Genomic DNA, 72,089 nt, shown 5'->3' on the forward strand with positions numbered 1-72,089 from the left:
CTCACTTATGGCTTATGTGTGTGGTACGGAAGCTGTACTACCCAGGACAGGATGGGGTTGTGCAGAGTTGTTAAGGCAGCAGAGAGCATTGTTGGCTGCCCACTCTCCACCTTAGAGCAGATTTATGCCACAAGGTGCCATAGGAAGGCACTGGACATAGTAAAAGATCCATCGCATCCTGGTCACTGTCTCTTCGAGCTTCTGCCGTCGGGACGGAGATACAGGACGATGAAGACAAGAACGAGCCGTCTTAAGAACAGCTTCTTCTCCAGAGCGATCTCGGCCCTGAATGGGAAGCCTGGACTTTGAAAGTCATCTAATCTTCCTTGCTGTACTATACTGTATTGTTTTAATTAGTGTTTTTATGGAGCAGTCAAGTAATTTCGTTGTCCCCGAGAGGGGGCAATGACAATAAAGATATTATTATTATTATTATTATTATTATTATTATTATATCGCATAAATCAAAGGCACCCTTTCCATGAACAGCTCACTTGCCTCTACACACTTCAGTCTAGACAGAAATCTTTATTGGGAGATTGCCTACTTTCGTAACTATCCCCCCCCCTCTTTCCACAGAAAACTGGACAGGATCAAAAATATTCATGTGACTTAAGATCAATTTGCCAGTGCCACGACTTTGCATTGATCATCTGAAATTTCCCCTGCCATTCTTGTCTTGGTTTCTTGGGCAGACCACAGATTGGGTCTTTCCGTCATGAACACCTGTCAGACTTTAAATATCTTGGCATAATTAGGATTCTTTCTTTCCTCCCCCTCCTAACTTCCCTCTCCACCCTCCCCTAGGAAAAAGAGTGAGCTGCGAGTGCTCTTTACAGTTTGCTCAGTACGATGGGCGTTGGTACTCCTGTTTTCTTTCCTTTTATTCATCTTGCAAGATTTTTCACCCCCTGCCTTCATCCGACGGGCGAGGAATGGACCATCTTCCCATGCACCCGGAGTCGATAAATACAGGTGAACTCTGAGTTGCCCCAATTGCTCAGCACCTTGAATTTTATATGCAGAAACTGTTTTAAATGCTCGTTCTGAAATGTAGAGGATGAGAAGAGAAAGAACAAACAGAATCAAATGTGTAAAGCTTTGCTGTGCTTTGCCAGTACTTTTGTCATCATCTCGAATTGTTCTAGCAGATTTTTATTTTTTTTTAATCTCCCAAGGAGAGCCCAACTTCACAGTGGGAGAGTTCAGGGCACACACCCCATTCATCATCATCATCATCACCAACTTTATTGCACTAGCCAAAGGCCATTCACAAAGAAAACAAAAAGAGAATAGCAAGGGGTTCTCAGATAGAATGTGCCAGCTGAAATGTCCAAATCACCTAGATGAAGATGATGGACTTTTCGGAGCTAGCCGACCTAACTGGAAGAGTCTGTGACCAGAAGGAGGAGGAGTACCAGGAGGAATGGAAGAAATTTAAAGACTATTTAGTCAAATATGTTAAGATAACTTAATTGGAAAAACTTGCAAATATCAGATAGGATTTAAATATGTAATGATTGAGAATAATATGTTTAAAGTTAAAATGGAAAGAAAGAAAGATGTTAAGTGAATAAGTTAATTTTATGAGAAAATAGGTTTTGGAAAACTGTTACAATGATATACACTGAAACTCAGCCGGGGGGATTTGAGGAAGTCACTTAACAATGTTACTGAGATTGGATTAAGTATAGTTAAGATATATGTTTGTTTGTTTCTCTAAAAATTTTGGAAAATCAATAAAAAAATTTTTTTAAAAAAGAAAGTTGAGATTTGCAGATCCCTTATTGGATATGCACACAATGAGCAGCAGGACAAAATAATAATAATAATGTCCGAATCACCTTTGCAATTGACCACTATTTTATCTAGTTCTTTTCTCCTGATCTTCTTAGCTGCCAACGCATATAAGTTACCGTACTTTATAAGTTACGAAGTCATCCGTATCACTCAGTAGCCATTTCAGTCTTTCTGCCCTGTTTGAGTGTGTTCCATTCGTAAGCAGGGGTTTTATAAATTGGTCTCTTGGTTCTCTATATAGCGGGCATTGCAATAAATAGTGGTACAGGGCCTCTATGCAAGGATGTCTACACAAAGTCTCTCCTTCGACTGTACTTTGCCGTACTGGCCATCCACACACCCCATTTATGTAAGATGACTGGGAGGCAAAGGCTTGTCCACATCTGAGCATTATTTAGCTGCTAATCCACTCCCCATCCATTCAAATTAGACTGGAGTAATGCACCCACACATATTTTAATCTGTATATGAGAAGCAACTCTGGTCTTCCCATTGATGCTAACAGGAGTTGCCTTTTGTTTTGGTCCCTGCCGTCTAATTTGTCAGTTCTTTCATGCTGATGAAGTACCAACAGGGCATTCAGGTAGAGAGCTGTGAAGATCAGGCGCAGAGACCCAATCCCTAGAAGAAGGCAGTTGAAATATACTCAGAGTCGAGAGTGGATTTCATGCTCTTTATTCAGCTCATAGTGGTGAGGAGGAATGGAAGTTCCCCCAGAATGTCTGCTTCATATACATTATTTACACAATGGGCCCCATGTGATTGGCTAATTCTGGGATTCTCCTGTAGGCCAATCAGGTTGTGGATTCACTTCCACCTGGAGCTGGATTGGGTGGCTCCTGTGGGCCAATCAGACTGCTGCATTCTGGATCCTATTGTTCTAGGACCAATCAGACTGCTGCATTCTGAATCCTATTGTTCTAGGACCAATCAGACTGCTGCATTCTGAATCCTATTGTTCTAGGACCAATCAGACTGCTGCATTTTGGATCCTATTCAACTCAGTACATAACAGCAGTGGAGCAACTGTCCTGTATGCAAGGAGCTGTCTCGTAACACTGTTTTGGGGCAGCCCATTGCAAGTGGGCTTCTTCCATTTGGATACCCCATTGCTCTCATGCTTAGTCCTGAAAGACCTACATTGGCTCCCTGTATGTTTCCAAGCACAATTCAAGGTGTTGGGGCTCACCTTTAAAGCCCTAAATGGCCTCAGCTCACTATACCTGAAGGAGCGTCTCCACCCCCAGCTCCGAGGGTCTTCTGGCGGTTCCCTCACTGCGAGAAGCGAGGTTACAGGGAACCAGGCAGAGGACCTTCTCAGTAGTGGCGACCGCCCTGTGGAACACCCTCCCTTCAGATGTTAAGGAGAGAAGAAGAAGAGTTTGGATTTGATATCCCGCCTTTCACTCCCTTTAAGGAGTCTCAAAGCGGCTAACAATCTCCTTTCCCTTCCTCCCCCACAACAAACACTCTGTGAGGTGAGTGGGGCTGAGAGACTTCAAAGAAGTGTGACTGGCCCAAGGTCACCCAGCAGCTGCATGTGGAGGAGCAGAGACGCGAACCCGGTTCCCCAGATTACAAGTCTACCGCTCTTAACCACTACACCACACTGGCTCTCAGCTACTCAGAGGAGTAATTATATAACTTTTAGGAAACATCTGAAGGCAGCCCTGTACAGTTGTACCTTGGTTTTTGAACAGCTTAGTTCTCGAATGTTTTGGCTCCCAAACACCACAAACCCAGAAGTGACTGTTCCAGTTTGTGAGCTATTTTTGGAAGCCGAACGTCCGATGGGGCTTCCGCGGCTTCTGATTGCTCCTGCAGCCAGTCAGAAGCCGCGCTTTGGTTTCCGAATGTTTTGGAAGTCGCACAGACTTCTGGAATGGATTCCGTTTGACTTCCAAGGTATAACTGTATCGGGAAGCTTTTTAAGGTTTAATGTTTTGCTATGTTTTTATATATGCTGGAAGCCACCTAGAGTGGCTGGGGCAACCCAGTCAGATGGGCGGGGTACAAAATTATTATTATTATTATTATTATTATTATTATTATTATTATTATTATTATTATTATTATTTAGGGTACCTTCAGTTGGAATGTCTGAATGGCTTCTTTCTCAATATCATACATGAATTTCCCCAGTAGAGTTTCTTCTCGTGTTTCATCCTCTAGCCCCTAAAATGGAAAGCCAGAAGTAGCGGGGAGCTGAAATTAGTGGCAGAAAGGGCTGTCTGGAAAACAATTCTTTATTAAGGTGGCACCCTAGGAGGCTGCTCCAGAGGCAGAGTTAATTACGTCCATGGGTCAAGCCCAGGGATGATGGTTACATGTGTCTCTCTAGCCTTCTTTATCTGGTCCCTGGGATTCTTCCCAGGTCCCACCTCCTATCCCCAGGCCCCACCCCTCAATGTCCCCGCAGTGCAGCCTCCTTGGGTGCTTTTGCCTGGATGACTTGTGTCATTGAACTGTGACAGTGCCTCTCCCGTGTCTGGATGGGAGGATGGGAAGATGAAACGCGTGGCACATAAACCGCTTAGAGATGTCTGTTGAAATATGAAGTGGCATATCAAGGAAGAATATGAATATGTAGAAACGTCCAACTTTTACTGGACAAAGCTTAAGAGTCACACCTGCTTCTCTGCCTACTTTTGCTCTGGCATGTGGCCCTCGGGTGGCCTGTGACAGAATGTGGCGCTTGCTCTACAAAAACCCCCACACCTGATCTAGCTGAAGGCGCCCTATCAAAAAGGAGCTGGAGGAAGGATTCAGGCAAACTGGAGGGCAAGAAGATAAAGAGGCCAGTGACCTGGCAGGCTAAGAGGACAGACATGCAAAAACACATGGACAGAACGTAGGCAACCATACAGACAAGACCAGAGTCTGGCTCTTGCCTCAAGTGTACGTAGCGTGGGTTGCTGCTGCCCGGGGCAGGGCAAGTGTTATACCCTATGGTGGACTGGATAGTAGTCAGCCCCTTCTCCGGCCAGCATCTAATCAAGGGAGTTTCTCCTTGCCAACTAGCCCCAACCTGGGAGCAGAGATAAGGCAGAGAAACGCAAAGCCAGGAGTGCTGCTGTGTCACCTCGCCCTCCTGTCCTTGCAGCAAGCCTTGCCTGGGTGCAGCTTGCCTCCCCGTGGCTCAGGCCTCAATGAGGGAACCTGTTGTGGGGGTGCCTGGTTGTGCCTTGTCAGAAATTTGCACCCAGGACCATGGCCCCCTGGCCTCCTCACTCTACACCAACTGGCCTTCACACGCAGGAGAGCTCCCACCACTGGTGTGTAGACATTACTGGAGTGTGTAGACATTACTGAGCTACGTGGACTGGTGATCTCACTCAACACGAGGCAGCCTCCTAGAGTGCTCCCCAGTTCTGGTTGAGCTTGACATGGTGATGTGTGTTAGTTTTCTTTAACCCATGCCCTGTCCGTGAGAAGCACCCCATGCACCTGGGCTTCCTGAGTAGCCCTCCCAGTGCCTGAAATTACAGCTTTATCTGAGAGGAGTGCAATGCCGAGTTGAACATTAATACTCACAAAAACCCAGAAGTCCTTCAAGGCACTGTTGACTCCTCCCGAGGGAGAAATGGCTTTAGAGATGTGCTGAACTGTAACGGCTGTTGGTTGGATTTTCTCCGGCAGTTTAATTACTACTTGGCCCTCAGAACCCCGGAAAGCCCAGCAGTTTCCAGGATAAACATCTGGCTAGAGACAGGAAGCAACTCAAATGACTAAAACATGATACTCCCACCATCCCAGGCATAGTTGCAGTTTGGGTCCAATAGATATAAACTGACTTCTGCGGCCGAGTACAGATGATCATTGGTTAAAAGGTAAAGGTACCCCTGCCCGTACGGGCCAGTCTTGACAGACTTAGGGTTGTGCGCCCATCTCACTCAAGAGGCCGGGGGCCAGCGCTGTCCGCAGACACTTCCGGGTCACGTGGCCAGCGTGACATCGCTGCTCTGGCGAGCCAGAGCCGCACACGGAAACGCCGTTTACCTTCCCGCTAGTAAGCGGTCCCTATTTATCTACTTGCACCCGGGGGTGCTTTCGAACTGCTAGGTTGGCAGGCGCTGGGACTGAACAATGGGAGCGCACCCCGCCGCAGGGATTCGAACCGCCGACCTTTCGATCGGCAAGCCCTAGGCGCTGAGGCTTTTACCCACAGCGCCACCCGCGTTTCATTGGTTACCGACTACCATAATTTCTGTTTAGGCCTGCTATGCAAGTGAGGAAGATATTATAACAAAAACGACAACAATTTTATTATTTATACCCCAGGCCACTCTGGGTGGTTATCAACACCTATAAAAACATAATGTCAAATATTAAAAACTTCCTGATACAGGGAAGTTTTGGCACGGAGGTGAATGGCTGGTTTAAGAACGGGGCAGCTACACAGTAACAATGACGACTTGATAAACAATTGTCTGTATTAGAGTCTTGGTAGCACAAGGATGGAAGAATGAGGGAACCCCGACAAAAGAACAGTGACAAGAGAAATTGATGGACTATGCAGAACTGGCTAAACTGACATACAAACTGCGAGATAAGGACAACTGTGACTTCAAAGGAGAATGGGAACTTTTTACAAATTATCTAAAAAGACAACAAAATGAACTGGACTCCTTGGCAAGTTTTGCATAAACATACACAAATCTATTGAAGGTTAATATAGTAGGTAGATAATATAAGGATTTATACAAATTTACAGTATGCAGAGAACAATATGTGTTGAGAAATCAGAGAGATGAGCTGAGGGGGGAAATAATGAAGATATATTCTGATATTTTGTTATGTTGAAACTGTTAATAAAAAACAAAAAACAAAAACAAAAAACAGTTGTCTGTATTTATCTGGGATTAGATTCAAATAAGTCTCCGAGACTTGGAGTGGAGGAAAAAGGAAAAACGGGACATGCCGGGATCAAATCAGAAACCAGGACAGCTTCTGTCATTCCAGGGCTGTCCCTGGAAAACGGACACCTGGAGGACAGGCAGGAAGACGAGAGTTTGGAGAATGGATGACTGAAGAATCCTAATACTGCGCCAAACCTGTACTACCAGTGATATAATACAGGCAGTCTACTGTACCTGCAGAACAGTATCAGGAGGATTTGTTGAAGACACAAAAAGCCATTGAAACCAGCAGTTCTGCATACTCTCAGATACATAACTCTTAGATGTCCTGTCTTTATCAATTGTAGCTCCTATAGAGATAAAAGAAGAAGAAGATTAGAATTGAGAGAGAGCAAGCTCTACTGACCAACAAGACCTAAATTTCCATCCGATCTGTGTTTCACTGACCATAGCACAGTTTCTCATTGCCACATAAGGAGAGTATGGGTGGATCAAAAAGTAAAATTCCTGACACCTGCAAACCCAATTTGTTGAGCTTTTTTTGGGAAACCTCCCCCCAGAATAGTACTGTGGTACTTCTGGATCCGTTCCGGAGCCCCGTTCGCATCCTGAAGTGAACACAACCCGCATCTGTGCTTCTGGGGGTGTGCGGGTCGCGATTCACCGCTTCTGTGCATGTGTCATTTAAAGCATCTGCGCATACGCGAGTGGCGAAACCTGGTTACTTCTGGGTCACTGCGGAGCGCAACCCGAAATTATTCATCCCAAAGCATATTTAACCCGAGGTATGACTGTTTACCAGCTCCATCTGGTACGCAGGATGAGACCCTACCTGCCTGCGCACTGTCTCGCCAGAGTGGTGCATGCTCTAGTTATCTCTCGCTTAGACTACTACAATGTGCTCTATATGGAGCTACCTTTGAAGGTGACCCGAAAACCACAACTAATCCAGAATGTGGCAGCCAGACTGGTGACTGGAAGCAGCCGCCGAGACCACATAACACTGGTCTTGAAAGACCTACGTTGGCTCCCAGTACGTTTCTGAGCACAATTCAAAGTGTTGGTGCTGACCTTTAAAGCCCTAAATGGCCTCGGTCCAGTATATCTGAAGGAGCGTCTCCACCCCCATCATTCTGCCCGGACACTGAGGTCCAGCTCTGAGGGCCTTCTGGCGGTTCCTTCACTGCGAGAAGCCAAGCTCCAGGGAACCAGGCAGAGGGCCTTCTCGGTGGTGGTGCCTGCCCTGTGGAACGCCCTCCCACCAGATGTCAAAGAGGAAAACAACTACAGTGGTACCTCGGGTTACATACGCTTCAGGTTACGTACGCTTCAGGTTACAGACTCCGCTAACCCATATATAGTGCTTCAGGATAAGAACTTTGCTTCAGGATAAGAACAGAAATCGTGCAGCGGCGGCGTGGCGGCAGCAGGAGGCCCCATTAGCTAAAGTGGTGCTTCAGGTTAAGAACAGTTTCAGGTTAAGAACGGACCTCCGGAACGAATTAAGTACTTAACCCGAGGTACCACTGTACCTAAGTACTTCGGGCAACAGTCTTAATGGGTTTCATTTGCTCAGCCCGAAAAGGCAGGGGGAAGTAGCTTCGTTTATTCAGGTAATAAGAAAAGAGCATAGTCTATTGTTACCTATTGTTTTCTGAGCCCAATCAGCCATTTGCACATGATCTTCATAAATCTTCTTAAAAGCCAAGTTGATAGTTGTGAGCACTTGCTGTGAAAGAGAGAAAGACCCGATCAGGGAGACCTCAGGGCAGAGTCACTGCAGATATCAAAGGCATGCATTGCAACACATGAATTAGCCAAGGAGTTTGAACAATGCAGCTTAAGGCTCTATGTGCAGCAGTTGCATGAATATGGACAAATGCGCATCATGTGCTTATATGGCAAAGCAAGATATGATAGGGTTGCCATATTTCAAAAAGTGAAAATCCAGACACAAAAGTTCTTTAGCTTTGTTTTGGGCAAACTTGCCAGGATTTTCCTGGACATTTAAGCAATTTTCGCCCAGACACTGCTTCCGACTGCAGTATTCTGGCTATGTCCGGGTGTATGGCAATCCTAAGATATTATCTCAGCAAACACATGGCCCTAACTCCGAAGTTAAGATTTGCTGGAATGGCAGGGAATGTGAGCATAGGGATGACGCTGGCAGGTGAGAATTGGCAGGAGGGGGCGTGTGTTTTAACTGGCTGGGGTGGGCAGGGGGGGTTAAGAATCTCTCATACCTTAAGACCTTGAAGGCAAAATCCAGACATCTTCTGGTATTTCTTAATCCGTTAACAAATTAACTTTCATTCAAACAGCGACAATGTATACATAGCCAAGCACCACAGTATGTGTGTGAAAGTTACCGTATTTTTTGCTCTATAAGACGCACCAGACCATAAGACACACCTAGTTTTTGGAGGAGGAAAACAAGAAAAAAATATTCTGAATCTCTGAAGCCAGAACAACAAGAGGGATCGCTGTGCAGCGAAAGCAGTGATCCCTCTTGCTGTTCTGGCTTCTGGGATAGCTGTGCAGCCTGCATTCACTCCATAAGACGCACACACATTTCTCCTTACTTTTTAGGAGGGAAAAAGTGAGTCTTATAGAGCAAAAAATACGGTATATTTCCAGTGTTGCGCTTTCTTTTAAAAGCAGTAAAAGGGTATACACCATGCAACCCTCCCACTATTCTGGGGCACAATCTCAGTTTGCATGGAATGACAGCGATGTCCAACAGGCTGACCTGTGTGAAATTAGCGTCTACCCTTGAATACATCCCAGAATCCTCTGCAACAGACAGGGATTCCTCTGAACTTAGCAGGTATGGAAACCATTGCCCTCACAGGAGGCTGTGTTTATAAGTGGCCTTGCTTTTTTATATACCGTATAAGACACACCAGACCACAAGACACACCTAGTTTTCGGAGGAGGGAAAAAGTGAGTCTTATAGAGCAAAAAATATGGTATATACTTTTGATAGGGAACACGGCTAACTGTTCCCCTTTGTTTTGGTTTTAAAGCTGCCAGGTTATGACAACAGCAAGACGAGCCTGTAATGAGGGTATGAAGTGCAAAGCAGAGAGGTGCCTTTTCCAGCATCTCACATCTTTGTTCTCTCCCGGTATATCACTCTCCTCCAGGATTTCCTTCACAGATTTCAGGATGCCTTCATTGATGCTGTTGATTTCGGCACGCAGGCGATCTGTCTCCTTTTTAAGGCCCTGGATTTCATGGATTTGTTCCTCGAGCAAATTCTGGGACTTCCTTGAGATGGAAAAATGGGAGCAATGTAAACATCAGGAATCATTTGCTTGTCCAGCAGGAGGAACCCGGTTCTCCAACCGGCTGCGATGCGATAGTAATTGAAACCATCAACAGGTACCTGCAGATTAGGGCTTTTTCTGGATGATAGGTCAAAGGCTAATTTCAACATACGGGTAAGTCATGTGGTGCCAAGTTTCCTGCTAAGCGTGTCTTGCAACGCAATTCCCTCCCCTCCAGCATTTCTCAGGTTCAGATTGGGACATCCTATTCCAGCCCCTCCAACATTTCTCCGATGAAAATAGGACATCAGGAAGCTTCTATTGTGTTTGATCTCCTGCACAGATGTACCCCATATACACATTGACATTGGTCGCCTTGAGCCAATGCAACCTCTCCGCCTCACCTACCTCGCAGGGTTGTTGTAAAGGAAAAAAAAGTGTGAGGGGAGGGATTTTGAGCAACACCTTCAACAGATAAAGGGAATGAAATAAAATTTTAGTGGTAAGCTGCCTTGAGTCCCTGTCAGTGAAAAAGGTGGGGAATAATAATAATAATAATAATAATAATAATAATAATAATATATAATAATAAAAAAGAAGAAACTGTGAACATGATCAGGAACTTGCCAGAGAGTAAATCCTATTGAACTCAGTAGGAATTAGTTCTGAGTCAAAATGCTTCGGATTTCAGCGTAAGGCTGCCCAGTCTTGACCCAGTTACCTGAGAGTAAGCTCTAGGGAATACAGTGGGAATTTCTTCTGAGTAGACAAGTGTCAGGCTCCATTTAAAGGAATCAACACGCCCCACATTTCCTAAGACAGGCACAGGCAAACTTGGCCCTCCAGATGTTTTGGGACTACAACTCCCATCATCCCTAGCTAACAGGACCAGTGGTCAGGGATGATGGGAGTTGTAGTCCCAAAACATCTGGAGGGCCGAGTTTGCCTATGCCTGTGCTAAGAAGTGGCTGGGTGCTGAAGCATTGCAGCGAAAGAATTTGAAACGGATTGACTGTTTCCTTCATTGGGTGCAGGGGGTTTACTTTCCATGGTAACAGGATTCGTAATTCTGGACCCTGGAAAATCAGGACGCTTGGAGGGTATGCAATCCTTTTTATGGCTGCTCTGAAGTTAAGCCCACCAAGGTGCACCCAGGTATAGAATTTCAACCATTTTTGTTTTTAATCAGAAATACCTACAGAGAGAATTTTATCCTGTGTTCCTTCATAGCAGCCTAGAGATTCACCCACAAGGCTCCAACAAGGAGTAGTGACCAACCTAGCGACATGTGCATTTAAGGAGGATTCTTATCTGAAAAGCCCTCTTACCACAACGATTTCAGCTCAGTTTCATACAGTTGCGTAAGCTCCTATAAAAAGAAGGAAAACAAACAAACAGATATACCTCAACCTTAATGATATCTTTGAGCCTTTGTAGGGTTGCCATGTGTCCTCTTTTCCCAGGACACACCCTCTTTTCCAGAGTTAAAACTTCTGTCTGGGTGGATTTTTTAAAAATTTGCCACAATGTCCCTGGCTGTAGTTTCTGGATGAGACATAGACATAACTGGTGGTTGAAGAATTGCTTTCCTCTTCTGCCCACCTCAGAAATATATCAGAGCTTCTATAGGCTACATACAGTAGGAGTATTTAAAATGAGAGTTGTCACAGCGTTCTCTTTTTTGATGTTCAAAATATGGCAACCCTACTTTCAGGACAAACTATTCTTATTATTTCATGGGATGAGTGCCACCTACCTAAATCCTCCTTTGTGGGGGGGGAGGAGAAGAAACTCTGCACATTCTCAGAGGTGTTCAACAATGTTATGAACTTTGAGTCATAACATTCCACCTCAAGGCATGCCGATAGTTTAAACAAAATCTTGTTTAGGCCTCCTACCCACTCAACATACTTTTCCTTGTGCCAATTGCTAGAGACTCTAGAAGCTGCCTGTCTCAATCCTATGCATAACCTGCCAGCTTTATACCTTTGCCCAGAAAAGCACCTACAGTAGCTGCTTCTCGCTTTGACCGACTTCAGTTTACGTTCCCGTCCAGAAAGGTGCTCACCTTTGATGACAGGCCGTCTGAAAGCCTCATGCAGAGACACGAGCAGTAAATGGCAGCTAGAGAAATAAGCAAGAAACACATAATAATAATAATAATAATAATAATAATAATAATAATAATATATTAGTTATACCCCGCCCATCTGGCTGGGTTTCAATTTATTATTATTTTTTATTATTACTTATGAATTTTTAAATATATACAAGCACACAGCAACCAAAAAAGTAACGCAGAGTTGCGGAATAGAATAATAGCAAACCAGTATTTAAATGTTCCTGCCATAACAAAGAACGAGAGGCAGGAGGGGTTGGTTATATTCACATTGGATATATTCACAAAAGGGAAACCAATCTGCATTGGAATTATCAAAATTTCAAAATGGATGATATCTGATTTTCAACTTCCTTATATATCATCAGCAAAACATTGCGGTATACTGATACAGTGCTTTTTTCCTGGGGGAACACAGGGGAACACATACCCCTAAACATTTTGTGAATCTTTGTACTTTTGTCCATTTGCTGTACAGTGGTACCTCGGGTTACATATGCTTCAGGTTACATACGCCTCAGGTTACAGACTCCGCTAACAAAGATATAGTGCTTCAGGTTAAGAACTTTGCTTCAGGATGAGAACAGAAATCGTGCTGCAGCAGCGCGGCAGCAGCGGGAGGCCCCATTAGCTAAAGTGGTGCTTCAGGTTAAGAACAGTTTCAGGTTAAGTACGGACCTCCAGAACGAATTAAGTACTTAACATGAGGTACCACTGTATTTATTTTCCCCAATTTGAACTATAAAATGTTGGTTTTCTTGAGTCAAAATGAGAGTACCCCTAAACATTTTTTTAAGAAAATAAGCACTGTACTGATATATCACAATGTTTGAAAAAAGGATGGAGGCATTGGCTGATTTCACGGTTTTCTACACGTTGTGATTTTTGCATAAAACACACACCACGATTCGTGATATATCACTAGGTCAAAAACTTTGAAACAGATATCATGATACAGACTTCCAACCAGTTTTGGATGAGATAGATTTGATATATTGCCCAGCCCTAATAGCAGGTGAGTGAAACTTGGTTTGTCTCGCCTAAAATTAAGAACGGAACCCTACAAATACTCACCACAAATGGTTGGGACTGTTATAGACAAGAACTTCAGAGACTTCGTGAAGTTCGCCATAGTGCATTGGTCTCTGGAGAGGAAATAAGGCTGTGTTGTCAAAAGGCTGATAGTCATGATGACACAACTCTTGAGGTCCAGCAAAGTCTACAGAAATGGAATGGGGATCCTGTGACACTGCTGGCTCCCCTCTTTAAAGGAATGGCTGCTGGACTCACCAGGGAGAATTCACTTCTGATCATTTGATAGGCATTGCAGGAGTTGCTGCTACTTCATGTTTCTCTTCCTAATAATGTCTAGTAAAAGACAATGCTTGATGTGACATCACCACACCTTGTGTGTGTCCCCCCCACTGCCAGGTAGGTAAGATGAAGGAAGTGCACAGTGCAATGATGTCACATCCTGTTGTGTTATGTACAAGAAGATCTTCCACAGAAGGAGGAACGAAGAGACTCTGGCTTGTATCCGACTTAGTTTTTAGATGAGACCTATTGAAAGAATGGGGCACGGGTGGCGCTGTGAGTTAAACCACAGAGCCTAGGACCTGCTGTTCAGAAGGTCAGCAGTTTGAATCCCCGCCACGGGGTGAGCTCCCGTTGCTCCGTCCCTGCTCCTGCCAACCTAGCAGTTAGAAAGCACGTCAAAGTGCAAGCAGATAAATAGGTACCGCTCCAGCAGGAAGGTAAACGGTGTTTCCGTGCACTGCTCTGGTTCGCCAGAAGCGGCTTAGTCATGCTGGCCACATGACCTGGAAGCTTTACGCCGGCTCCCTTGGCCAATAAAGCGAGATGAGCGCCGCAACCCCAGAGTCGGCCACCACTGGACCTAATGGTCAGCGGTCCTTTACCTTTACCTTTATTGAAAGAATGGACCTTAGTTAATTATGACCATTCATTTCAATGAGTCTCCTCTGAGCAGGGCTAGCATTGGATATAACCTTTAGATAGGATCGCCAGAAGTAAAATTTGGGAGACAAAAGTTGTTGAGCTTTCTTTAGGCAATCAACCTCAAAATCCTGGACATTTTGCCAATTTTCCAAAATCCACCCTGGACTCTTATTTTCAACAGTTAAATCCTGGACAGGTCTGGGAAATTCCATATTTATGGCAACCTTTCATTAGAGCATGGGTAGGCAAACTAAAGCCAGGGGCCCGGATCTAGCCCAATTTCCTTCTCAGTCCGGCCCGTGGATGGTCTGGGAATCAGCGTGTTTTTACATGAGTAGAATGTGCTTTTATTTAAAGTGCATCTCTGGGTTATTTGTGGGGCATAGGAATTCATTCATTATTATTTTTTCAAAATATAGTCTGGCCCCCCACAAGGTCTGAGGGACAGTGGACTGGCCCCCTGCTGAAAAAGTTTGCTGACCCCTGCTTTAGAGCTGCAACAATGAAGAATCTCACTCGGTATTAGCAACAGGCAGCCGTTCTCTGCACTCTTCTTGGGGAAAAGGAATCCATTTGTTTTTGTTTTTGTTCTGACCAGCTTTACCTGCTGTCTCTGCCATGGGTGTCTACTTTATAATGTTTTAATATTTGGTTGCTGTTCCTTCCTGTGTTTTTGATTGCTTCTAAGCTGATTTTATCTTGTCCACAACCTTGAGACTTGCGGAAGATTATGAAACAACAACAACATTGACTGAGTGAATTTATGCCAGAACCATTTCTTGTTCCAGACCAGACTTCCAAAATGTTCTTAAGCATGAATCAGGCCGCTGCATAACTTACTGTATTATGAAAAGGTTTTTAATAAAATCTTATTTTAAAAAGGGGGAAAGAAAAGCGGAGCGCTGATGCTTACCTTAAACAGATACAGGCTTTACAGAGGAATTCTGGGAGGCAGATAACAGTAACTATTATGCTGCTGGGAATGGTACATATCGCTCCTGCAGGGTAGAGGGAAAAATCACAAAGCATTTAAGGAATTGCTTTTTCTTTGGCTATCTGATTACCTATGAACAGTGGGGAGAATATGGGCTCATTCTCCCATTTGAAAATGCAACTTTTGGCAAGTTTGCAGTAACCATAATACAGTGGTACCTCAGGTTACATACGCTTCAGGTTACATACTCTGCTAACCCAGAAATATTACCTCGGGTTAAGTACTTTGCTTCAGGATGAGAACAGAAATCGTGCTCCAGCGGCGCAGCAGCAGCAGGAGGCCCCATTAGCTAAAGTGGTGCTTCAGGTTAAGAACAGTTTCAGGTTAAGTAGGACCTCCGGAACGAATTAGGTACTTAACCTGAGGTACCACTGTAATGCAGAGAGTATTAAACATTGGTATAGTACTTTCTAGTATGCAAAGCTTTTCACATGCTGTCAGGGAACTGCCATCTGCTCAGGGGCAAGAGGGGAAAAGCCGGATGGATTACAGAGAGCCCCCAAAGATTGAGGGAAGCAGCACCTCCTCAGCGGAGGAAGGAAGCCACGCCTCTAGTGGGGAGGAGATGCAGGGCTTGGAGGAGGCGAGGCAGTGCCAGGACACCTTGCCTGAGCAAAGCAGGGAGGAGAGAGGTCCTCTGTTCCCCACGCCCTCCTTGCGCAGTAGGCTTCCGCGCAGAGAGGGGAAGCGCAGACTGGGCGTCAAGAAACTACTCTGCTGGGGAAGGTTTAAGGACTGCCCACTCTCAGATTCTGCCAGTGAATGAGCGAGCCACGGAATAGTGGCGCTCTGCATGGTGAACGTTTTTTGACACCAATAACAAGGCTTTACAGCCAACCAGGGAGGCATTTGCCTGATTGCTCTCAAGCAACCCCCTGATACCCTTACACATGCATTCATCCCAGCTGTAAGTCTTACAATAACCTGTAAAGGAAGTTAACATTATTTCCGAATATTTCATTGCCATTTTCGACACAAGTAACTAATAGCGTACAACGAAAACATCTCTCTTGACAGTACAGAAGCAAAAGTCTGGAAGAGATTTGTTACACAAGTATGGGAAGTCCCACATTTAGTGTCAAGCAAATGCAACTGGATACATACTTAGCAGACTCTTCTGAGATACGCAAGACGAGTCAGATGATAAGGTGCCACAGCTATTTTCTCTCCCAATAACTTCTCTGGTGAACCTCATCTGTCCTCTGTTGGATGACTCTCCTGCCAAAAGAACACCATCTCATTAGCCAGACATCAGTGACACCTAGGATTCCGTGTTCCCATCTAAAATTGAAACGTGCATCATCTGGAAAATGGACCAGTTGCTTCTTCTGCTTCCATTGGTTTCTTGGAAGCTTAGAATCATAGAACTGTAGAGTTGGAAGGGACTTCAAGGGCGTAGGAATCTCAGCTAAAGCATCCATGACAGATGACCATCCAACCTCTGCTTAAAAAGGACCTCCAAGGCCCTCCCAAGGGAAACCGTTCCACTGTCAAACAGCTCTTACCGTCAGATAGTTCTTCCTGATGTTTAGTGAGAATCTCCTTTCTGGTAACTTGAAGTTATTGGTTCTAGTCCTACCCTCCAGAGCAGGAGAAAACAAGCCCTTTCCCCTCTTCCATGTGACAGCCCTTGAGATACAGTGGTACCTCGGGTTAAGTACTTAATTCGTTCTGGAGGTCCATTCTTAACCTGAAACTGTTCTTAACCTGAAGCACCACTTTTAGCTAATGGGGCCTCCTGCTGCCACCGTGCTGGTGCAGCACAATTTCTGTTCTCATTCTGAAGCAAAGTTCTTAACCCGAGATACTATTTCTGGGTTAGCGGAGTATGTAACCTGAAGCATATGTAACCCGAGGTACCACTGTATTTGAACATGACTGTCATATCTCCTCTCAGTCTCCTCTTTTCCAGACTAAACATACCCTTCAACTGTTCATCATAGTGCTTGGTTTCCAGATCTTTGATCATCTTGGTTGCCCTGCTTTGCACACCTTCCAGCTTGTCAACAACCTTCTTAAATTGCAGTGCCCATAACTGGACACTATTCCAGGTGTGGTCTGACCAAGGTGTTAATCTGGACACTAGACTTCTATTGATGCAGCCTAGAATCTTGCTGTTTGATGTGCTCTCTCTGTGATTGCTTAAAACAACTGTTGTTGGGTAGGCAATATAACTCAGTGTCTAACCGACCGAGTGTGTACTGAAATTAACTGAAGTTAAGCCTTTCTGGAGATTTGCACATGTTGAGCTAGACTTGAGAATGGTTCGACGCGCAAGCTCAGCTCAACATGTCCCATAAATCTTTGAAGAGTGGATTTAATCAAGTTGCGTAGAGGGTCTCAGACAACATTTTATCTCCAGCCACCGCTCACAACACAAGTGATTAACCTTACAGTGAAGACAGTACTGCCAATCTTAAAGAAGCTCTACCGGAAACCAATGCTTTGTAATAGCTATCAACCAGTTGCAAATACCCTGGGTTTTTTTTTGGGGGGGGGGAGTGATGGAGACAGTGGCAGTGGAGCAACTGCAGACATTCCAGAAATATACTGATTATTCAGACCCATTCCAGTCTGGGTTCGGACCTGGTTTCAAGACTGAATGGCCTTGTTCACTCTGACAGATGATGGAAGAAGACAAGTGGGATGGATCAAGATAGCTTAGCTATGGTAGTCCAGGGATTGGTGACCTTCCAATTGGTTTACTGCAATGCAATCTTGGTCCATGACAGTTGTTCCAGAAGCTGCAGCTTGAGCAGGAAGTGGCAAAAAAGCTATTGAATGGAGTGGCCTATCAAAAGCCCATATTAACTGTACTGAAAGAGTTTAAGTGGCTGCTCATATGCCAAGACCACATAACCAGAAGGTTATGACCTACATTGAAAGACCTGCATTGGCTCCCAGTACGTTTCTGAACACAATTCAAAGCGTTGGTGTTGACCTTTAAAGCCCTAAATGGCCTCAGCCCAGTATACCTGAAGGAGCATCTCCACCCTCATCGTTCTGCCCGGACGCTGAGGTCCAGCGCCGAGGGCCTTCTGGCGGTTCCCTCACTGCGAGAAGCAAAGCTACACGGAACCAGGCAGAGGGCCTTCTCGGTAGTGGCACCCGCCCTGTGGAACACCCTCCCATCAGATGTCAAAGAGATAAACAACTACCTGCCCTTCAGAAGACATCTGAAGGCAGCCCATACCCCAGGAATTTTTTAATGTATGACATTTTAATGTATTTTTAATCTTTGTTGGAAGCCGCCCAGAGTGGCTGGGGAAACCCAGCCAGATGGTGGTGGTGGGGGGAATAAATAATAATTTTTTATTATTATTATTATTATTATTATTATTACCATGCCACATTGAAGGTATTGCAATAACACTGCTGTTATATAAAGCCCCAAATCAGACGAGGTTACCTCCAGGACCACATTATTTTGCATACTTCTGCCTGTGCACTTGGATCCTCAGGAATGACACTCTTAGCCATGCTGTGGACTCCTGAGGTTTGTCTTATGTCCACTAAGGCCAGGGCCTTTAGCGTGGTGGCACCTGCGTTTTGGGATGTTCACCCTACGGACATCAGGCAGGCACCTACAGTACTGGCATTTAGGTACTTGCTTAAAACGCCTCTGTTTACCTAGACTTTCCCGAAGGGGAGATCCAGCCATGCTGATGTACTAATAAGATCTGCTGATATGTTATACATTCATCTTAGGAATGCATTTTTCTTGTTGATTTTATGCTGCCTTGTGATGTTATTTCTTAATGTTGACGGTATGAAATTCCCCCCAAATAAAAACATATAAACGCACACCTTTTGGAACTTACCCCCCATTTCTACTCCCTCATCGGCAGTTGAAGTTGTTTGACCACTTGAGGTAGTTGAGTTTCTGGGGCATTTCCCTGTGGAATTGCGCAAGTACCAGCTGAAAGAAGAAATGCTGTAAATTATCTGAGCGTTCTTCAAAACATAGCTGTCAACTTACAGATTTGAAAATAAGGGACCAGCAGCCTCGAAAATAAGGGATCAGCAGCCAAAATAAGGGATTTTCCAAGCACAGGTATGTTCGACTTCTGAGCCCCTCCAAGCCAAAGGCAGAAAGCCCAGCCAGCAGCTAAACGAAGCCTCAAGGAAAACCACCATCACCTCTCCGCTGGGAAGCGCTGAGCAAAGGCGAGTCCCCAGGCAACGCAGCCGATTTGATCAGCACAAGGCATGCAAACTCTACCGTCCAGTCGTTCTTAGACTTCTTATTGGGTGAGCAACGCAGCCAAGCAACACAGTTGGAGCCTCCCTCCTCCCTGGCTGGCAGGGAGGGAGGGAGGGAGAGGAGCTGCTTCCTTTGAAACCCAGGAAATTTAAGGGATCAATAAGGGACAGCAGCGGGACACGGCGCTGGGATAAGGGACTGTCCCGCCAAATAAGGGATGCTTGACAGCTATGCTTCAAAACGATTTGTGTTTAAGATTCCTTCGTGGACATGCTTCTGTCAGAAAAAAAAGGAAAGATTCTTTGGATGGTGTGCGGCACACTGTTTGTAGACACCAGGAATCTTGTGTGTGACCAGAGGAGAAATGAATGCTGGGAAGGAGCTCAGAGAGAAGAAAACCTGTTGTGCATCTGCAGCAACACAACCGGACGCCTTCATCTGCTCCAGCTGCAACAAAACATGTCTCTCCAGTATTGGTTTCTACAACCACAGCAGCCACTGTAACCTTCCAGATGTTTGACATCACCCCCAAAGGTGTCCTCCTCCATTGTCTCCAAAAACAGATGGATTTCCAGCTGTTCATGCTGGTCCTAAAGGATCTACACTGGCTCCCAGTACATTTCCGAGCAAGATTCAAAGTGTTGGTGCTGACCTTCAAAGCCCTAAATAGCCTCGGCCCAGTATACCTGAAGGAGCATCTCCACCCCCATCATTCAGCCCGGACTCTGAGGTCCAGTTCTGAGGACCTTCTGGCAGTTCCCTCATTGCAAGGTGAAGTTACAGGGAACCAGGCAGAGGGCCTTCTTAGCAGTGGTGCTCTATCTCAGATGTTAAACAGTTAAATAACTATACAACTTTTAGAAGACCCCTGTATCTGGAGGTTTTTAATGTTTGTTGATGTTTTTTATGTGTGTTGGAAGTGGCCCATTGTGGCCGGGGCAACCCAGCCAGATGGGCAGGGTATAAATAATAAAGTTATGATGATGATGATTTAACTGTAGCCGGGAACAGGTCACATGGGAGTCAAAACAAATTGCATGGAAACTGACATTGCACATTGCGACAGAAGTGGTGTGGGGAAGGTTTCTCTTAAGAAGATTCTGCAAGATACAGAGAATGCCATGTGTATGTAACCCATGCTCTTATCCCAATTAATAGACCAGATCAAAACAAAAAACAAAACAAAACCCAGGTCTTGGCAGCTGCACAGCCACTGAAATGTTTGACAGATGGCATATTAGATAAACTCCCCAGATATGGATCTCGTCTTCTCTCTGCAGCAGTCAGTGCTGCATACCAGAAGTAGAATACAGCTGTTATGTACTGAGTTGAATAGGATCCAAATTGCAGCAGTCTGATTGGTCCTAGAACAATAGGAACCAGAATGCAGCAGTCTGATTGGTCCTAGAACAATAGGATTCAGAATGCAGCAGTCTGATTGGTCTGCAGGAGCCACCCAATCCAATTCCAGGTAGAAGTGAATCCGCAACCTGATTGGCCTACAGGAGAATCCTGGAATTAGCCAATCACGTGGGGCCCATTGTGTAAAGAATGTATACAAAGCAGGCATTTCGGGAGAACTTCCATTCCTTCTCACTACTATGAACTGAATAAAGAGCATGAAATCCACACTTGACTCCGAGTATATTTCAACAGCAAAGCACAAAGTGGGGAACAAGCTTTACTTGTGCAATAAAACTCCCCCCTTTGTGTGTCCCCTAAATCTGTTTGGAGGTTTCCTTCAATTATTAATATTTTATTATTTGTACCCCGTCCATCTGACTGGGTTGCTGCAGTCAGAACAGACTGAAGGGTTGCAGGGGCAAGTCCCATTGCGTGAATGGAGCTCATAGCACACACGCAACAACTTAGTTGAATCCCGCCTGCAATGCCCATAGTGCGTGTAAATAAAGGTATACTGGATGGGAAGGCCACACCGGCATCCTTCGTGAAGAAATTCGCAATCTAGTTTGATATCTGTAATAACTTGCAAAACATTAACTTCCCATTTCGGAAACGCTTTGTGGAGCTTCCCTTGCGGAAAAGGAAACATAACTTTACTTCACGGGATTGTCGTGAGGAGAAAGCAGGCAAGAGAAACTACAGGGGCCACTTTGAGCTCTTTGGGGGGGAAAGGTGAGATAGAAATGTAATTCATTAATTAGTTCATTATAGGTGTAGGAGCTCTGTTTGCTGTTACATCCAGAAACCCTAATTGGAGCCTTAGAGAAATCACTGTGACTCCAAACAAAAAAGAAATTATGCATATTATGGGCAGGAACATGAAATGTCTCACATGAGCTCAAAGTGTTAAATATGTGGCATGCCTCACACAAGGGAATTTGTTGAGGTACAGTAACAGAGCACTTTAATTTACTTGAATTGCACAAACTGAAGTGCCATGGTATGCACTTTAACCTCACCTGGAAAATATTGACAGTCTGAGGTAAAAGGTAAAGGTAAATGAGGTAAAGGACCCCTGGACGGTTATGTCCAGGCAAAGGCGACCATGGGGTTGTGGCAGTCAAATTTGCTTTCAGGCCGAGGGAGCCAGCATTTGTCCACAGACAGCTTTCTGGGTCATGTGACTAGCATGACTAAACTGCTTTTGGTGCAACGGGACACTGTGAAGGAAACCAGAACGCACGGAAATGCCAATTACCTTCCTGACACAGTGGTACCTATTTATCTACTTGCACTGGTGTGCTTTTGAACTGCTAGGTTGGCAGGAGCTGGGACACAGCAATGGGAGCTCACCCCATCATTGGGATTCGAACCGCCAACCTTCTGATCTGCAAGCCCAAGAGGCTCAGTGGTTTAGACCACAGCGCCACCTGTGTCTGAAGGTACCCTCTGGCAATATTAAAGTTATAAACCTAAGCGTTCTCTTATGTGTCCTTTCCCCCCATGTTTTTTATCCTGATACTTTAAAGGTAAAGAGACCCCTGACTGTTAGGTCCAGTTGTGACCGACTCTGGGGTTGCGGTGCTCATCTCGCTTTATTGGCTGAGGGAGCTGGCGTACAGCTTCCAGGTCATGTGGCCGGCATGACTAAGCTGTTTCTGGTGAACCAGAGCAGCGCACGGAAATGCCGTTTACCTTCCCGCAGGAGTGGTACCTATTTATCTACTTGCACTTTGACATGCTTTTGAACTGCTAGCTTGGCAGGAGCAGGGACTGAGCAATGGGAGCTCACCCCATCGCGGGGATTTGAACCGCCAACCTTCTGATCGGCAAGTCCTAGGCTCTGTGGTTTAACCCACAGCGCCACCTGTGTCCCAGGTATCCTTTACCAGGATACAAATACACGCAATATTGCTCTACCTGTTTGACTGCGTTCCACCAGATCCTGTTGGCCCACTGGAAATATTTGGGTTATCCTGAAAGCCTTGTGTTGGTTGCTCCAAACTTCTCCGCACAGACCGCTTTCCATTCATTGTTGAGAAGGGACGACTGGATGTATTCCGAGACAAATCTGTTGGATTCTTCCCACTGTATCATGGACACTGAAAACCCACACCCGCCAAAATTGCACACACGACCAAAGGGAGGACCTCTTTTAATAAGTCATCGTCAAAGTGGCACCCATTCTGTCTTTCCAATGCACTTCTGAAGTATGTGGAGATTATCTGCCAGGCGTCCAGTAGGTGATGTCATAATAGGAACTCTGTGGTGAGATGGCTTCGTGACATCATAATGGCGAACGAGTTATGATTAGATTGACTGGGTGAGATCCATAAATAATGGCTCCTAGAATCCCTAGGGCTCGATAACTTGAGGTGTAGAACTCTTGTTAGAAAAAATCCAGGCAGAGGGCCTTCTTGGTACTGGCGCCCGCCCTGTGGAACGCCCCCCCCCATCAGATGTCAAGGAGATAAACAACTACACAACTTTTAGAAGACATCTGAAGGCAGCCCTGTATTGGGAGGTTTTTAATGTTTGAGGATTTATTGAGTTTTAATATGTGTTTGGAAGCTGCCCAGAGTGGCTTAGGTAACCCAGCTGGATAGGTGGGGTATAAATAAATTGTTGTTGTTGTTTAGCTCTCTTAAAAGCATGGTTTCACATGAATCTCACTATGGGGTAATCCATCATACTCCTCTTGACAACTTAGATCCTAAGTTGGTTGTAAGCGATAGTGAAGTCACGTTAAAAAATTGTTAATGCAAATATTTTCAAATATATATATTCCGTTATAGGCAGTGCTTTTTTTCTTAAAAAAAATATGTTTAGGGGTACTTTCATTTTGACTCAAGGAAACCACCATTTTATAGTTCAAATAAATACAGCAAACGGACAAAAGTACAAAGATACACAAAATGTTTAGGGGTATGCGTACCCCTGCGTACCCCCAGAAAAAAGCACTGGTTATAGGTGTCCCATAATACTCATTCCATACTTGTAAGAAATCGGGTTTTTATTGAGGCAGCACCTGCACTTTCAAGTTCCTTGCCTGCTGACATTAAGCAGGTGTCTTTGTTGTATTATTTTTGGTGCCTCCTTGAAAGATTTTTCGTTTGTCCAAGCCTATCTAGACATGTAGAAGTTACATGGGTTTTCTCTCTTTTCAGCTACTGTTAATCCTCTTTGGAATGTTTTCTTAACTGTTTCCAATTGAGAAATTCAATGTTTCATTATATACATTTGTAAGCTGCTTAGAGGTTTTCCTACAACCAAACAGCATAGGCGTTCTGCTAAATAAAAGAAAGTTAACAGTACATTGTTTTTCAAAAGGTCTTCCGATACAATAATCTTTATTGTCATTGTCCCATACAGAACAAAAAAATTGAAAAAAATCTACACCAGACATTCAAAAACCAACAAGTCTGCTATCCCAGTTATCCCAGCCTTGTTAGCCCCTAAAAACTCTGATACCCCATAATTGAATACAATATACTCCCATAGAGACTACCTTAAAAGTAAAGGTAAAGGTACCCTTGCCCTTACGGGCCAGTCTTGACAGACTCTAGGGTTGTGCGCCCATCTCACTTAAGAGGCCGGGGGCCAGCGCTGTCCGGAGACACTTCCGGGTCACGTGGCCAGCGTGACAAGCTGCATGTGGTGAGCCAGCGCAGCACACGGAACGCCGTTTACCTTCCCGCTAGTAAGCGGTCCCTATTTATCTACTTGCACCCGGGGGTGCTTTTGAACTGCTAGGTTGGCAGGCGCTGGGACCGAACGACGGGAGCGCACCCCACCGCGGGGATTCGAACTGCCAACCTTTCGATCAGCAAGCCCTAGGCGCTGAGGCTTTTGCCCACAGCGCCACCCGCGTCCTTAGAGACTACCTTACACTGCGTTTAAAACCAAAATCGCATTTGAATAGGAACTGTTTCTCAGGCGGCTAGTCCTAGTCTTTATAACCCTGTACTTTCTTCCAGAAGGCAGAAGCTGAAAGAGATCGTTTCCAGGGTGCGCACTATCCTGCGCTATCTCTGCAGTTTTCTTATGGCACCTGGAAGCATAGATTTGATCCAAGGTGGGAAGAGTGCACCCAGTTATTCTCTCCACAGTCTTTACAACCCTGGACAGTATTGTTTTTTCCCTGACCGTGCAGCTCCCAAACCACACACACAGACCCTAAGTTAATACACTCTCCACAGTACAATGGTTAAAAGCCATCAACAGGTCCTTTGAGAGATTATTTTTCCAGAGGATTCTCAGAAAATATAACCTCTGCTGTGCTCTCTTCATCAGTTCCCGTGCTCAAACAAAAATTAGTTTAAAGGCCTCCTATTTCCACTAGAGGTCAGTAATCGTTTATATCTTGATCACAATCTGTAAATGCTAGAGAAGGATGGTTCCTAGAAGCAGGAGATTTGGAAGGGACCCCGAGGGTCATCTAGTCCAACCCGCTGCAAGGCAGGAATCTTTCCCCCAACCTGACATTAGGAGTCTGATGCTCCAACCACTGCTCCTACATTGCCCAGCTTAGCTTCATGCTGCAATGATCAGCGGTTTGCCTAGCAAGTGTGAAAGAGACTCATAAGAGGCTCATAAGACTGAGTGTTGCTCTTCTTGTCCTTTTCTCAAACAATGAGTCTAGGAGCACCTTAACAGGCTGACCAGGTTCAAAAAGTATCTAAATGGTGCCTAGAGAATGATAGATAATTTATTACGGCCAAAGACCAGCTTGCATAACACACTAAAAACAGCGTTCATAAAGATAAAATATACAATCAGAGCAGATTGCAGCAATGAGCCTCTTGGGCTTGCAGATCAGAAGGTAGGCGGTTCGAATCCCCGTGACGGGATGAGCTCCCGTTGCTCGGTCCCTGCTCCTGCCAACCTAGCAGTTTGAAAGCATGTCAAAGTGCAAGTAGATAAATAGGTACTGCTCTGGCGGGAAGGTAAACAGCATTTCCATACACTGCTCTCGTTTGCCAGAAGCAGCTTAGTCATGCTGGACACATTACCCAGAAGCTGTACGCTGGCTCCCTCGGCCAATAAAGTGAGATGAGCACCGCAACCCCAGAGTCGGTCACGACTGGACCTAATGGCCAGGGGTCCCTTTACCTTTTAAATATTAGTAAGGCAAAGGAGATGGTGTTGGATTTCCGGAGGAAGAGAGGGGAACCTGCCCCGTTGTATATCAGGGGTATGGGGTGTGGAGAGAATTTAACTCCTTTAAATTCCTGGGAGTTTATCTCAGTGAGGACCTCACTTGGAAAATCAGCATAACTCAGGTGGTCAGAAAGGCCTAACAGAGACTCCATTTCCTCAGGGTTTTGCGAAAGAACAATGTTAAACAACAACTGATAACCTCCTTCTACCGGTCCACAATAGAAAGTGTCCTTTCATATTGTATCACAGTGTGGTATGTTGGCTTGACAGCCATGGATAGAAAGTCTTGACAGAGGGTGGTGAACACAGCACATGATATCATGGGCTGTCCCCTGAGCCTGCTAGATGACATCGCAAGGGATTGTTGCCTTAGGAGAGCGAGAAATATTCTCAGGGGTGACTCACACACCGGCCAGCACCTCTTTAATCTCCTACCCTTGGGCAGGAGATATAGAAGTATAGTCAGCCGTGCCAACAGGCTAAAAAATAGCTTCTATCCGTGGGCTGTTAGGCTGTTGAACGGAAAATAACACAGCGCAATTGACCTGTGAGGTGGTGAGTTGTTCGATAAGAGTGCTTTTTTGAGTGCTTTTTTTGGGGGAAGGGAGGCTCGTTTAATTTCATTGGACACAGATTGTACAATGACAATAAAGGTATTATTATTATTATTATTGCCAACTTATTGTGGCAAAAGCTTCTGTGTATCTCCAGCTCCATACTGATCCCACAATATTTATGTAAAAGAAATGGCATACACTCTGCTAGACTCTTCAACAAGGATAGCTCAGTCAGTAGAGCATGGAACTCTTAAGCTCAGGGTTGTGGATTCGAGTTCCATGTTGTGCAAAAGATTCCTGCATCGCAAGGGGGTGGGCTGGATGATCGTTGGGGTTCCTTCCAGCTCTGCAGTTCTATGACTCTAATAATAATAATAATAATAATAATAATAATAATAATAATAATTTATTATTTATACCCCGCCCATCTGACTGGGCTTCCCCAGCCACTCTGGGCGGCTTCCAAAAAAATATTAAAATACTGTAATACATTAAACATTAAAACGTTCCCTAAACAGGGCTGCCTTCATATGTCTTCTAGAAGTCTGGTAGTTGTTGTTATCTTTGACATCTGGTGGGAGGGCGTTCCACAGGGAGGGCGCCACTACTGAGAAGGCCCTCTGCCTGGTTCCCTGTAACTTGGCTTCTTGCAGTGACGGAACCGCCAGAAGGCCCTCGGTGCTGGACCTCAGTGTCCGGGCTGAACGATGGGGGTGGAGACACTCCTTCAGGTATACTGGACCGAGGCTGTTTAGAGCTCTAAAGGTCAGCACCAACACTTTGAATTGTGCTTGGAAATGTACTGGGAGCCAATGTAGGTCTTTCAAGACCAGCGTTATGTGGTCTCGGTGGCCGCTCCCAGTCACCAGTCTAGCTGCCGCATTCTGGATTAGTTGTAGTTTCCGGGTCACCTTCAAAGGTAGCCCCACGTAGAGCGCATTGCAGTAGTCCAAGCGGGAGATAACCAGAACATGCACCACTCTGGCGAGGCAGTCCACAGGCAGATAGGGTCTCAGCCTAAGACTTCTAAGACATGCAATATATATGGAACTCCAGGATTTCTCTCCCTCTCCCTTCCTCTCTCTCTCTCCCTCTCCCATGGTTGTGCAAGTACTCAGGCAGATTCAGGAATTGCCACAAAAAATAGTGCCTTCCCCCATTAGGTGTGTGGATTCATTCCAAAGTATAACGTATTTATGTGAAACTAACGTGCCGTTGAATCTAATGCGCACCTCAATTTTCAAAACCTCGAAACCAAAAAAGCACTTGCTATGTCAGCGGTGTTTTTCAAGCTTGCCACCGAATCTAATGTGCCATCAAATCTAATGCACACCCTAATTTCGGTGACATAATTTGGCCAAAAAAGGTGCCCATTACATCCGAGTAAATACGGTAGTCATGAGCAAATTCCCATTTCCTTTGCATTGACTCTGGATCGATTTTGGAACACACTTTTACACACACACACACACACACACACACACACGAAAATGTGTCATCTAATGGCTAGAAGTGAAGAGTTCAACATTATTTTATAAATATTAAATGCATTTCAACACATGAAATATGAATATGTCTTATAAATACTCATATTATCTTAACAATGGCTGATCTTTAGCACTAAAAAAACCCCATTAACTATGTTTATAGAAAAAGGTACAAGCAATTAAAAATGAATAAATCTAGTTATATTTCTGCCCAATGATAGGCTAGCCTAATCAATAGAAAACCACTAATGGAAACGATGGAAATAATTGACTGCCTGAATTGGCATCTGTCCTGTCTTTAGCAAAAGGTTATGAATGCAGTAGGCTCATGTTTTTTAATTGCCAAAATCCAATTTTGTTTTCTTGATGCTTATTCCTTTTATTCTTTGTTCTCTGCAAAGTTGCTTTGAAGGGTACACAGGCTTCCATTTAATTTTCAAAATAAAACTAATGAGATGGGTGAAGGATGGAAGTGACGGTTTGTTTGTTTGCTTTTTTTTAATTAAAAAAGCACCTCTTTGTATTCTCTCATTGATTATGAATCTTATCTGCATATATTAGCAAGCCTCAGTTGTAAGAGCTGTGTAACTGACATTTAAAGGGTTGTAGGGTGTGTCTTCGCCGCCACTGCTATTTCTCTCCTTGTTACTCAAACAACTAGTTTTGGGGTTGCCAGTTCGAATTCTGGAATGGGGAGAGGTGGAGCAGGGATTTGGGAAGAGGCAAGAGACATAGCAACATTCAGAGGAGGCGGCTTGGATATGGGATGTGTTAAACTGGCTTTTTAAAGGCAAAAGAAGCAACATCGCTGCAGGACAGACAGAATTGCCCATACAGGGATACTTTCTCGACAATGTTTTTCACACATGCACCTCGAAATTGATATCCTGAGATGTCTGAAAGTGCCAATAAAAGAGGTTGCAGGTGTGTGTGTCCCCAATTAAGGAAAAATGCATGTGTGTGAAAATTCAAACATGAACTAGAGTCAGGTGCAATATTCCTTAAGCCGCTTTAGCATGCATCTTAAGATGCAGATTTAAAGCTAGGGCCAGCATAAGACATTTTGACGCCTTGAGGTGAATGATTATGATTATTTGAATTTATATACCGGCCTATACCCGGAGGTCTCAGGGCGGTTCACAGAACAAAATAAAAATAAAAAACCACAAAATATAGAATCAAAATAAAAAAACCCCAATAATTGCCCCCTCAAAAAACCCGCACATCTTAAAAGGGCACAGGTGACATTCTATTCATAAATTAGCCAAATGTACAGTTCTCTTTCCCTGCCTTAAAGGGTGCTGAATTGTCCCTTATTAAGGGCAACATGAGCAATGACAAACCTAGATAGCATTCTAGACGTAGAACTTGCTAACGCAAGTTAGGAAGGATATCATTAAACAATATATCTTCCCTGAACATTCCCACACATACTCAATCTGTTTCCCTTCCTGGCAGCCCATGCTACTACGCCAGTGTGCCTGCGTGCCTATCTATAATCTATCTATCTATCTATCTATCTATCTATCTATCTATCTATCATCTATCTATCTATCATCTGTCTGTTTGTCTATATCATCTATCTATCTATCTATCTATCTATCTATCTATCTATCTATCTATCATCTATCTATCTATCTATCTATCATCTATCTATCATCTATCATCTGTCTGTCTGTCTATATCATCTATCTATCATCTATCTATATCTATATCTATCTATCTATCTATCTATCTATCATCTATCTATCTATCTCTATCTATCATCTATCTATCTATCTATCATCTGTCTGTCTGTCTGTCTGTCTATATCATCCATCTATCTATCTATCTATCTATCTATCTATCTATATCTATCTATCTATCTATCTATCTATCATCTATCTATCTATCATCTATCATCTGTCTGTCTGTCTATATCATCTATCTATCATCTATCTATCTATCTATCTATCTATCATCTATCTATCTATCTATCTATCTATCATCTATCTATCTATCTATCTATCTATCTATCTATCATCTGTCTGTCTGTCTGTCTGTCTATATCATCTATCTATCATCTATCTATCATCTATCTATCATCTATCTATCAATCATCTATCTATCATCTATCTATCTATCTATCATCTATCTATCTATCTATCTATCTATCTATCATCTATCTATCTATCATCTATCTATCTATCTATCATCTGTCTGTCTGTCTATATCATCTATCTATATCTATATCATCTATCTATCTATCTATCTATCTATCTATCTCTATCATCTATCTATCTATCTATCTATCTATCTATCTATCATCTGTCTGTCTGTCTGTCTATATCATCTATCTATCTATCATCTATCTATCTATCTATCTATCTATCTGTCTATCATCTATCTATCATCTGTCTGTCTGTCTGTCTATATCATCTATCATCTATCTATCTATCTATCTATCTATCATCTATCTATCTATTGTCTGTCTGTCTGTCTATATCATCTATCTATCATCTATCTATCTATCATCTATCATCTATCTATCTATCTATCATCTATCTATCTATCTATCATCTATCTATCTATCGTCTGTCCGTCTGTCTATATCATCTATCTATCATCTATCTATCTATCATCTATCATCTATCTATCTATCTATCTATCTATCATCTATCTATCTATCTATCTATCATCTGTCTGTCTGTCTATATCATCTATCATCTATCTATCATCTATCTATCTATCTATCTATCTATCTATCTATCATCTGTCTGTCTGTCTGTCTATATCATCTATCTATCATCTATCTATCTATCTATCTATCTATCTATCTATCTAATCTAATCTAATCTATCATCTTCTTTCTTGGCTGCTTAGGAAATCACAACTCCCAGCACTCCATCCCATGTGTGGCTTGTATTGTCCTGTGTCGAAGTATTGCCACTGTTCTGAGGTTAGCTTCTTATTGCAGGCGCTGACTCTTAGATGCCAAAAGCTCAGTTCCAGAATTTTCTAGTAGCCAGGGCGTTTTGGCTTGTATGAGCACCACAGTTTCTCAAATGCTATGGAAATGCCCATTGCTGCCTGACAGCGCATGAGGGTGCCATCTTGTTGAAGAGAAGCAGGCCTAGGTCTGGTCAATACTTTGGATGAGAGGCAGCTTTGGAATGTGTGCTACATTGGATTCCAGAATTTGCCTGTAATGTCTCTGAAGTCAAGGAAAGGAAGCTTGAAAGACAGCAATACAAGACAGAGAAAGGTAAACTTGATTTTCAATTCCCCTGGGCCCATGCTACATCTAAAACTCATCTTTTAAAGTTTTGCTGCCGAAGATGCTTAATTGCATCTCCTGGTGCTATTTAGCACTTCTAATGCTGTATGTAGAAAGGGTTTTCTTTCTAGGCAAGGGAGAAATCTCTTGAGGGAACGCTTAAGGTAAAACAGCTGAAATGCTCTCTCTGCGTGTACAGGCTTGGCAAGAAGAATAACAAGCTTCGTAGATCTGAGAGAAAAGATGAACCGTGGAGACTTCAGTGAGGGGAATGGGGAAAGGCCAGCAAACAGCAAGAAACCAAGGGTTAAGTTGAAGCAAAAGGACACAGTGCGGAGGCTGGGAACCGCTTTGAAACCCCCCAAAATAGGGCAAGTGTAATACCAGGACATAAAGGAGCACAGCTGGTTAGAAGTCACATTCCTGTGTGCAATTTCTATCTGTATGGCTCCTTGAAGCTGGAACTGAAAAATTATCTGTCGTATACCCTGTCTCTGTTTCTCTCACGCACAGAGACACACATTCACATACAGAGAGACACATTCACACACACAACACCCCACACTTATCCAGACTCCTTGATCTAGGTAATTTCTATTCACCAAATGTGCTTTTGGCCATGTATGTCACTCAGGTTAAAATCCTGGCCAAGCCACAAAGCCATGGTGGTTCGTGACAAAGACATACTCCTCAACTGTCCTAGGAAAAACCAAGACAGATTGGTTTGGATTAGGAAGATCAGGTTCATACACATTGCACATGATTAAAATGGGCACATTTGGTCAGATCATGTCCGAAGGACATGTGCAAATCATAAACTCACCTTGTGTGAAATGGGCTTATTCATTTCTGGGAGAGGCGTCCAAACCAGAATTTAGAGCCTTTTGGACTAGCAATTCAAATATGGAGCACCTTTTCTGTGAAAGCAAGGCTCATCAATCCTAAAGGCAATTAAAAAGAAAGGAATTCCTGGTGAAACCTGCACGCAATTTCAGACACAAACAGGAAGCAGTGAGCAGTGGAAAGAACTTTGTGAAACTGACTGTTTGGCTAGTGTGAGAAAAAGCACTCAAAATGTTTTCTCCGTACAATCATCCACAAGGTGGCAGAACACCCCTTCGGCCTGCATTCTGTTTTGATGTTGTTTGGCCTTCAGACACCCCTGGGATTGTGAAAACCATCTGCAGTCTCATTATATGGGGTGGTATCTTCCTCGTTGAACTGTCAATCCACATCGTGCTTCTGGGTATAGGATTAAACCATGGAGTTATTGGGATTAACAAATTCAAAGCAGAAGAGTGTGCTCTTGTAGGTGTACCTTCATATACATTAATTTAAAGATTCAGTGTTGTTATGTACTGAGTTGAATAGGATCCAAACTGCAGCAGTCTGATTGGTCCTAGAACAATAGGATCCAAAAGGCAGCAGTCTGATTGGTCCTAGAACAATAGGATTCAGAATGCAGCAGTCTGATTGGTCCTAGAACAATGTAGCAGTATGATTGGTTGGCAGGAACTACCCAATCATGCTCCAGATAGAAGTGAATCCACAACCTGATTGGCTTACAGTAGAATTCCGGAATTAGCCAATCATGTGCAGCCCATTGTGTAAATAATGTATATAAAGCAGATACTTTGAGGGGACATTCTTTCATTCCTCCTCACCACTATGAGCTGAATAAAGAGCATGAAATCACTTTGCGACTCTGAGTATATTTCAAGTGTATTTTTAGTAACTACAAATTCTACCAATGCACATAAGCTAGACCTGTGTGGGTCCCCAGTGTGATGCTTGTGGGCACCCTCAGTCATCCCCCCTCCCCCCATTTTTTTTATTTGAGTTTTTATTTTAATTTTCTTTCGATGGGGTTGATGAGGGGCTGCTTGCCTTAGGGGCTGCTTTGTGTGTTTGTGTTTGATTTATTTTGGGGTGGTGTATGCATTTTGCCTGTTTTGTGTTGAAATAAAAAAATTAAGGTCTTATATGTATAAGAAATATTCATAAATGTACCAAGCAAACACGTACATAAATATATAAACCACATGTCTGAAGCAGCACAGGAAAACAGCCCTGGAACCATTTTGGCTCCCAGACGGACCAAATGTTTTCTCTGCAAGGTCAAAGGAAAATGGAAAAGCCCCCCCATTGTCTTTTCATTCACAAAACCTGTCTTAAGGGTATGTCTGTGTATGAATAGGGTGACCTGGCTCAGGAACTAAGTAGAGCCTGTGACCTGGCTCAGGAACTAAGTATTTATCATTACAAAAGAATGGCCAGGTTCCCCAGGGTATCCAACAAGTAAGCATTAACAGGTCACCTGCCAGACAGGAGATAAACAATGACAGGAGGTAAACAACGTACACAGATTTCTCTTGAGCTACACCCCTTTCTGTGATGTAGGTATGATGTTTCTGGGGGTGGTCTTGGACTCCAAGGCGGGCAATTTAAAATGTCTATATAAGGGCGGGCACACCTTTGTTTGGGGTCCTCCTCCTTTCCTGCGTGTAAGGGGAGCACCCTGTTGCAACAGATCAATAAAGATCAGGCTTACTAGCTGCTTTGCTTCTCAATATTCTCTGGTTGGCCTCTGTTATTTTCTCCGACTGATGGAGAACCTGCAAAGGACTCTGAAAGGGCTCTTGTGTCCCCCATAAGGGAATAAGGGCAGATTTTCGTTTATTACAGTGTGTTTGGTAATGTGTGATTCTGAGCATCAATAGTTCTTCTTCTGCAAAGTGGGATGTTTTGTGGCACCGATGGAAGCTTCTCAGATTTCCAAATATGCCTCTGTCAGGGACTGGGCAGAGGAGGAATGGTGGAGACCACTTCCCAGCCTGACCCTTCCAGGGAAGAGGAAAAGGAAAGCAGTTTAGATCAGGGGTCAGCCATCTTTTTCAGCCATGGGCTGGTCCACCATGGGTAGGCAAACTAAGGCCCGGGGCCCGGATCTGGCTCAATCGCCTTCTAAATCCGGCCCATGGACGGTCCAGGAATCAGCGTGTCTTTACATGAGTAGAATGTGTGCTTTTATTTAAGATGCACCTCTGGGTTATTTGTGGGGCATAGAAATTTGTTCAGATTTTTTTTCTTCAAAATATAGTCTGCCCCCCCCCCAAGGTCTGAGGGACAGTGAAAGGAGATTCTGACTAAACACCAGTCAGTAAGAGCCGTTTGACGGTGGAACGGTCTCCCTCGGAAGGTGGTGGACTCTCCTTCCTTGGATGTTTCTTAGCAGGAAATGGATGGCCATTGCTGAGATTCCAGCTTTCTAGGGGGTTGGACTAGATGACCCTTGTGGTCCCTTCCAACTCTACAGTTCTGTGAGTCTGCGGTTCTCATCTATGAAAACAAACTTTGGGTTTGTTCAACGATTTACCGGTGGTAATTCAAATGCGGAAGGCACAGCTTGAAGAACAACCAGTGGCGTAGCGTGGGGGGTGCAGGGAGGGCTGGCCGCACCGGGCGCAACATCTGGGGGTTAGGGTTAGGGGGCGCAAATCCATGGGTTAGGGGGCGCAAATTACTTGCCTTGCCCCGGGTGCTGACAACCCACGCTACGCCACTGAGAACAACTCCTTACAGTATACACCACACCATATTAAATCAAACAGGCAATCTGCCCATCTTCTCTGATGTTATACTTTCTCCCTGCTGAAACATATTATTTGCAGCAAGGCTGCTTCCATGCTAGGTGCTTAGGGTGCAATTGCCATGCTTTGTTCACATACATTTTAATCAGGGCAGCAGTGGCGATGTGTGGCATCCATTCACAATCATCTCATGGTTTGTCAATAATAGTAGTAGTAGTCGTAGTAACAACAACAACAACAACAACAACAACAACAACAATTTATATCCTGCCCTCCACAGCTGAAGCCGGGCTCAGAGCGGCTAACAACAATAAAAGTAACAAAGTTTACATAAAATCACAATCAATTCACTGGAATACATTCTAAAATCAGTTCATTCTAAAATCAATTCTGAATCAAATTAATGGCAACCATTGGGCTAGAGTTCTATGAGGATTGCCGAAGGAGGGGGTCAGGCTGTGCCTTGGCCAAAGGCCTGTTGGAACAGCTCTGTCTTGCAGCCCTGTGGAAAGATGTTAAGTTCCGCAGGGCCCTAGTCTCTTGTGACAGAGCGTTCCACCAGATTGGAGCCGCAGCCGAAAAAGCCCTGGCTCTAGTTGAGGCCAGCCTAACCTCTCTGTGGCCCAGGATCTCCAAGATGTTTTTATTTGGAGACTGTAAGGTCCTCCATGAGACATACCAGGAGAGGCAGTCCCATAGGTACAAATGATTATTTGTTCTTTTTTACCAGGCTCCCTCAACCCCGGCCCTCCAGATGTTTTTGGCCTACAACTCCCATGATTCCCTAGCTAGCAGGACCAATGATCAGGGATGATAGGAATTGTAGTCTCAAAACATCTGGAGGGCTGAGCTTGAGGAAGCCTGTTTTTTTACTATTGCAGAAAATCCAAGTTTTTTTAAAAAATAACTACAATCTCATATGTAATGTGTGCGCACTCAGTTGCTCTACTCAAGGACCTTGTGGTAGCATTCTGCACCTGCTGCGACTTCCAGATTGGTCCCTGAGAGAGCCCTATAATAGAGCACATTGCAGTTCTCTAATCAGTCCAATACAGAAATGTATTATATACCGTATTTTTTGCACCATAACACTCACTTTTTTCCTCCTAGAAAGTAAGGGGAAATGTCTGTGCGTGTTATGGAGCGAATGCCTACGGATGACGGGGGGATCTGCTGCAGTCGTGAGCAGAGGATCCATGGTTCCCCTTCCTTCCCTCCTCCGTGGCTCGCTTTGAAACAGCAAAGCGGGAGAAGAGCCGCTGAGTGGGGAGGAGAGAGGGACAGAGAGCCTGCTTGCTTTAAAGGAGCAGAGCGGGAGAGGAGAGGAGCCTTCTCCTCTTATACCCCTCTTCTGCATTATTAACAGTATCCTTCTCCACCCACCCCACGCATGTCCCTTGTCCCTTGAGTGCTTTTCCTTCCCTCCCCACTTAAAACGTGGTTACAAAGCACGGATCCACATGGATCCTCAGGATTTTTGCACTGGGTCACCCCAAATTCACCATCAGATCACATAGCATGTCCATGGCTACAGCTTGCACCAAAAAAATCACGCACCCACTGTTGCTTGGGGCTGCAGTGGTGCAAAAACGTGGTTACAAAGCATGGATCCACATGGATCCTCAGGATTTTTGCATTGGGCTACCCCAAACTCACCATCAGATCACATGTCTGTGGCCACAGCATGAACCACAAAAATCATACATCCACTGTTTCGTTTAGAATATTTTTTTTCTTGTTTTCCTCCTCTAAAAACTATGTGCGTGTTATGGTCGGGTGCGTGTTATAGAGCGAAAAATACGGTATATCAAAAATGGCGACTTCATAACTGGCTCCTTATATATTACAGGCAATATTGGAGAGGACTAAGCCCGGTTCGAAAAGGATTAATCAGGAGGTGAATGTGTCTAACGAAAGGAAAGCAACTGGGCGAGAAGAGACCAAGAATAACAATATTCTCATTATAATTAATTCTAAAAATAGATTTGTGTGCATTTTTTTTTTAATGACAGGGATCACCCCTCTTATTTAGCTGAGCTCTTTTTTCACATTTACTGAATTCAGCTCATTTATCTTAATCCTTGCATTATTTCTGGTGACTGGTTGCTTCTGCTGACTCCAGCATGGCTTGCAATTTGGCTATGGGGGCCCGATGGCTGCATTTTTGAGGAGCAAAGACACGGCCCTGTATTTCCCATGGACGCCAATGAGGCTTGCATAAGTGAATTGTAGTGCACTGCCCCGAAAGCTCACCTTTGCTTAATCAGGCCTAATCTTCTGCGCCCGGGGACCATTAGCACAGACGGTAGCTAACATCGCATACCTTTGGGGAATCCTTGTGACAGCTGGGTACAAATTGCTTGCCAGAGGATGGGGAATGATGAATCACGGTGGAATTCCTCCCCAAACACAGCACGTGGGGTTCTGCCGTCTTGCTTTTTGTTCCAGCCAGAATGCACAAAAGAAAGACGCTTACTAGCTCCTTAACTATTTGCTTAATTGCAAGAGATCCGCTCAAAAACCTGGTCTTCTACTGCGTGAGATGGTTGGCCTTTCTAGCTCTGCATAGCCTGTACCAGAGAATGCCAACGTGGTGCTCACGGGCACCACTGTGCCCATCGTTACCTCCTGCAGCACCTCCTGTGAAAAGCGATGACAAACCTAGACAGCATCTTAAAAAGCAGAGACATCACTTTGCCCACAAAGGTCTGTATAGTTAAAGCTATGGTTTTCCCAGTAGTGATGTATGGAAGTGAGAGCTGGACCATAAAGAAGGCTGATCACCGAAGAATTGATGCTTTTGAATTATGGTGCTGGAGGAGACTCTTGAGAGTCCCATGGACTGCAAGAAGATCAAACCTATCCATTCTGAAGGAAATCAGCCCTGAGTGCTCACTGGAAGGACAGATCATGAAGCTGAGGCTCCAATACTTTGGCCACCTCATGAGAAGAGAAGAGTCCCTGGAAAAGACCCTGATGTTGGGAAAGATGGAGGGCACAAGGAGAAGGGGACGACAGAGGACGAGATGGTTGGAGTGTTCTCGAAGTTACGAACATGGGTTTGACCAAACCGTGGGAGGCAGTGGAAGACAGAAGTGCCTGGAGTGCTCTGGTGCATGGGGTCACGAAGAGTCAGACATGACTAAACGACTAAACAACAACAACAACAGATATAGATTGTGGCTAATACCGTGGGTAAATGGCTTTGAAAACCAGTGCACTGGAGCCAAAATAAGTGACGATGTGTACACAGTCCATCCCTAGTCACAGTTGTTGAAGCAGCATGGAAGCATAATGGCGAAGCTCAGGAAGCAACCCCAAGAAACCCCAAGTTATATTAGGATCTCCCATCCTAATTCTTTAAAAGCATGTCTGAGTCATCTCACCCAGTTTTTCTCTGCTCTTTGGATGCTTTATGGTTTTGCTATGCAATAGTTTGGCAGATTTTATGACTCTCTGTATTAATTCCCTCCCCCTTTCTGATAGGCTTTGCTTGCTTGCTAATTGGTTCAGAGCCATCAAAATGCTTTGAGCTGAACAGGCACATCCTGATATTACCCCTTCTGCCCGTTCCATTTTTGGGTTCCTTTTCTTAAATAAATAATAAAGGTATTTTCCGCAGCTAGAGCCTTTCAGAGAAGGCTGTGAGTCTGCCTCGTGTGATAACGCAAGACTCTGGCAGATGTTGAATTTATTTATTTTGAGAATAACCAGCATACTGGGCTTTGCTACTTCATGCTCGTTAGTGAAACAATTTGACCATGTTTGCTTTGATAGGTGCTAGCAAGAACAAAGCAGGGATGCTTGCCTAAGCAAGGAGAAAAGGGTAGGGAAATCCTTATTGAAAGAATTATACACAGCAACCCCTGATTAAAGGATCTGGAGGAAGCCGGTTCTGGGACCTGACAGTGATCTGTCAGAGTTCGCTGCAGTTGCATTATAGTAGAGGAGAAGAAATGCAAGGAAATTATCTTATGGGATTGATAGTATTACTGGAGGAATTTACCGTACATGCTCTAGTTCACAAGTAGGAATGCTTCTGAAATTCTGAGCTGGGTCAGGTTCAGCACCTGATATCATTGGACAGCGCATGCCAAGGTCCCACAGTCCTGGCCCAAACCACTGCTGTTGCCTGCCCAAGGTGCCCCTTTAAAGAAAAAGTACCTGACCCAAACACTCAAACAGTGCCAGGCAGCTAGATCTAGTGCCACTCCTTTAATTTTCCATGATGCCCTGATTCTAGTGTCCTTCTGGGGCACTGTGGGGAATTTAAAAGGTGACTTGACTCAGGCACCAAGTGGTGTTCGGGGCATGGCCACCGCAACCAGGAAATCCCTCCCAGCTCACTGACTGTCACGGTCCAGTTCATGGGCGGTAGAAGTCCCAGCTGAGGATGTTGGGACCGGGGGCAAGATGGCAGGCTAGGAGCAGGAACGGGAGTCCAGAAGCCAGGAGTCAGGAAGCCAAGAGTCTGAGGGTCAGAGAGCTGGGAGTCAAGAAGCCAAGGGTCCGAGGGTCATGAAGCAAGGAGTCACAAAGTCAAGGGTCCAAGGGTCAGGAAGCAATGAGCCAATCGTAGCAAGGCAGGAAACGTGCTGCTGTGGCAAAGAGCCAAAGGGAAATGCTGACCTTATACCCCTTCCTGGCTCTTGCCACTAGGTGCTGTGAGTTACCAATCGGTCTCACCTGTGTGGCTACGCCTTGCCTCTTCAGAACAAACTTAGGAAGGCCCCAGTCCTGAAGAGTCCTATTGGTCACAGGGCCTGGCTCCTGCACACACTCCTGAAACTGACAGAGGAGGGATTCCTTTGCATCACGAAACCAGGAGCTGACCAGCCCTGCTTCTGAACTTGTAAATGCTGCAGGTATTAATATTGCACAGTTTGAAATGACTAGAAGCATAAGAACTGATTCCTTTTGGAAGAAATCATTGTCCAGGTCCATAAAAATATTATTCAAAGTTTTGACTGGCAGAGCTCTTCAAAAGCATTGAAGATACAACCAAAATATCAGTACAATGTCTTGTGCTGCCCAGATGTCAGGGATCGTGCTGAGGAGGGCTGCACTGGGGAGGAATGGGGCGGGGAGTCTCCCCCATCCACCTGCTCCTGATCAGGATCCTGAATCTTCCCAGGAGCAGCAGGACATTATAGATTTGGAACAGTGGTTTGCAGAGGGGCATAGTTCAGAAGGCAGAAGCTGGGAAATACTGGTTGGGGAACAGCTAGGAGAAAATGCACTGGGAGAGAGTTCATAAATTCACTGTCTCTGGAAAGCATTCATCCACTCAGCCCAAGGTCAAGAAGAGCTGACAAGGTGGCAGCGCAGAAAGCACAGTGGTTATGGCACCAGGTTACAAGACGCAGTAGTGACGTGAGTGGCTAGGGAGGAAGTGGGTGAAACCCTTAATTGGGAGCACCGCCATTCCTAGGAAAGAGATTATTTGTTCTCTCGCTGTGATTATTAAAGTGTCTAACTGGTAAGAAGACTCCTTTTCCTTTGTTCTGCTTACCTACTGCCAAGGTGGGGACGAAGCCAAGTCCCTGAAACCTGACACAGCACAGGCTCAGCATCTTCTTAGAAATAACAGATTCCCAAAATCCAAACTGTTTCTCTCCCCCATTCCAATTCCAGCCTCCATTGTCCTTAGGCTAGGCAGCTCTTGCAGAGCCTGTTGCATGCATTGTTCTCCCTGTGGTGTTCAGAGAGACTGAAAACACCACACCTTTCAAGATGGCGAATTTGCAACTCGATATCTTCATCACATGATCAAAGGTTCTCTCTAAGCACAGAGTAGAGAAACAGTCAACAAGTAATCATTAACCAGGTACAGCTCAGAGAGAGTTCTTCTTACTTTCAATACATATATCCTCATGGAAATTCCCTGTGTTAAACCTTTTCACCAATACATCTGTAGGCATTCTCATTTCAGTGTCAATTAAACCATGAACAGTAAAGGTACCCCTGGGTTTTGGAGTTCCAAATTGTTCTCGTTTCTGACGTGGACCAGATGCATTAGAGATCCATTGTTGTTTGGCCTGTCTTTTGTTTAGTTGTGCTATTCTAAAGTTTGGACAGAGGTCTGCATAGTCTCAGTTTGCCACAACTTGCCATTCCTTCACTTACTAATTTATGTCTTCTAGTTCTTGCATTTGCACATTGATGAATCATTTCAGAAAGAAATCTTGCTGGGATCCAAATATTTGATTGTAGGATGCAGGTGGCGCTGTGGGTTAAACCACAGAGCCTAAGACTTGCCGATCAAAAGGTCGGTGGTTTGAATCCCCACGACGGGGTGAGCTCCCGTTGCTTGGTGCCTGCTCCTGCCAACCTAGCAGTTCGAAAGCACATCAAAGTGCAAGTAGATCAATAGGTACCGCTCCGGTGGGATGGTAAACGGTGTTTCCGTGCGCTGCTCTGGTTCGCCAGAAGCGACTTAGTCATGCTGGCCACATGACCTGGAAGCTGTATGCCGGCTCCTTCGGCCAATAAAGCGAGATGAGTGCCGCAACCCCAGAGTCGGCCATGACTGGACCTAATGGTCAGGGGTCCCTTTACCTTTACCTTTAGTTCTTGCATTTGCACATTGATGAATCATTTCAGAAAGAAAGCTTGCTGGGATCCAAAGATTTGATTGTATCACGAATCCTTTCTCTTTTACGAATGTGCATGGAATGTTGGGCATTGATAAAAGATTAACGAAGCAAATATTTATTAAGGTCAGCTATTGAAGGAAGCACAGAATAGCTTTTGTAAAAAACAAAACAAAATCGCAGCCTTGGAAGAACAAAGGTAGCAGCTAGGAATTAACCACCATAGAAAGATATTTCAATGTTCAGATATATTGCCACATGTTCAGTAGCAGATTTATTAGACCCCTTAAGGAAGATACTTAAAAGGGTCTCTAAGGATTCACTAGGAAATTGCCTCGTAAGGGGATAAATTATGTGTTCTCTAGCCCCTTGGTAAAATCCACAGTTGCAAAACACACAAGAGACTGTTTCGATCTCTAAAAGATTGCAAGGACAGCACTTATCCTTGAAGGAGACTTTAGCAAATCTGCCCTCTAGGATCAGGGAGGGCATATATAGATAGGGCATGCATTTGTTAGCAGCAGACCAAGGCCTTATCCATGCAGCCTCTTGTCCTGCTGCTCTCCTCTGGGGGAAACTGCTCCTTAGAGCTCAATAGGAGCAAATGGCAATCCAGGTTCCCACCGGGTAGCCATTTGTTCTGATCTATCACTAAAGAGTGGGCTTTTGCTTGGGAAGGAAGGGGACAAGGGGGAAACCGCTTGGTGTAGATGAGCCCCAAGTCAGGCCCAGTGATCACAGCGCAGATAGTCCATTACCTGATGCACTTGAGTCTTGCAAATCTATATTTGGTGAAAGACTATTAATAGAAACTGTGCAAAAAGAACCTCAGTACAATCATACACATGGATATTTCCTTTTTTGGGGGGGTGAGGATTATCATGTCACACATTTATATCAACAACATAGAGGGGGAAATATGCAGGCAAATGGAAGGAACTGAAAGCTTTAGCAATCTGTGCATGCTCCAATTCCAGTATTAACTCCAGGAACGTTCCTAGTTTAACCAGAACTTCTGAGGCGTAGGAACAGCGGAAGCTGCCTTATAACGAGTCAAAACATTCAAGAGCTGTGTTTTAAAACTGTAGAAAAAACGAGCCAGGATTTCTTCGTATGTGTGTGTTTATTTGTATCTACCAAAGGACACATTTGTCCTACTCTAGAAATCTACACGGTAGGGCAAGTGGATATGCAGAAAAAGCCAACCTCTTTTCCTAATGGCAAGAGGAGTTCCTCATGAAGTAATTGTCCATCTTGCCAGATGAGCTGGATTTCAGCAAAACCTTTCCCACAGGACAGGTGAACAGAAACTGGTGAATGGTATTTTTAGGCTACGATAACTGTGCCCCTGAAGGACCAGGTGCGCAGCCTGGGAGTAATTTTTGGAGTCACAACTGTCTATGGAGGCGCAGGTCAATTCTGTGTCCAGGGCAGCTGTTTACCAGCTCCACCTGGTACGAAGGCTGAGACCCTACCTGCCCGCGGACTGTCTTGCCAGAGTGGTGCATGCTCTGGTTATCTCCCGCTTGGACCACTGAAACATGCTCTATGTGGGGCTACCTTTGAAGGTGACCCGGAAGCTACAACTAATCCAGAATGCGGCAGCTAGACTGGTGACTGGGAGCGGCCGCCGAGACCACATAACACTGGTCTTGAAAGATCTACATTGGCTCCCAGTTTGTTTCCGAGCACAATTCAAAGTGTTGGTGCTGACCTTTAAAGCCCTAAACAGCCTCAGTCCAGTACACCTGAAGGAGCGTCTCCACCCCCATCGTTCTTCCTGGACACTGAGGTCCAGCGCCAAGGGCCTTCTGGCGGTTCCCTCATTGTGAGAAGCAAAGTTACAGGGAACCAGGCAGAGGGCCTTCTTGGTGGTGGCGCCCGCCCTGTGGAATGCCCTCCTACCAGATGTCAAAGAGAAAAACAATTACCAGACTTTTAGAAGACATCTGAAGGCAGCCCTGTTTAGGGAAGCTTTTAATGTTTAACAGACCATTGTATTTTAATATTTGGTTGGGAGCCACCCAGAGTGGCTGGGAAAACGCAGCCAGATGGGCGGGGTATAAATAAATTATTATTATTATTATTTAGTCCTGCTGGCCACATGGCCCGGAAAGCGGAAAGCTGTCTGTGGACAAACGCCTGCTCCCTCAGCCTGAAAAGCGAGATGAGCTCCGCAACCCCATAGTCGCCTTTGACTGGACTTAACTGTCCAGGAGACCTTTATCTTTTACCTTTACCTACAGTGAGATGTGTGTATGGGAGTCGGGAGAGGAGGTAGTGCTTAATGTTTGGACTTTCCTCCTTAGGTAGCAAAATGCATTGGGCTGCTTTGCCATTAATATGCTGCTCAATAGGTGGGGGGGGAATCTCGATTATCTTTTATATATCTAATTAGAAGAGTAACAGGAAAGTCAGCAGAAATGACGACCGACCAGAAGAACAGCCTTTGCCATATATCTCCAGCATTTCAGTGAAAGCTCTCTCTGTGGCGGGAAAAGAGATCTCAAGAAATACTCTTGCCGTATCAGCAATTTCTCAAGGCAGAGACCTTTCTGAAAGTGACCTGCCGTGAAGCCCTCTGTTGCTGATTTCAGCAGAGGTGACAGACTAGGCATAGTGTGAGGCCCAAGGCTACAGTCCAAAGCACACTTGCTAAGCCCCACTGAATATCATGGTGCGTACTTTCAAGGAAACATGCATATAGAATGCCATGCATTTATAAGAGGTGCCCATTCCCGGCTCATAGATCTAAGGTTTGGGGATCCTGGGGAAAGACCTAGAGGTGGGCAAGCTTCTTTTAAGATTAACTTGGATATTATCCAAGACAAGATCCTCCGAAACAAAACAGGGAAGAAATCAGAAAAGGTTTTCCAAGCCATTTTCAGGGTTTGGAAAAATTAACCCCATAGGAGGAAGGTTGCAAGAGCTAAATCCATGGATGGGGGTGTTATAGGAAAACACTGTTCCCTTTCCCTTATGGGGTATCCAAGACATAGCTGTCAACGTTTTCCTTTTTTAAAGAGAAATTCCCTTATTCCAAATAGGATTCCTCGCAAGAAAAGGGAAAAGTTGACAGCTATGATCCAAGAGCCTGTATAGAGTCTTTAAATGGGTTCCCTATTGGCAGGAGAAAATAACAGAGGCCAAATAGAGTACTGTATTTTCTGGCGTATAAGACTACTTTTTAACCCAGGAAAATCTTCTCAAAAGACAGGCGTTGTCTTATATGCCGGCTACAGCAGCAGCTCCTGCAGCAACACCCCACCAAAGGATAAAACGATAGCAAATTAAATCAGAGGACACCAAGCTCTCTAGATGAAGCAGAAATATGCTTGAAAATTGGCCCCAGAAGCCCCCGGCCACTGGGAAGTGGAGCAGATTTCCAAGCTGGACTGGAGACTGGTTTTTTAAATTTTTATTTGGTGTGCATTGGAAGAGGGGTAGTCTTATACGGCGAGTATATCCCAAACTCTATATTTTAACTGGAAAAGTTGGGGGGTTGTCTTATACACCCAGTCGTCTTATACGCCGGAAAATACAGTATATTGAGAAGCAAAGGAGCTAATAAGCCTGATCTTTATTAACTGTTGCAACAGGCTCACCACTCACCACACTCAGGAGGGTGGAGAGAACCCGGAACAAAGGTGTACAAGCCTTTATAGAGACTTTTGAAGTTGCCCAACCAGTAGCTCAAGACCACCCCCTGAAACATCATACAAACATCACAGAAGGAGGCCGTTTACAGCAGAAATCCTGTCTGCCAGGATACCTGATAATGGTCACTGATTGCTTTACCTGGGCAGCCTGGCCATTCTTTTGTGATGGTCGATACTTTTAGTACCTGAGTCCAGGTCACAGGCTTACCCTATTCATACACAAATACGCCCCTAAGGCAGGATTTGTAAGCAAAAGACAACGGGGAGGCTTTCTCATTTCCTTTCTCCTTGCAGAGAAATATTTGAAGTCAATTTGGGAGAGTCAAAATGACTTCAGGATTGCTCTCCTGTACTATTTTAGACACATGGTTTATACAGTGGTACCTCAGGTTAAGCATTTAATTCGTTCTGGAGGTCTGTTCTTAACCTGAAACTGTTCTTAACCTGAAGCACCACTTTAGCTAATGGGGCCTCCTGCTGCTGCTGCACCGCCGGAGCCCGGTTTCTGTTCTTATCCTGAAGCAAAGTTCTTAACCTGAAGCACTATTTCTGGGTTAGCGGAGTGTGTAACCTGAAGCGTATGTAACCTGAAATGTATGTAACCTGAGGTACCACTGTATACCTATGTATGTGTTTGCCGTGTACATTTATGAAAATTTAATTTATATTTCAGACCTAAGAATTCTTATAGCAGGGGGAAGCTGGTTCCCTGCAGGTTCTCCCTGTGGAGTGGCTTTTCAGCTCTCATTGTAAATGTGTGTGGTTCTGTCTATAAATATAATTGTTGCTATGATAAAAAAATCCTCTTTTTGACTTGAGCTCGGAATAAAATTAATGGAACTAAAACTCACCTCCTAGTTCTTGCTAATTTACAACCCCAAAGGCAAGAATTTCATCCAAGAGAAGCAGTAACCTTCGTCTGAAAGAAAACTCCAGTGCCAACTGCAACTTCCCCTCCCCCGCAAAGAAAAAACCAAACAGTCCAACCTAAAACATATTTCTATTTTTAAACGTTCTGTGGGGAAACTGTTAAAAGATTTATACAACCTCCCTCAAGCCTTTGGACTAACCAATTTGTCCTTGACAATTTTTCTCTACCCAGTCTTTTATTCTTCAGGAAAATTGAAGGGGCTTCTGAAGTTAATGGGAACTTTTTGTGTTCGCCTGAAATCAGGATCTACTATTGAAATGCAAATCCTGGAATGGTAAAGCGTTATCTATAATGCAGCTCCTCCTCTCTGTTATAAGAAAAAAACTGCTGCTTTTCCTTTATGGGGTATCTAAGAGCCCGTATAGAGTCCTTAAGTGGGTTCCCTATCGGTAGGAGAAAATAATAAGAGGCCAACCAGAGTATATGGAGAAGCAAAGCGGCTAGTAAGCCTGATCTTTATTAAAACTGTTTCAACAGGGTCCCAACTCACTACATGCAGGAGAGAGGAGAAAACCCAGAACAATGGTGTGGTGCAAACCCTTATATAGACTTTTGAAATTGCCCACCCTGTAGCCCAAGACGACCCCCCCTAAACATCATACATACACCACAGAAGGAGGCGGTCTACAGCAGAAATCCATCACAGGAGACGGTCTACAGCAGAAATCCTGTCTGGCAGGAAACCTGATGATGGTCACTGATTGCTTTACCTGGGCAGCCTGGCCATTCTTTTGTGATGGTAAATACTTTAGTTCCTGAATCCAGGTCACAGGCTTGCCCTATTCATACACAAGTATACCCTTAAGACAGGATTTGTAAGGAAAGAGACAGTGGGGAGGCTTTCACCATTTTGAGGTCCATTGCTCTCCTGTACAAAGTGTTGGTGCTGATCTTTAAAGCCCTAAATGGTCTCGGCCCAGTATACCTGAAGGAGCATCTCCACCCCCATCGTTCTACCCGGACACTGAGGTCCAGCGCCGAGGGCCTTCTGGCGGTTGCCTCACTGCAAGAAGCCAAGTTACAGGGAACCAGGCAGAGGGCCTTCTCGGTAGTGGCCCCTGCCCTGTGGAACGCCCTCCTACCAGATGTCAAAGAGAACAACAACTACCAGACTTTTAGAAGACATCTGAAGGCAGCCCTGTTTAGGGAAGCTTTTAATGTTTGATGGATTACTGTATTTTAATATTTTGTTGGAAGCTGCCCAGAGTGGCTGGGGAAACCCAACCAGATGGGCGGGGTATAAATAATAAATTGTTGTTGTTGTTGTTGACACATGTGTGTGTATGCCTTGTAAATTTATGAACATTTAATTTACATATTTGAGACCTTAAATTCTTATAACATCTCTGAGGCATGGCAGTACAACCAAAGCAAAATGCTGCATGGACACTAGTAAAAATAATCTGACAGACGGATGAATTCACTTTTGCCTTCCAGGATTTTTCTGGAATCCTTGTTGTTACCTAAGACAGAAAATCATTCTGAAGCCAAGAAATGTTCCTCCTCTCTCCAGTAATCCTATTCTGTTTCAACTCTTGCCCATCCAAAACTGATTTCTAAGAGCTTTATTTATAAAGCTTATTCTAAAAAGTCTAAGCAAGTGAGATGCTGCTTTCTTTGCACCTTGGCACGTGGAACAGTTTGCTATAATAAGCCAGTGAAAATAGGGAGATCCTAAGGAAAAGTGGGACATTCCGGGTTCAAATCAGAAACCGTGACGGCTTCTCCAAATCAGATACGTCCCTGGAAAATAGGGACACTTGGAGGGTCTGTAAGGTGTGTGCAGTGCATATATTCAACGGGCTGAATCACTTGTACAGTGGTACCTCGGGTTAAGAACTTAATTCATTCTGGAGGTCCGTTCTTAACCTGAAACTGTTCTTAACCTGAAGCACCACTTTAGCTAATGGGGCCTCCTGCTGCTGCTGCGCCGCTGCTGCACGATTTCTGTTCTCATCCTGAAGCAAAGTACTTAACCTGAAGCACTATTTCTGAGTTAGCAGAGTCTGTAACCTGAAGTGTATGTAACCACTGTACTTGTTCACTTCTTGGTCACCATGTCACCAAGTGATGACCTGCAAATCTAAATGTGCTTTCAGATCTCTCTCTCTCGTCTGTAGACGGAACTTCCAGATCATTTTCTCTCACTTCAGATGTAACACTTTCCAGTAGAGGCAATCAGTTCTTGCTTTTTAGCTTCTATTTTTATGCTCGGAACCACCCCAAGATCTTCGGATGAGGGGTGGTGTACAAATAATAATAATAATAATAATAATAATAATAATAATAATTACTATTATTATTATGCAAGCTCTGGTTCACGCAAGAAATATCTTGGGCGATTCTCCTCCTGGGAGTCATTACCACAGTACTCTTTGCAGAACAGGATGCTCCGTCGCACCTCTTGCAAGCTGTCTTATCCCCGCCTTCTCCAGCAAAACCCTGACAATTACAGCTAAGGCTCTTTGTAATAGCAAACTCAGGTGCTGAGGGGAGACAGAAATGGAGCCAAAATGAGGCAAATGAGAAACATGAGGGAGTTGACAGCATGCTTGGGCAGGGGGTGGCAGTAGGAACACCTTGAGAACTGCAGATACAAACACACACACACACACACACCCCTTTAAAAACAACAACAACAACAACAAGGGAGCACTCTCCTGCAATTATAGCGCTAGCATCTCCAGCTAGTAGTTTCTGTGGCAAGCAGTCATTTGTACTCTTTAGCCCCAATCTCTGAGTGTTGCAAGGTTCCAGGTGGTTCCAGGCACTTACCCAAGGGCTCTGTTTCCTTTTGGAAAATGAGGCACAGAAGAGACTGTGGTGTCTTTGTGATATGTGGTTTATTTACACACATATAAAACCTGAGCCTACGGTGGAGGGGTTCACAGCACTGACACCCCAATAGGGTCTTGCTTTCCCCATAGCTGCAGCCCTTTGTAGTCTTAATGGCTCAAACCTCCACCTCCAGGCTATCACCTCACAAAGACTTCATTATCCAGGCTCAATTGACCTTCAACACTTGTTGATTGCAAAGGATTAGAAGTGTATTGCACACAGCTCAATACACAATGGCCTTGCTTAATACGCAGATGAAAATTGGGATGTCCTAAGGAAAAGCAGGACATTCTAGGATCAAATCAGAAACTGGGATGGCTTCTGTAAATCCAGGGCTGTCCCTGGAAAATAGGGACACTTGTAAGGTCTGGTTTACCCCTCACTGAATTACGATTCTTAGCAACCCTTAACAAACTACAGGGCCTTTGCCATCACAGCCCTACCTTCCCTAAAGGATATTCCCATTGCACCTGAAAAGCAAGAGATCTTTATGATTATTGGCATCCCATAGCCCTAGTCTCTTAAGTAGCTCATATACAAACGTGCAAATAGGCCACTCCATATCAATGTATTCCCCAAACTCGATATTCGGGCCTATTCACAAGGTAGGGAAGAAACTAAAAACCACATGTGGAACCCAGCCAATTTATGGTTAGCCAGCTCATCTTTGTCTTTAAACTGGATTCATTAGCAAAGTGGATAATAAATAATAAATATCTCCCTGTCCATTTCCCTCCCCTTTTCCAGATATTAAAGTGTGGTTCTAATGTTCAAAGTGACTGTTAAAATAGCATTATGGGGTTTCATTGCCATTGCTTATTAAGCAATTCCGTGTCCCTCTAGACATTTTTCAGGTATGGAATTGCTGGAAGCTATTCTGTAGTTCTCTTCGGTACGATTTAATTGAATGTTATTTCTGCGAAGCTGCATGTTCCCTAGGTTTGTGGAAGAGTCTCAAGATTCACATTTCATATCTCTCCCCAGTGCCCACCAATTTGGGACCAAGGGCTGGCAAGTGAGATGTTGAAAAATGAAGAATTTCCCTCCACTGTCATATATTGTATACTGCTATAAAAAGGGGTCATGCAACCCCCCACAAAGGACAAAAGGGGCACAAATTTGCAAATGTTAATGTATATATGTAGGTGCACATTTAGAGGGAAATGACTGTTTCCAAATTGTTTAGGGCTTTGTACTATAACTAAACCTTTGTGGTATAATTATATGCTGCCAGCTTATCATGGTGTCAACCAGTGTTTCCCAAACTTGGGTCTCCAGCTGTTTCTGGACTACAATTCCCATCATCCCTGACTGCTAGTCTTGCTAGCAAGACTGCTAGTCTTGCTAGCTAAGTAATTTCGTTGTCCCCGAGAGGGGGCAATGACAATAAAGATATTATTATTATTATTATTATTATTATTATTATTATTATTATTAGCGTCGTAGTCCAAAAACAGCGGAAGACCAAGTTAGGGAAACATTGGTCTAAACTAAGGCATACCATTATTCGCTGTGTACATACCATACACAGAGGGTGGCGGGTGTGCCGCGGGACGGCAGTGGCGCTGTGGGTTAAACCACAGAGCCTAGGACTTGCCAGTCAGAAGGTCGGCGGTTCAAATCCCTGTGATGGAGTTGTTAGCATAAGAGCTCCCCTTGCTTGGTCCCTGCTCCTGCCAACCTAGCAGTTCGAAAGCACATCAAAGTGCAAGTAGATAAATAGGGACCACTCTAGCGGGAAGCTAAGCGGGATTTCTGTGCACTGCTCTGGTTCGCCAGAAGCGGCTTAGTCATGCTGGCCACATGACCCGGAAGCTATACGCTGGCTCCCCCGGCCAATAAAGCGAGATGAGCACTGCAACCCCAGAGCCGGCCACGACTGGACCTAATGGTCCCTTTACCTAGCTGTTCTTTCTAAGCCCCCCTTTTTTTGAATTGCAGCGATTGTGCACTCACCTCTACAGAGCCAGTGTATTAACAGAAATGTCCCTTTCAGGGCTTATCCAATCCACAAACCTGAGGTGATGAGAAGAAATGTTAGGCTTGCCTTATGATTCTGTTCTTCTCTGAACCTCCTTGTATGTCCCAGAATGTTCTACACCAGTGTTTCCCAAACTTGGGTCTCCAGCTGTTTTGGGACTACAACTCCCATCATCCCTAGCTAGCAAGACCAGTGGTCAGGAATGATGGGAATTGTAGTTCGGAAACAGCTGGAAACCCAAGTTTGGGACACACTGCCCTAAACCCTCCCAAGGAGGGTCCATTTCCATTTGAAACCGCTTACTCAAACACAGAAGTTTTCAGTGGAGACAGTTCATACGTTCAACTGGCTATTATCAACTATTGAAGAACTGTGTGATGACTTCTCAAAAAACCCCAAAACTGTAAGTAAAGGAAGGAGCAAGCAATCACTTTTTTAAAAAAAGAAAGATCCAAAGGTTGTTTTGTGTTCAGTGGCATTTGGGAGCTAATGATGTCAAATGCTTCGCCTAGCTTTCTGCTTTACAAAACTAGATAGTCGGAACAATTCCAGCTTGCCGAATCTGAGCAAAGACGAATGTGTTATTCTGACCATATATCGCTTGTGACTCCTGCTGTAAATTCACTGTAGGATTGAATTATCCAAACAAGCGGTTTCCCAAAGAAGCAAGAGATACAGGAAAGTGGGAGAGGCGCACATATGTGACTCAAAACGTTCTGTCACAATATACGATCAACAATAAAAGGCATTCATTCGGAACATTTTTCTAAAAAAGAAATTGTATTGACTGAACGATTGCAGAAATACAAAGTGACTCAGTTTGGGTGCACTGCCAGATTGCTGTGTAGGCCGACTCGAGATGTACAATTCACCAGGGATCAGGCTTAAAGCAGAAAGAAGGGATTGAAACGGGGCCATCTGCTTGAATTGAAGTCACTCGGAATGTAAAGCCCAAGAAATTTAAACCTGGACAATTTAAACCTTTGGGGTGTTATTTGTGTGTGTTTTCATCATCACCACCACTGCAAACATCCTTTATTATTTATAGTGTGCATGGTGTATAATAGACTTTCTATAAGCAAGAAATACAGGTCACTACTTACCAGAAGCTTCCCATCTAAGACAGGGCAGCCCCCCCCCCTTTTTGAGCAAGGGAGTTGTGTGCCTTTGACATAGTGACTTGGTATGCAAAAAAACCCTATGAGTTGATCAGAGCCTGGTATCCCTTAGGAATAGTCACACATTGCAGTGGCAAGGACTTTCCTTGATCTCAACACTTGTACATTATGCCAAGATGCATTTTGCTGAGAAAAGCAGTGGATTTGATGTGTACATATATCACTCACAACTGGCTTGAGGCATGAGTCTGTTGTACTTGGGTGCCCAAGGGGGAAAGGGCTAGGTAATGGAGAAACTCTTTCAGCACCGTTTTGGGAGTCTTTTAAGGCTGTGTATAGCTTCTGGGCTTAAACTGGCTAACAATGGCCGCTTATCGGCCTGCCTGGTGAGCAGTGGTTGCCATCTTTGCGGTGAGCGCCATCTTTGCTAGCCTCCTTGTTCCCCACGGCTGCTGTAGAGCAATCCATCTCAGGCACTCTGGTAGGGGCAGGTTATTTTTTCGGGCTGCCGGTAGGCAGCCTGTTTCAAGCAGGTCATCTTCACGGGGCTCTGGCAGACGTTTGTTAGAATTCCTGCTCCATGATTGCAGTCAAGGGATTGTTGTCTATCACATGATGGTGTATGTTTTCATTCCACAGTGTGGGAAGTGACGGAGACAGGATGTTTGTGTTACTGTGTTCCATGAAGTGGGACTATTGTCCTTTGTTCTTTTTATCTTTGCTGTCTGATGCTAGAGAAAGAGGGAGCCATGTTGCAGTGCTCTGTGTGTGTTAATGAAATAAAGTAGATTAGCCAAAATGCTGAGTTGCTGAGGTCTGTCACGCGCATGATGCGCAAACTCTGTGGATCCCTAAGTGTGCCGGTGTCAGTTGGCATCGGTCACTGTGATGTTTGAGCTGAAGAAAGCTTTTGAAGCTCCCTAACGAAAGACCTAGGTTCCTGCCAACCTAGCAGTTCGAAAGCACATCAAAGTGCAAGTAGATAAATAGGTACTGCTCCAGCGGGAAGGTAAACGGCATTTCCATGCGTTGCTCTGGTTTGCCAGAAGCGGCTTAGTCATGCTGGCCACATGACCCGGAAGCTGTATGCCGGCTCTCTCGGCCAATAAAGCAAGATGAGCGCTGCAACCCCAGAGTCGGTCACGACTGGACCTAATGGTCAGGGGTCCCTTTACCTTTCCCTTTAACGAAAGACCAGGAGGGAGAGAATGTGCCAATCGGGCATGTGTCTCTACCAGGGTCCTACTTGAGTGTAGGCTGAACTCCTGACAATGTTGCCATCACGATTCGCGAACTTCAACATCATCAGGACGAGGGGCCAGTTTGTCTCCTCCTAGCTCACCCAGACACTTCAATAGGAACAGATCACCATCTAGGGCAGCCAGTGGGTACCATGTGACTATCCTTTCTCCAACATCTTCCAGACATCGGGCGAGTCCTTATCATTCCACTTTGCCGGTACGTTCTGCTAGCAGATCGCCCTACTCCTCCACATCCACGGATAGTTGTAATCCGACTATTGCACGCTTAAGACAGCTTGCGGGTGAGGTCCTGAATTTCTTTCCCCAATGGCACCACTGAGTAGCATTTATATAATACAATAGTTTTCAAAAGGTGCTCTGGGGCAATCTGAGAGGATGCTCAGGGAGAAAATCAATAATGGTCAACCTTCCTTGAAAGACTACTTCTCTTTCTTTGCCAAGCTTCTCCAGCACGTGCAGCTTCAAGGAATTGTTGTCCCAAAGGAATGTTCAGCATCCTGAGCGAATCAAGTGTGAACTCTAGAACAGTTCCCTGAATCCTCAGCAAAACACAGGGGTTTCTTGGCAGACTGTCAGCAAGGAAAGAAAACAGAGGAGGGCCTAAGATCCACATTATCTTTTTATTGATTGGTTGGTTGGTAGCATTTCTCATCCTGCGTTTTTTGGTCGCAAAGGACCCTCAGACTGGTTTACCTGGTGTGGGTGTGGGGATGTCATCACCTGATGCACGTCCCCTGTGCCAAAATCCTGGTCCATCTGGCATGCAGGCTGAGACCCTACCTGCCCATAGAATGTCTTGCCAGAGTGGTGCATGCTCTAGTTATCTCCCGCTTGAACTATTGCAATGCGCTCTATATGGGGCTACCTTTGAAGATGACTCGGAAACTGCAATTAATCCAGAATGCGGCAACTAGAATGGTGACTGGGAGTGGCTGCCGAGACCACATAACACCGGTCGTGAGAGATCTGCATTGGCTCCCGGTACATTTCCGAGCACAATTCACAGTGCTGGTGCTGACCTTTAAAGCCCTAAACGACCTCGGTCCTGTATACCTGAAGGAGCATCTCCACCCCCATCGTTCAACCCAGACACTGAGGTCCAGTGCCGAGGCCCTTCTGGCGGTTCCCTCATTGCGAGAAGTGAGGTTACAGGGGACCAGGCAGAGGGCCTTCTTGGTAGTGGCACCTGCCCTGTGGAACATCCTCCCATCAGATGTCAAGGCAATAAGCAACTATCTTACTTTTAAAAGACACCTGAAGGCAGCCCTGTTTAGGGAAGTTTTTAATGTTTAATGCTGTACTGTGTTTTTACTATTTGGTTGGGAGCCGCCCAGAATGGCTGGGGAAACCCAGCCAGATGGGTGGGGTATAAATATGTTGTTGTTGTTGTTGTTGTTGTTGTTGTTGTTGTTGTTGTTGTTGTTGTTGCTGCTGCTGCTGCTGCTGTTGTTGTTGTTATGTGAAGCTGTCATCTGCACATGTGCAATGGCTGTCTCAAATGTACACACCTCATCTTAACTATGACTTACGTTTTCAAATTGGTTGAAAGCTATTTTGACAGAAAATGCATGGAGCAGCAGCATTTCTCAATGAACTACAGGATTTCTACGGATTGTGGCCAACATCATGTGAACTCAGCTTCAAACACCAGCGGGGGGAGTGCACTGGAGCTGTGGTAAATGGCAATTTGTACGCAGTTATAGTAATGCATTGGATGAAGCAGCAATCGAGCGAAACCATCAGGAGAAAAAGAGAAGCATTCATGATTATGGAGTTGATCACCATTTTCAGCTGAAAATGAGCACAATCTCCCAGCATCCCCATTCCAAGCCATTACAGTAGCAGGCAATGTGTCAGTCATGAGTTTCCATGGCAATATTGCAGCATCATTACACTAATGTGCAAGCTGCCAATCACATAACCTCCAGAACAGCATGCATAATATTAAGATGAACTTCCTTGTATATGTGATGACAAGTCTCTCTCTCTCTAGATACGTAGATCGCTGGTCATACATGTGCATGATGCTTTACAAAGAATGAGTGGCCAGTCCCTGCCCCAATGGACTTACAAGATAGAAATAAACACCAAGGAGGCAATGGAGGAAGAGAAGGCAGTGATGAATAAGGGAAGAACACACAATTATTTCAGTTAAATGTGCTTTGGCTTCATTACAGCAGAGTGTTGAGACTAGTGGGGCTGTTGTGGTTTGAGGGAGATGTGTAAAAAGTAATAGAGTTGGGCTCCTGAATGTGCTTAAATTATATATAATGTGAGTTGCGCTCCTAATCTGCACAACAACAAGCCATTTTGCACCTTTCCCATGACCCAAGGAGAACGTGGATACAATCTCTTCAGGAAGAGGGAATTTTGCAGATGTCAGGAGCTGGAGTCAAGCGTAAGTCAAGGCAAAACACGGTGTCAAGGCAATTACCGTATTTTTTGCTCTATAAGACACACTTTTTCCCTCCTAAAAAGTAAGGGGAAATGTGTGTGCGTCTTATGGAGCGAATGCAGGCTCCACAGCTATCCCTGAAGCCAGAACAGCAAGAGGGACTGCTGCGCAGCAATCCCTCTTGCTGTTCTGGCTTCAGGGATAGCCACGTGAAGCCTCTTCAACAACATTGGATTCAGAATTTTTTTTTCTTGTTTTCCTCCTCTAAAAACGACAAACTAGACTAAAATGGCTGCATGACTCAGCTCTTTTATGGAGTCAGCCAGGGCCAAGTCCATCTCCCAGGTCACATGCAGGGGGAAGATGCTCCAGACCAGTGGAACAGGAAGTTACACTGACTGGATGTCCCCCTGCCTGTGCCCACTCTAGGGAAATAAGGAATGTTGCATTTGACTGCACCAGTGGATTACATCCCACAGAGTAGAGTCACAACAACATCCAAGTGACCCCCATGAGCATTTCAGTTTCAAATATTTTGATTCTTTCTACGCTTAGTTAAATATTTTTATTTATGTACTTGACTCAGGGGGGCAGCTGCCCCCTGGTTATGCACGTGTTCCCTGCCCCACCCCTAATTGTGCTTTCCCATCCCACTCACCTTGTACAGATTCGGCAGGATCTGAGACCAACCCTTTGCCTATCCTTTGTTTAAAAAAGAGAGGTGGGGGGAAAATACCTCAGGCTTTTGACATGTATGTCGACTCCTTTCCTCTCTTCTTTGTGAAGGGAGAGGAGTATTTTGACATTGTGTATAATGCATGTTAGGGGCTGTCAATAATTCAGAGGCCCTGTTCTCGGTGTTGCTGGCTCCCGTCTTCAAGTGAGTCACCCCAGGAGTGGCGCAGAGTTAGACATCTGGTTCCATTAGTGACCTTGAAAGAAAGCAAGCAAGCTACTGATGGTAGGGGGTGGCTGGGAGGGTGGGATAAGTCGCTGCGCTTTGAAGATCTACGTTCAGTCAGTTCTCCTCATGCACTAAGCAGTTGTAACAGGGCATCTAGACAACATCGCTCAGAAGCACAACTCCAACAGGAAACAGCGCGAATGCAGGAAGAACGGCTGAATACAGGATAGAGGAATAAGCAGGGAAGGACAACTGTGAGGGAGGACTGGGAAGCAAGAGGGAGGGAGGGAGGGGTGCTTAACCCCTTCCGCCACTTCTCACCTTCAGGTGACATTTACCAAAAAAAAGGGTAAAGGTAAAGGACCCCTGGATGGTTAAGTCCAGTCAAAGGTGACGATGGGGTTGTGGCGATTAGCTCGCTTTCAGGCCGAAGGAGCCAGCGTTTGTCCACAGGCAGTTTTCCGGGTCATGTGGCCAGCATGACTAAACCACTACTGGCTCATGGAGGACCGTGACAGAAGCCAGAGTGCATGGAAATGCCATTTACCTTCCCGCCGCAGCAGTACCTATTTATCTACTTGCACTTTGACGTGCTTTCGAACTGCTAGGTTGGCAGGAGCAGGGACAGAGCAATGGGAGCTCACCGCGTCGTGGGGATTCGAACCGCCGACCTTCTGATCGGCAAGTCCTAGAGGCTCAGTGGTTTAGACCACTCGCACCTCGCCTTCAGATGACATTCACCAACACCATACCGGCCTCTGCCTTTCCTGGGTTTATCTCCGGTTTCACAGCCCAGCTGGGGCAGCTGGGGCAGGCTGGTGATGGAAGGCCATTAACAATGATCTGCAGGGCACCTGCAGAATCAGTGGGCGGTGCAGGATTAAGCACATACACCTGCCTTGCTGCCTGGCAACCCATTTGCAGCTACTTTACGAGCATTTGGAAGGAAATAGCTATGGGGTTCCTGTCGGTATTTACCTGCTAACATTGAAGAACACAAAGCTGGACTTGGCCTGGGCATTGGGAAGACCATACCTGCCTGAAGTACTTAATTTGGGGTCAACTGGGAGAGAGGGAGCTCTTGACCTACATCAAAGAGTAGCTCCCCCCCCCAGATTGCACTTGGGGTCTGCTGTGGTCCTAGCCGCCGCCCAAGCATCCAGACAGGAATACCGTATCTTCCCTGAATCCCTTTAATAGGATACCTGTCAGGGACTGAGCAGATGAATGTTGGAGGCCGCCTCCCCAGGAGCCTTCCAGAGAGGAAGAAGGGGCAGATAGTGTAGATCTACAGGAGTGGTTTGGCACAGGTCACACCCAGGAAGAGGAAGAGGAAGAAGGAGGAAGAGGAGGAGGAAGAAGGAGGAAGAGGAGGAGGAAGAAGAAGAAGGAGAAGGAGAAGGCGGCGACGGAGGAGGAGAATGAGAAGAAGAAGAAGAAGAAGAAGAAGAGAAGGAGGAGGAGAAGAAGGAGGAGAAGAAGTAGAAGGAGGAGGAGGAGAAGAAGAAGTTGAGAAATAATGGAAGGTGAGGAGCAGGAACCAGGTAGCATTGAACTGGCAGAGCCTGAGCAGCAGCTGACGGACACGCTGTTGCTGGAGAATATCCCAGAACCCATTCCCTTCCCCAAAACCAGGTGCTCATTGAGAATAGCAGAACAGCAAGCTCAAAGGCAGAGGGCACTTAGCAGCTGCCTAGCAAAAAGGAGGAGTCTAAGGAACAGGGAAGTAACAGAAGGAGTGGAGCTTCACTCGAGGCAATGTCGGAGAATAAACGGTGCGGATGGAATTTTGTCCCGGCAATTGTAATTATAAAAGCACCGAAAAGCTGGCTTTTTCTCTGCCTCTCTGCTTTACTGGGCAGGCAGCCAGTAGCCGCCGGCAGTACCCTGACAATACCCCATTTTCTGGAGGGGCAGGCAGAGGCTGCAACCTCCCTTCTGCCAAAGACTAAGCCTACCCAATGGCTAAACCTCCAAAGTTGTGGCGATTGCTATGAGGATGGTGACGATCAGGTGGCAGAGCCAATTTGCCAGATGGTTAATTCCAACCTGGCCCCAAATATGGTGACCAACCATGTCTATAGCAAAGTTGATCAAAGCAGCAGACATAAGACTAATGGGGAGGGAAGATGGGTGGATAGATTTTTGGGTGGGTGATCCAGCAACGAAGGGAGTGCTAAGGTCAGCCATGGGCCTCTTTAAAGACCTAGGGCATGGAACCAAGTGAAGCCATCAGGCTCAGCTAGGTCTGCTCAATTACACGGAGTGCAAATACTGTATCAGGTTGATAACCCTTTGCCACTGAGTGGCCTGTCCCATGCCCACTTGAAACTGGCCAATTCTGCAAGCAGGCTGCAAGACCAGTCCAGGGATGTCCTTTGCCACCCAGGAAGTAGCCTAGAGACAGGGCCTCTGTCACCGGATCACGACGGGGAGGAGCACCAGCCCACAACGGCACCCACCTAAGAGGGTGAGTAGACTTCTCTGCTTCTACTGCCTCATTCAGGCTAATATGCTTGGAGTCATGGCTTTGGTGCAGACTGTTGAACTACATTCCATCCCTGTCAGGATGCTGTCAGCCTCTTCCGGCTGGTTGCCCAGGAAATTATAAAGACAAGGAAAGGTTTCATACTGTCCTTTTTGATTTCAGTCTTCATAGAGAGAGGCCATAGAACCTAGCCTCTTGCATAATGTCGTTGTCCCAAGTGAAATTCCACACCCTGTCTCTCCCATTACCTTACAGTGGTACCTCGGGTTAAGTACTTAATTTGTTCTGGAGGTCCGTACTTAACCTGAAACTGTTCTTAACCTGAAGCACCACTTTAGCTAATGGGGCCTCCTGCTGCTGCCACGCCGCCGGAGCACGATTTCTGTTCTCATCCTGAAGCAAAGTTCTTAACCTGAAGCACTATTTCTGGGTTAGCGGAGTCTGTAACCTGAAGCGTATGTAACCTGAAGCGTATGTAACCTGAGGTACCACTGTATTTGTGACTTCTATGGGTGCTGCTATGTGCCTTCTGTCTTTGAGCTCATTGCTCTCCTACTTTCAAGGCTCGCCAGGTCCTGGGAGATGGATGCTTTCTATAATATGTGTCGGCCAGCTGTTGCTCTGTCTGTCCCATGATTTCCCAACTTTCCCCCTCATCTGCCTCTGAGCTGCGACCACCCTCAAACCCCTGTTGTAAATCTATACTGTCTTCCTCTTCCTCCATCTGAAAAGGTCTCCATCATTCCCCCTCTGCCCAGTCCCTGAGAATCCTAGCTTCTTCTGTTCCTCGAACTATGCAAACTCAATTTTCTTCCAAAGATTTGGGGGTAAACTGAAGCCAATCTTACTGGTGATATATCAGCATCCATTAACTTTCCATTCTGCATTGTGGGTGACTTCAAATCTCACCCTGGCTCTGTAGTGTGGGTTTTGCGGCTAAGACAATATTGGAAGTGCAAGAAAGTATTCAATTACATGGAGTGCAAATACTGTATCCGCTTGATAATCCTTTGCCACGGAGTAATTTCCCTCCTCAATTGTTTATGAAGGGATTAATGGAAAATTAAAGACCCTGAAATGAATAATACCCTCGCCATTTAACTTCCAGGTTGCTGAATTCAGTTTGATGAACTCCTGCAGGAACACGGCATGCAGCGTGCATGCCTGGCCAAATTACAGTTACAAACATAATTGGATTTTAGTAGGCCAGATTCATTCCAAATAGGGCCATCCCAGTACATGCTTGGTTATTCATTGCCACACCCTGTTTTGCCTCCTGCACTGATGTGAGTGAAGGGACGTCACCTGGTTAAGGACACAACTAGACCTGTATGCAAAAATAAAATCCTGAACCAAGCTTGGGTTAGCTTTGAGGAGAACTGGCTTCATATTTTTCCTGCATTCCTTTTCATTCACTCTTTATGTTTCCTTTCTGCCTGGAAGGCTAGTTCAGTAGCCTTCAAGCTTTCCAGAACCACGACCCACGTTTACAGCTCAGAACATAGGACCCATTTTTAATAATTTATTTTCTATGCTACTTTAGTATAACCTCCTGCTTGGTGCTAACCTTTAAAGCCCTAAACAGCCCCGGCCCTGTATACCCAAAGGAGCATCTCCACCCCCATCATTCAGCCTGGACACTGAGGTCCAGTTGTGAGGGCCTTCTGGCGGTTCCTTCGCTATAGGGAACCAGACAGGGCCTTCTCGGTAGTGGCACCTTCATCCAAGGAGAAGCACTTCCCCAGCCCCAAAGGGCGAAGACCCAGGCCAGGCATGGCCTGCCTTCCTGCAGCTCCAGAAGGTTGCAGGAGCTCAGCAGGGAGACTATTGTGGGGGCGCCACCCCATCAGAATTTTGTGCCCAGGGCCACTGCCCCCCGGCAACGGGTCCAAATTCTGGAATTTGAAAGCATAACCCTAAAGCTGTCACTGCTTGGTAATGCACAGCAGGCAGCCCCTTGTGCTAAAATATCGCAGAATGTAATAGCAGAACCTCAAAGAGTCCCTATTTTTCAGGGACAGTCTCAGATTTACAGAAGCCATCCTGGTTTCTCATTGGATCTTGGAACGTCCCTCATTTCCTTAGGACGTCACTGTTTTCATCGGGTAAATGTTGTAGCGAATGTGGGACATTCCTATTTTCATCAGAGAAATGTTGGAGGGTATGGAGTTATGTTTTATATAAGTCACCCAGAGTGGCTGGGGCAACCCAGTCAGATGAGCTGGATATAAGGAATAAAATTATTATTATTATTATTATTATTATTATTATTATTATTATTATTATTACGATTACTATTACTGATGACCCTATTTTCAGCAGAAAAATGCTGAAACGTATGTAATAGCCACCTCTTGTTCTATCAAGAGGACCACAGCCTTAATTAGCAACATTATTGTCCTAGATATATATATTAAAAAGAAATGAAAATTGTCCAGTAGCACCTGAGAGACCAACTAAGTTTGTTCTTGGTATAAGCTTTCGTGTACATGCACACTTCTTCAGATACCTCTTAGATTAGTTATGGAAACTAGAGAAGAAAACAGGGATAGGAAGCTGAGTTCCCACTGATATGTACAGGTTGCCCACAGACACCTGGTTGTTCACTGTGAGAAAAGGATGCTGAACTCGATGGACCATGGTCATGATCCAGCTGTGCTCTTCTTATGTTCTTAATAATAATAATTTTATTATTTTTATGCTGCCCATCTGACGGGGTTGCCCCAGCCAGTCTGGGCGGCTCCCAACAAAATATCTAAAATGCAATAAAACCGCAAACATTTAAAAACTTCCCTGTACAGTATAGGACTGCCTTCAGATGTCTTCTGAAAGTCATATAGCTGTCCTTGTTTTTTGTCCAAGGGAGCCCTCAGATTTCTTCATTAACAAAATTAAGCCCTCCCACAAAGAGAGAGAGATCCATTTTGATTTGAAAAGCATTGCACAGAAGAGTTATGGTTCACATAACAAAATCAGAGGCAGAGTCGTATGCCTGAGGGATTAAGTGCGGGTGCCAGGCTGAGCTTCCTAAAATAAGTGACTCCATTTTTTGTGTGACCTTCTGTGAGGATAATAAAGTCGTTTACACACAGTCTATATTCACTGTCCCTTATACTGATTACTCTTTCAATACAGAACTAATCTTCAAGGCCACAAACAGCAGCTGCCATTCTTCAAAGAAGAGATAGCATGAGGTTCTCAAAGGACAAGAGGGCACTTTAGGCTCACGTAACTTTCAACATTTACCGGTATTCGATGAAAATAGGGATGTCCAGTGCTATTTTTCTAGAAAAAGAGGAGCCTGAACGCACCATGAACACCTCCCTCATTCTCTTAGAATGGCAATGGTGCTGGAACTGAGTTCTGGTGAGTTCCAGCTGAAAAAAGCCCTGGGGACGTCTCCTCCAACATTTCTCAGATGAAAATAGGAATATCCTACCATACTGCCCAACATTTCTCTGATGAAAATAGGGACATCCTAAGGAAAAGTGGGACTCTCCAGGATCAAATCAGAAACTGGGATGACTTCTGTAAATCCAGGACTGTCCCTGGAAAATAGGGATGCTTGGAGCGTGTCCCTAAAGGCTCATTCTGGGTGACCTCAGTGGTTGTACTATCAACAGACTTACCTAGCTAACTCTATCCCTATGGAAAAGCACAGGCAAAATATTTTCCTGTATCATTTAGAAGACAGTGACATGATATCTAAATGAAGGAAATCCAGAGTATTGATATAAAGTTGATAATAACATATACAGTGGTACCTCGGGTTACAGATGCTTCAGGTTACAGAAGCTTCAGGTTACAGACTCCACTAACCCAGAAATATTACCTTGGGTTAAGAACTTAGCTTCAGGATGAGAACAGAAATCGCTGTGCCACAGCAGCGGGAGGCCCCATTAGCTAAAGTGGTGCTTCAGGTTAAGAACAGTTTCAGGTTAAGAACGGACCTCCAGAATGAATTACGTTCTTAACCCGAGGTACCACTGTTCCTCTCCAAATAGAAAAGTGAACAGAGAATGATCTAGGTTCTTCTGGTATCGAATCAATGATACATTTATCAACATGCATGAAAGGTCAGTGTTTCACTCATTACACAGGAGTCAGCAGTTTGCCCAGTGTGAACCCAGATTTCCTTCGTGGAGGTCCAGTAAAGGCATGACTCTCAAAACGTTCCCAGGTGCCCAACAAATAGAGGAGACAGCCTGCATGAGACTGGTGTGCTTGCCTCTATGCTAATACGTTCCTGTGTGCAACAGCAGAAAGCCATAGCTACTGCAGAACTGATTATCCTGCAAAATCTCACTTTCAGAATAGGGAATATGTGGATAAGGCCTTGTGAACAACTCTCCAAAGGCAAAGGGAGATTGGGCAAGGTTCTCCTTGCTTACAATTTCCCATGGATGTTAGGAAGAAAGTAAGTTATCCCTAACGAGCAAATGTCACTGATTTGGTCACAGAAGTTGACTTTTCTTGGTGTAGAACAGGCATCCCCAAACTTGGCCCTCCAGATGTTTTGGGACTACAATTCCCATCATCCCTGACCACTGGTTCTGTTAGGGATGATGGGAGTTGTAGTCCTAAAACATCTGGAGGGCCGAGTTTGGGGATGCCTGGTGTAGAATTTGGGTGAGCTTGGTGAAGAAGTTTGGATTTCAAGAGGACTCTCTCTCCCCCCAACCATAAAACTCTTCACCTATTGAGATCTTCCTACTGTATACACAACAATGAGGGACCAAAAACAGTTGAAGAGAAAAATAATTGCACCAAAAGATCTGGCAGATTTCAGCGTGCAACGCAGCACAGCTTGCACCCCAGAGCCAGAGGGGCTGCATCAAGAACCTCTGCCAGCTTCTTCACCTCTTCTTTAAAACAGTCAGCTCACACCTGGCTGAGTTCAGAAGGGTCCCTGTGCGAGGAAACCTCTGCACTCCGAGCGCCGCACCCGACGCTCATTGTGCTAGATAATATAAATAGTCATCAAAATGTTTCTGCAGAGTTGAACCATGGGTGAGCGGTTCGCATTGCGTTTCCTCCGGCAAAAGCACTCATGCTTACGGCATTAGTTAAAAATAATGAGAAATATGTTGGCAAACAGGGCAACTGTTAGACAGAAATGTAGACCACGAGGAAAGAGCAGATGTCTCTGGCAGGACAAAGGAGAGAGAGACCTTAGACTCTTCCCCTGTGCCTTAATTTAGCAGTGTTCTTTAGAGACTGCCCAGAGAGGCAACAATTGATCCTAGTAAGGACCTACAAGCAGGCAGTCTGCATATCTTTATTACTGTATGACTTGGCTTTGCTCGGTTACACTTCTCTGTTTGCATACCCTTCCCCTGCTCGCACACCTCATTTTTACTGCTATGATGATTTAACATTTAACACTCCCAAGTGTTTTACAAATGAGTATCTAGTGCTAGGTATTCATGTGTAAGGTAAAAGGACCCCTGATCATTAGGTCCAGTCGTGACCGACTCTGGGGTTGCAGCGCTCATCTTGCTTTATTGGCCAAGGGAGTCGGCGTACAGTTTCCGGGTCATGTGGCCAGCATGACTAAGCCGCTTCTGGCAAACCAGAGCAGTGCATGGAAACGCCGTTTACCTTCCTGCCGGAGCGGTACCTATTTATCTACTTGCTCTTTGATGTGCTTTTGAACTGTTAGGTGGGCAGGAGCAGGGACCGAGCAACGGGAGCTCACCCCGTCCTGGGGATTCGAACCTCTGACCTTCTGATTGGCACATTGGTGCTGCTGCTTGTGCTGCTCCCACAAACGCTTTGTGGCATTCCGGAGCCCTGTTCGCATCCAGAAGCAAACGTAACTAGCAATGGCACGTCTGCACACACGTGCGTTGCAACTCGAACGCGCTCAACATGAAGCATATTCAACCCGAGGTATGACTGTACTGCCAATCTTAAAGAAGCTCTACCTGAAACCAATGCTTTGTGATAGCTATCAACCAGTTGCAAATACCCTGGGTTTTTTTTTTGGGGGGGGAGTTTTAGGGTTAGGGTCTTGGTTGCCCTCCTCTGCACACGTTCCAGCTTGTTGGGGAAAAAGAAATGTTTTTCAACATTTGGTATGATGCAGGGCCAACCAGAGAGAAGGAAGCAGACCTGTGGCTCCAGGTCCATTTAAAGGGGACTGCAGGTAGGGAGAGAATATATTTCCACTCATACAGTCTGTACTTATATAACTGTATTCCCTTGTTGCGGAGTCTATAAAAAGCATGGAGAAGGGGGCAGGGAACCAACTAGGAAGTGGGGGGAAAGAATGGAGCCTCTGTGGTTCCACTAACGCCATCAGGTTTGTTTTATCGAAAGGCAGGTTTAAAGGTGCATAGGTCATGCACATAGCTCCTGCTAGATGCATAGCCCCTTTGGGTATGCATGAAAGAGGAATGCACGGTCTGAGCAGGAGCGTTTGGTTTTCCCATGCGAGAAGAGGTTCCGCTCCCACTGCTCTTTGCTACAGAGAAAGTAGGTTAAAAGAGTGTTCGGGTTGTGCAGTTGAGCATTCAGGAAAAGCAAGGAATTGCAAAAGCTACGGTGTGTGCAGTCCAGTTATTGGGCTGTCTTGTTTCTCCTCTCTCCCTGCAACATTCCTCGTCTTTCTCACTTCCTTGACAGTCTCTCCAAGCTAGGAATTCTCTTTTAAAAGCCTTTAAAAAAATTAACATACCTTTGGTTAAAAAAAATGTCAAGCTGGATTTTTAAACTCTTACTGCTCTCTGTTTAAAATAGCAATGTTGCCTGTAATAATGTAGATCAGCACCTGTTTGTATGCTGCTGTTCTGAGTTTATTTATTATACAAAAATATTGATTTTAAAGTATTTTTCAGATAGAGGCTGTCAGGTGCTTTGGGGAAGCTCTGGAATTGTCACCAGAAAAAAAGAAGCACATCTCTGACAGAAAAAGAGGATACCAAGTTGCACAAAAACTGGTACATACTAATATACATGTGTAGATACGAATTTGGAAATAGTTACTATAATCTAAATATAAATAGATTTCACCATAATGGGATGAATCCTGACCTGGTGAGCAGTGCACCTGCTTAATCTGTTGTCTAGGTGCTAAGTGTTGATGGGCAAATTCAAGACCCTTCTTTGCTCAATCCTTAGGGTTTAAAAAATGTTCTAAGTGGAGTGGGACCAGAGAGCCATTCAAATGGAACAGGGATTGAAGCCTGTGACCCTCTAGGGCAGCCTTTCTCAACCTGAGTCCCCAGATGTTGCTGGACTACAACTCCCATCATCCCTAGCTAGCAAGGCCAGAGCTCAGGGATGATGGGAGTTGTAGTCCAACAACATCTGGGGACCCACAGGTTGAGAACCGCTGCTCTACAGGCAGACGAAGGTGATTGACTATATGGGACTGGCTGAGATGACGGGCAGAATCCGTGACCAAGGGAAAGAGACGGTGGAAGAAGATTGGAAGAAATTCAAATTTTATCTTAAGAACTGTTGTAAAATTATTGAGTGTTAAAATGTCATGGGTAAGGTAAAGCAGATTTGCAGCGATAAATGATTGGGTAAGAGAAAAAGGTGAAAGAAAGGGAATTATAAGTAATTTAGATCAGGGGTTGCTGGAAAAGTTTAAAACAGGGATGCAGAAAAGGGAGGCATGGGGAAGTCGTTGAAATTGGGTATAAGGAAAAAAGGTTATGAAACTATACATGTTTATATGTTTGTTTGTTTTTGTATTGTTATTTGTAATGTCTTATAATATATGTTGGAAAATCAATAAAAATTTTATATATATAAAAAAGAGAACCGCTGCTCTACAGTCAGTGTGGTCAATGGTCAGATAAGATGGAAAATAAAATAAAAATCTAACCAGGTTAGAAGCCAAAGGTATCAAAACAGCTGGGGGTTTTAAAGGATCGCAGAACACAAAATGTGTGCCATACCTGAGAGCTCCTACTCCATAAATGAATACCAGTTGGAAGCACAGCTTTCCTAGATCTTTGCTCTACAGTTCCCTTAGCCTGGCATTTAATCCAGCTCTACTCAGCTTATTTTTGAAGCGACCCGACAAATCTGCGTGAATCATAAAAGGTAGAGGAAAGAAGAATTGCAGCAGAAGTGGCTTCCTGCCCAGCCTACAACCTACAGCTGTGTTTATTTTCAGGAATCTGAATGCCTGAATGGGGCAGTAGGGCTGTGCATCCATGTGTTCAGTACGAAATCAGAAGGAGTCTCTGTCAATACAACTGTGTGCTCTCAGGGTTCTCCCCTCCATGATCAGGAACTTGAAACTAGGCTTTATTTCACCTGGGTCAAAGACCCAGTTTGACAAAACAAAACAAAACAAAACAAACCCATGTGTTATATACTGAAGTTCTCACCCTGAGCCAGCAGGGGGATACTGTAAATAGTTTTCACTCAGGTCCACATATGCAAATAAGGGATTGAAAGTGACGTTCAGTGATTGGATAGTTAAAGAAAGTGGTTACTGTTGCGTTGTAGTGGAGGCTGGCTGAACCCTTCAGCTCAGTTCTGTTCTGGCCTGTGAATAAATAAGAGCTGTTTGAAGAATAGCTGTGGTCGTCTGATATGTTCACCCACAACTTAACACCATGTGCATTTGTGTACACATACACACACAGGCTGGGACTCTTGGCAGTGCCCCTCTGGAGACTTCACCCAGGGCAAAAAACAACAACAGCTAGCCCCATCCCCTAGTTATGACACTGCCCTAACCCTCTCCTTACAATGTAAAAGGTAAAGGACCCCTGGATGGTTAAGTCCAGTCAAAGGCGACTATGGGGTTGCGGTTCTCATCTCACTTTCAGGCCGAGGGAGCCACCGTTTCTCCATAGACAGCTTTTCCAGGTCATGTGGCCAGCAGGACTAAACTGCTTCTGGTGCAACGAGACACCGTGGCAGAAGTCAGAGCACACAGAAACGCCGTTTACCTTCTCGCCACAATGGTACCTATTTATCTACTTTCACTGGTGTGCGTTCAAACTGCTAGGTTGGCAGGAGCTGGGACCGAACAATGGGAGCTCACCCCGTTGTGGGGATTCAAACCGCTGACCTTCTGATCTGCATACCCAAGAGGCTCAGTGGTTTAGACCACAGCGCCACAAGGCTAAAGGATAGACAGTGTTTCCTCCAGATGTTGTCAGCCTTCAGCTCCCATCAGCCCCAGTCTGCATGGTCAGGGATTATGGAAGCTGTAGCCTTATAGCATCTGGAGAGCATCACACTGCCTGCCCGTGAAGCACACAGAAGTTGCACACACAGGCTTGTCCATGCCAGGCACGGTGCTTTTTTCAGAATTCCTGATCCTGCGCATAAAGCCTATGAACATCACTTGCACGGACACAGGAACTTCCATGCATGGGTCAGGAGCAGGATGTGCTGTCACAAATCCACTTTTCCCCAAACCACACACACAAACATACACACACACACACACACACACACGAGCAAACAACTTCACTCTTCCTGTATTTCTCATGTGGCTTTTAAATGTTCAAGGATCCATCACACACACTTTGAATTCATCCAGTATTCTTACTCTTCCATTCTCTCTCTTAAGAGGAAGAAAAACAGACAGTAGATTATTAATCAACTCTATTTTTTTAATTTTTTTTTTGCAGATTGCCTGCAACGAAATTGCTTGGATAGAGCCTTAAAATGAGGGGGGGGGGGAGTGATTCCCTAAGCAAAGATTTGCATATCCCAGCTCCTTCCTCTGGTGTATATATTGTTTCACGCAGAGGGATTTGAGCATTCTCAGCCAAGTTAATAACAGAGGCAACAAGATTCATGTGACATGTAGCTGCTCCGAAAACAGACCTCACGCATGCAAGGAAACACTGCAACCTTGGGGAATTTCCAGTTAAAGACTGAAGCGCAGTGTGTAGGCCATTTCCCCAAAGTGGTTGTGGCTATAGACTTATGTCTCAGGATACTGCATGAACCTACTTTGTATCGGGCATCATGGAAAAGCCCTGGAGGGGAGCTGCAGGCAACAGACGTGTCATGGCAACCTGTCTGCCTTTTTGTCCCTTTCCTTATTAACTTCGCAAGCCTCAAAGGCACTCCGTTGGGTCCGAGTTCCTGTTAGTGACACTCTGAGCATTCTGAAATCCAGGTGCGTCCCAGGATATAAACCCTAAAGGGGGTGGAAGTTGTTGGGGCTATATCACACAGACGTCGTGGAATGGGGGGCAAGCCAGGTAAGACCTCAGACTCGGAAGAGCTGGAGGTGGATAGACGACAAGGAATGTAGTTGGGTGACAGGTCTGACTCGGCCTAAGAACCTAAGAAATGTCCAGCTCAGTCAGGCCAAAGGACTTTTAAGGATTGATATTTTAAGTCATTGATATTTTAAGGATGTTTAGTATTCTAAAATGGAAAATAAAATTAAATAAAATATAAAATAAAATAATAAAATAAAGGTTGCCACCTGTACTGGCTCCATCAGTGAAGGTAGACAGTGTATGGCAGTTTCAAATGTACCTTCTCTCGTGGCGGATTATTCTGTAAGAATCAAGTACGAATATGTTCTCATAAAAGCGTAAAAAAGAAGACTGGGATTGGTGATAAGTGCTTAAGTAAATGGAACTGGTGACTATTACTCTGAGAGCTGGGCTGCCCAAGAAGCTTTCTTGTCATTATGATGAAATTGAGTTGTTTTTTTCCCTGGGTTGAACCACTCCAAGTTGCATTTGGAGGACTGTGTGATTGGGTCCTCCTCTTGACAAATTGATTGGCGGGGGGGGGGGGACAACCTCCTGGCACACAGGAAAAAAATAGTATCAAGAACAGTTCCAGCACAGCCACCTCTGTATCATGCTAAGTCCTTTGTGTGCAGGAAAGTTATTTTCATGGCTAAGCATTCAGTGCACTAGAGTCAGTCGATGAACAAATGTATCATGTGTTTATACAGACAATCACATGGAAAGATGGCTAGAAGCCAGAGTAAGTGATGTGTCCATGTTCTAAATCAGCATCTCTGCTCTAGTGGTCTATATATGGAAGGAGTGAAGACAATCACTTCTCTGCTTCCTTGAAGAGGCAGATTTGTCCTTTCCATCTGGCTATTGCCCCTGCCAAGTCTTTGACTTGGTTCATTGACAGAGGAAGGAACTAAGTCTCTGGTGCTTATCTGCCTTTCACTATAAACATTGTTTGGGGAAAAGATCAAAGGTGCATCACTTGGTGAGAAGGAAGCGATGAGTGCTGAAAGTGAGATAAAGAGGGAGGGGAAAGGAGAGAGTAAGAAACTTGCCTGGTCTCAGATGAACAACAAAATATGGCTATGGGGCTCAGCAGCAGAGCAAGCCGATCGGGCGCCTGGGGCATAGCTGTCAAGCGTCCCTTATTTGGCAGGACAGTCCCTTATCCCAGCGCCATGTCCCACTGCTGTCCATTATTGATTATGTCCCTTAAGTGGAAGAAGACTGGAAGAAGTTTAAGGAATATTTGGAAAAATATGCTAATATTTAAATCTTAGAATAGCTTTGGAAATTGATATAGGCTGTAGGGTTAGAAATAGAAGATAGGATATTTTAAAATAGTATTATTTGTAAGTCATAAAATGTGAAGTTATTTTAAGTGTGATTTAAAAAAAAGATGGTTAGAAATTATGATATATATAAACTGCTAAAGATGAAGTAAAATGAAAATCAGATAGGTGGAACTTGGGGAAGCCCACTTAACAATGTTTAGAAAAATAAGGATATGACAAGAATTTGTTTGTATTGTTTGTCTTTTCTGTTTGTGTTTTTTATTTGTGTTATAAAATGAATTTTTTTTTGAAAAAACAAAAAAAAATTCTTGAGGGTTTTGGGATGGACTACCTAATGGACAATGGCTTGCAAAAATGTGCATATCAAAAGTGCAACGAATTTCCCTAAGGAAATTCCCTAAGTGGAATTTGCTGCCAAGGAGTGTGGTGGAGTCTCCTTCTTTGGAGGTCTTTAAGCAGAGGCTTGACAACCATATGTCAGGAGTGCTCTGATGGTGTTTCCTGCTTGGCAGGGGGTTGGACTCGATGGCCCTTGTGGTCTCTTCCAACTCTATGATTCTATGATTCTATGATTCTATGATTCTATGAAATGGCAAATGATTCGGAGATGTGAACTGCAGTTAAAATCGGGGGAAAGGAAAAACAAGAGAAGCTGAAATAGAAAGATTTGCCCATCCCTAGAATGGCTGTTATGTTGATTGCTCTCCCCTCCTTCAGCACATCATTGTTTGGCAAAAAGCTGGGTTTTACTTTTCAAGGAACGAATTTGCTAATCAAAGCCTCTTCTGAAAAAGTATTAGATCCTTTTTAAAATTTTCTGCAAAGCACAAATGCAAACAGTGATAGGCAGAGCAGTGCAGTGGCAAGGCTTCTTTTGCCCGGCTGCAAAAATGGAAGATTACTTGCCTTTCCTCAGAAAGCTCCTCAGCTGGGCTATGGAGCCGGAGAACGAATTGGGTTCAACTCACACCCCACTGTCAGGGCAACAAAGCAGCTGCTAAAACAGTGTGGGCCAGCATTATGCAACAGTTCCAGGCCAGACCCTGAACACCTTGGGCCCTGGCTTAATGGAGCCTTCTGGGGAGAATTTCGGGAGACAGAATGTAATTACCAGACCTGGCATTTGTTACTGTGTAATCCTATTCTTTCATAAACTGTCATGGAATCATCCGTGGCCAAAGGAAAGATTGATTGTTCTCTCTGCGGTCTGTAACAAATGTATCTACAGCGTTTTTTAAGCTGTGGGTGGAGGGAGAAGGTAATGAGGACCTTTGGCATGATTCAGACAGAGTTAAGCCCTTTTAATTCCTGTTGATTTCGCTGGGAGAGATACAAGCATACGCTTAATTAAACAAAGCTCTGGCCACATCAGCCTGCTTGAGACTGCAGACATGGGAGTCATTGTTTGTGTAGGGCTACCATCTGCCCTACTTTACTGAGGAGAAGACAGTCCTCTGTTTGACGGCCTGGCCAGTCAGAGTTCCCCGTTCCAAGGATTATTCTGTGGGTGAAAACAGCAGCTGCCACTGAAAGTGGTGCCTCATCCCAGCCACCATTTTTGTGATATCACTAATTCTCCACCCTTAATCCTCCTTGGAGCAAAGCATTTGAGGTGGAGGGGAAAACAGTGGTCATGAGCTGCTTGGAGTTCCAGTGAGTTTCTCTCTTAAAAATGCCTTTCCCAAGATGGTGCTGAAATCTTCCAAACTTCACAGCTGGAGACTGGAACCATGAAATTGGAAGAGGCCATTGAAACCATGAAATTTTGGACCAGCCT

The 72,089-nt window shown here is 44.8% G+C and overlaps 1 protein-coding gene across 1 annotated transcript; it reads right to left on the reverse strand.

Moving 5' to 3' along the window:
- Nucleotides 1-508: 508 nt before the first annotated feature.
- LOC128404832 (SUN domain-containing protein 3-like) lies at nucleotides 509-22,853 on the reverse strand. Its single transcript, XM_053370797.1, has 13 exons — nucleotides 22,529-22,853; nucleotides 18,822-18,919; nucleotides 16,105-16,218; nucleotides 14,920-15,004; nucleotides 13,122-13,192; nucleotides 11,997-12,052; nucleotides 11,257-11,297; nucleotides 9,770-9,929; nucleotides 8,304-8,388; nucleotides 6,894-7,009; nucleotides 5,335-5,502; nucleotides 3,886-3,975; nucleotides 509-1,046 (listed from the first exon to the last, which is right to left on the reverse strand). The coding sequence occupies exons 1-13, from the start codon at nucleotides 22,639-22,641 to the stop codon at nucleotides 918-920; spliced, it is 1,326 nt and encodes a 441-aa protein (XP_053226772.1). The 5' UTR covers nucleotides 22,642-22,853; the 3' UTR covers nucleotides 509-917.
- Between the last annotated feature and the right edge of the window lie 49,236 nt (nucleotides 22,854-72,089).

This window comes from Podarcis raffonei, chromosome 17 (assembly GCF_027172205.1).
Source record: "Podarcis raffonei isolate rPodRaf1 chromosome 17, rPodRaf1.pri, whole genome shotgun sequence".
Taxonomy (NCBI): Eukaryota; Metazoa; Chordata; class Lepidosauria; order Squamata; family Lacertidae; genus Podarcis; species Podarcis raffonei.

What these genes read in the sequence shown, in the direction of transcription:
- LOC128404832 (XM_053370797.1), bottom strand. Translation starts at nt 22,641, where the DNA reads ATGAATGGAAAGCGGTCTGTGCGGAGAAGTTTGGAGCAACCAACACAA. An exon ending in AAAGCCTGTATCTGTTTAAG is followed by an intron (nt 13,193 to 14,919) that starts GTAAGCATCAGC and finishes TTTCCTCTCCAG; the next exon opens with AGACCAATGCACTATGGCGA. An exon ending in TACCGGGAGAGAACAAAGAT is followed by an intron (nt 8,389 to 9,769) that starts GTGAGATGCTGG and finishes TCTCTTTCACAG; the next exon opens with CAAGTGCTCACAACTATCAA.